Genomic DNA, 55,243 nt, shown 5'->3' with positions numbered 1-55,243 from the left:
GTCATCTGCATCAGAAACAGCATGGTACGTATTTTAATGCCACAAACCTGCTATTGTCAGATAAACTGCACTATCAGTACTGTCCATGTACTACCTACATCTTAGAAGAAGGATTCCATATTCTCCTGTCCCACAGAGGCTATCGCAGAGAACTAGGACTGTTCTTAAAGAATAATTTTAATGATTAGTTTTTACTTAATCTATGGCTTTTGTGGCACAAGGCCACACAGCATTTATGAAAATATGTAATAGGATTTTTCCTCGCATAAATGTTTGCATGGCCATTTTATAAGTGCAATAACATTTTAGGGCATGTGTGATGCTGGACTATTGCCTCTTCTTAGTAGTGATGGGACTAAAATTTTTTAGCCTAATTGCCTAAGGTGCAGCAATATCTCATCATCACACGAATCATTACAAAGCCAGGAATTCCATTGTCTGATATCCTCTGATATGAAGATTCACATCAAAGGAGGTGGTGTACTTTGCATTGCTATGATAACACAGACTGTTGCTTTGTCTGCTCTAAATTACTTGCTTAGAGGTTTGTTTGATATTGTCTTAGCTGGCCAAAGACTTTCAGGCCTAGGAATATTTTAGGTGTGTAAATATTCCTTAGTTATCCATTCTTTCAAACAGCTCATTGATTCATCACTTTCAAAACATGGTTTGCTGTACCTATTTCAGATTACACATCCCCACACTCTACAGCCATGTCTTCATCAGGTCGTCTAAGAAAAAAATATTTGGCAGCACTAATTAAATCCTTAGTGTGAAAAAAGCTCTGGCAGTTTTGGGGCATTTTAAATCATCCGGTAACCACCAATGACAATATTAGTGTACCAAACCAGAGGGGGCGCTGATCGGAATTTTTTTGAGTAGACAAAACCTATTGGCTTCTCAGCCTGAAGAATTACTGGGGTTGTTTTGTTTTACTGGAGCCAGTGTTAAAATCCTATTAGAGACCAGGCACAGGTAGTTTTTACCTTGATGTAGCTAGGTGGATAAGCGTTACAGTGTCAACCTCACTTAGCTACCTCAAAGTAACAACTGTGTCTTGTCTCTTCTAGGATTTTACAAGGAGACAGCTAACTCATGTCAGTTATAACAAGGCTGCCTACTTCCTGGTTTGCCCACTGCCTTCTTTAACAGGATTCTTTTCTGACTCTTGGACACACACCAGGGTAACATCCTCCAGCATAAGGACAGCCTGCAGATGAGCATATGCAATTACTAATCTGTCCTTTGGGAACCCATATACACTTCTCAGGGCACCCAGGACTGAGAGTCACCTGCCTCCAGCAGGTGAGCAGGGAGTCTTGCCTGTGGGGATGTTAGCTCCCTAACACAATTAGCCTGCCAGCCACTCAAGCAAGCACTCTCCTCTGGGCTATATCAGCCCTGCCTGTCTTTGCTCTGCAGGGTGACAACAGATGTACCCTAGCCCCCTAATCCCTTCAAAGTATCCCCCCATGGTATCAAGGCCCTGATCACTGGATGCCCCTTAGAAGTCCCAGATCCTCTGTTCCCAAAGGAATAGTATCCTCCAGTTTAAAGTTTCATCTTAGCCTCCCACTCCTGTATCCCACACAGCACTTGAGTTCAATTATAGCAAAACAAAATTAAATTTAAGAAAGAGTAGACATTCAGATAGAAACAAGTCTGAGTGACGGGAAAACAACTATAAAACAAAATCATAAAACACAAACTGGGACATTTACTTATTAATAGCTACCTTTCCTATCTAATGGCTTTTCACTCCAAAGTTCAGTCTTTTGCAGCACTTGCAAGCCCCAAGGAACTAGGAGGACCCAGTTTTTCATGAAGCACCCCCACTCATCAGGGTATCTTCTCAGAGAATGGATCCAGAACAGAGTGTCTTTCTCCACCCTGTGATATACTGAATCCAGTCTTTTGACTTTATTCACAGATCCCCTCCCTGCCATCGCTTTCCTGTTCTTTTCCAAATGGTTTTAGTGTTAATAGTTTGTGTTTGATGGTTTTCCATTGACTCCTTTGGGTTGGTGCAAAGGTAGACAATTGGGCAATACATTATATAATCAGCTAGCCAAGGAGGGCTGACAACTCCTTTCTGCTTGAATGGGTCATTACCAAGACATATTATTTCCTGCTGACGCACCCTCACTCCAAGATAAGAACATAATTCTTAACATAATTGCATAATTCCTTAAATATAACCCATAAACACATCTCACAATGATTATGAATATCTTTAAGTTACAAGCTTTCAGTAGAGACCTCACATACTATCCTTTATGGATAAATGCCATAAAAGCAGGGTATTAGGTATAGTGAGTTTGTCAGGTCTGAGACAGGAGTAGCTTGCAAAGAACAATGAATTATTCTGTTGACCTAGCTGCCACCTCTCAGAGAGGTGGATTAACTACAGCAATAGAAAAGCCCCTTCTGTCAATGTAGCAGTGTAGTTGCAGGTCCGAAGCTATGCCTCTGTAGCTGCTGTGGTATAGACATGGCCTGGGAAAAGCAGAAGGAAAAGGAATTCCAGCATGGAGAAAAAAGCAACATATTTTCATTCTTGCCTGAACACTAGTATTGGGACAATAGCTAATAATGTAGGTTTCTCTCTTCTCCTGGCATCTGATGTACCACAGACTTTACAGAGAGAGGCATTATCAGCTGCTGAACACCTGGCAAATGAAAGAGGACATGTTTGCTGACCTTGTGACAGCATCCTAGTAGAAGGCCAAAAAGACAGAAGAGTGGAGGGAAGGCTTCATGCTCTGGAATAAGAATAGGGAGCCATCAAGGAAATGTATGGACAGAAAAGGGGTCATTCAGGAAAAGGGGCTGGGCATAATGCAGAAGCAGACCAAGTTACTGGAGAACACTGCTGCACTTTGCTCATTGCAACGTAGCCGAGTTCTGCAGCCGGTTGAGAGCCCTCTTTAAATCTTCCAGCTGCAAAGGACAGGTCCTTTCCATGCTGTTTCATCCCCCAATACAAGGAGAACAACCCCAAGCCCACCTCTCTCCCCCCTACTCTCACAAAAGTTATGGAAAACATAGCAAGCAGCTATAACACAAGGTAGTTATTTCTCAGAAACATCCAGCCTTATCATTAGACACCTTCACCTTCCCTTTCACCTGTCATTCTGCAGCTACTCTGGATACAGTTAAACAGTTCCTTTCTCCTATCCAAGTGCTTTGTTAACAGGTTCATAAGCCAGGGAAGCAGAGCATAAGCTGGCTGGGTTTCCCAGAATGACAGGAGGAAATCACAATACTATTAATGTCTTGGCAGGAAAAATTCATTTTTGCGTTCCATAAAATAGGAATAAGTTTCTAAGATCCTGGCGTCATGGACCTTCCCAGACCAGACCAGATTAATATTGGTGATCAACCAAACTTTGAATCATCGTGGAGAAATCTCTCTTTCTATGGATGAATTCTAAGACCTGGTGGTGGGAAAATAATAGGTACACGGGTCCCATCAGTGGATCCAATACAATTTGAGAACCCCAACTATGTTGTGGTGCTCTCACAAGAGCATGAGGACCAACCTCAGGACAGTCTGTTTATAAAAAAACAACAGGGCACCAACCCCAAACTGGTCATAAGTTCTAAAACATAGATTTTACCAACCACCAAGTACAAACTCCTCAGGCATATTATCAGCCTTAAACAGAGTCACACACAGTCCCATTGAATACTCCAGTCTGTCATGCCACTCAGGTGAGTGTATCTGTGATAGATGGCTCTTAAAACCAAGAGTCACAGCAATATTCAGGTTACTCCTAGTCCTAGGTTGCTTGACGCACTAGAAAATATACTGTAGGGAACAATTCTTCACTGGTAGCTGTGAGCATTTCAGATTACTTATGATTATTTCTACTTAATATTTACATCACAGTAGCTCTGAGAGGCCCCAGTCAGGACTGGGACCCCACTGTGCTAGCTAATGAACAAACACATACAAAGACAGTCTCTGAAAGATCTTCTTCATCCCTAAATTACATGCAACTTCATTTGTATTCACATCTGCTTCGCAGCATAGCTCTTATCATCCAGATTTCTCAGAATGGTTCTTATAAAAGTTGGCACTTGTGAGAAGACATTAGAAAAAAAATGTCTCACACTGAGAATGTGGTTTGCCTTTATTCCCACTTCCTCTTTCAGGAAGCCTTGTGGTAGTCCACTGATCAAGGACTAGTCACAGTTACTCACAGACAGCACCTGAACTCTTCTAAAAGGCCCAGATCACTCATGAGCAAGTATTGTGGCCACAGGGGAGTTTGATCATCCACTATGTGCATGCTGCAGGATACTTTAGAGCAGCGATACTCAAACCGAGGCTTAGGAGCCACAAGTGACTCTTTAATGTGTCTCCTGCAGTTCTTTGCAGCACATGATAATAATTAAATCACAGTGTTTTAGTAACTAATCTAAGTGATTAACCAATGAGGAGAGGGTGACCAGATGACAAAGGTGAAATATCAGGACGTGGGGGGGGGGGGGGGGGCCCCGGCGCTCGCTGCCGCCCGCGCCCCCCGGGGGGGGGGGCCGGGGGGGGGGGGGGGGGGGGGGGGGGGGGGGGGGGGGGGTTTTGGAAAAAAAAAAAGAAAAAAGCCACAGGAGGCCCCTCCCCCCCCGCCACAGCTCGCCTTGTCTCTACCTCCCACCATAGGGGAAGGTGCCCAGCTAGTGCAATCCCGCCCACTCAGATAGCAGCATTTTCAGGCAGGCGGCAGCTCTGCCCTGCAGCACAGAGCACCCTGGGATTAGGAAGTGAGCAGCTAGAGTGTGCTCAGCCTGTGGCCGCTGTGACCCCACCAAATTGCCCTGCGCATGGGGCAAGTCTGTCCCCGTGTATAAGAACGGCCTGTAGCGCCGATCTGCCTGTGGCCTGTCCCTGCGCTACTGCCCCGGGGGGTTCAGGGCAGGGCACACGGCACACGCAACAGCTGGGCAAAGGGGCCAGGGAACACGGGAGCTCTTGAGGAACGGGGGCCGTCAGCCACCCCAGGGGAGCGGGCTGGTGGGCAGCAGCTCTGCCCCTCAGGCACGGGGTCTGGACCCAGCATTCGTGGCCCAGCCAGGTGCCCGGCAGCATCTCCCACCTTCACGTGGCTCAGGATGCTGGACAAACAAGCAATTTTGTCCTCCCCAAATCCCCGCCCTGGTCCTACCTTCTTCATGGCCATGTCATGCACGCTGGTGTCACCCCCTCCCTCCAGCTTTTGCGCCACCATACAGCCGATCAGCGCAAGCCTGGGAGGGAGGGGGGAGGAGGAAGGTGGCGTGCTTGGGGCAGAGGCAGTGCCAGGGCGGGGATTTGGGGAAGGATCCAATGGGAGAAAAGGGGCAGAGTTGGGGCGGGCACAAACCCCACCAGGCTCCGCCTGTGCGCCAGAACGGAGGGCAAAATTGCTGGTTTGTCCACTGTCCCGAACAAACATCAGTCAGGACATGAGACAAACAAGCAAATACCGGGACAGTCCCCATAAAATCGGGATGTCTGATCACCCTAAATCAGGATGCTTTTACTATGTTATTAACCAATTGTAGTTTATCATAATAATACTTGGTCAGTTATTCTGCTGTGAGAAGAAGTAGATATAGTAAATGAAACAATGAATTAACACTATTGTGGCTCTTTTGGGTAATGTTGATGGCTAAGTTGGCTCTTGAGCCCCTGAAGTATGAGTATCATTGCTTTAGAGCAAATGTTGAGCATAGCCAACTGGCACCTAGATGAATTTGAACTTTGACCACTGCAACTATGACTAAAGCCTGGTCTACTCTAAATAGACTGTAGCTGGGTGCAACTTCATCCAGGGGTGTGAAAAATCTATATCCCTGAGAGATGTAGTTAAGCCGACCTAACCCCTGGTATAAACAGTGCCAGGATGACAGTGTAGCATAAGTGTAGACAAGCCATTACTATTAGTTCAGAATCATTGACACTTTGCAGACAATTAAAAGATGTTCGGTCCTTCCCAAGAGAAGCTTACAATGTAAACCAGATATCATCACAGCAAGAGATGACAAAGTGGCAAGAAGTGGGAGAATAGGTCAAGGTTTACAATAACTAAAGATTCATGTACAGTTACGCAATGCATTTTTTTTAAAAAAAATTAAAATATGTGGGGACTCTGGGCAGAATGACATAAAAGTGGAGGTTAAGGATAGGATGGCCAGTAGAAAAAGTGCATTTGAAAAGGGACACCAAGGAGGAGTCTGAGATTGTTTGGTGCAATGTACAGATTATGCAACGATTAACCAAACTCTATTGGGCAAAAAAAGGAACTTTTTCTTTACCCATTTTCTTTTTTCCAGATCTTCTGTGCTAGTCGGCATGCTTGAATATAGCTCCTCCCTACCAGAAGGTGGAGACGGTACATGGAGACCTTTCAGTGATGTCAATCCCTGTATAGAAGGGGCTTACTGACTCCCATAGTTCAAAGCAATTCATGTTGTTCACTAAGCAAAATTTATTGTACAGCTCTGAGACCTTGAAACTCTGACTAGAAATCTCAAAAAACAAACAGAAATTTAATAAACACAGTCTGCGGTAGCAGAGACTTCTTGGGGGGGGAAATTAACAGAAAGGCAAATTTCCCCCTCTTCAGTTGTTTCAGCAGACCTAGACACTTTTGACCTCCCAAAACAGTGCAATGCCATAAATTACAGAGAAGGACTTGCTCACAGAAAAATGCATGAATACTAACCCATGGTGTTTAGAAAACGTCAACAAGTATTCCTGGTGACTGCCTTGCATATCTCCAGTAATGATGCACACAACTTTGCCACCCAGGGCAGTCAACTTTCTTACACGAGTGCTATGAATCTCTTGAAAGGGCTGTAGGACTGCACAGAGTCCAGATCCATTCTCTACAACTGGATAAAGCTCCTTGTCAAGGTAAGTACTTTTCAGCTCGAGCAAACAAGTCCTGATGCTTTTGAAGTCCAAGTGTGAGAATCAGATAGCAGGGCCTAGTTTCAAAATGGTTACTGAGACTGGAGCAGGACAGCAATACTAGATCCTGGTTTAGGTGAAAGGATGATGTTCCCTTCCACATAAAGCATAGAACCATTCTAACAATGGCCTTACCTTGGAAAAAAGATCAGGTATAGTTCTTCAGAGGCAAGGCTTGAAGCTCTCTACTCTCCTAGCAAAACATATAATGCTTGGACCTCACCTTGTTTTTGTTTTTTAAATACCTTCCATTCCTCTACATACACCCACACCCAAACGCGAGCAAGAGGAGGAAAACCACACTGGGGGGCTACTTGCTGCGGAAGTCTGGCAGCATGGGTGCTTCCCAGCTTTAGAGCTCCTGAAAGAGCCACGTATGTTACATAAGAATGGCCATACTGGGTCAGACCAACGGTCCATCTAGCCTGTATCCTATCTTTAATAGTGACCAATGCCAAATGCTGCAGAGGGAATGAACAGAACAGATAATCGTCAAGTGATCCATCCTGTTGCCCATTCCCAACCTCTGGCAAACAGAGGCTAGGGACACCACCCCTGCCCATCCTGGCTACTAGCCATTGATGGACCTATCCTCCACGAGTTTAATTCTTTTTTGAACCCTTGTTGCAGTTCTCTGAGGGCTGACACAAAGCAAGTGCAGGCTGTTGGTCTCTTGTGCAACAAAAGCAGATGCACATCCAGTGTATGCTTAGAAATTCTGTGTGGCCTAGTCCATTTCTTTTGTTCAGTCCAGTAAGTGCACTTGTACTCCACCTACTGGCGACAGAAACAACTGAAGTCTAGGACTGGGAGCAGGAAGAACATGACTCCCAGAGAAGAGAGCCATCTACTGTATACTCCCCACCACTGCCTGAAACATTTTGGTTAGACTGTAATCTGATGGCATTTGTATCAAAAACAGTTGTACTGGAGATATATTATCCTACTTGCATAAATACAGTAGCTGCTGGTTTTGGGTATTTCAAACAGTCCATGAATGACAACGTTCTTCAGGGGAGTAAAGAGGAGAGGGAGGGAAAGAGGTCTGCAAATAAACAACCATAAGTATTGGTTTAGATTTTCTTTTTTTTTTTATATTGAGATAGTATATGTGCTGCCAGCAGGCTCCTGTGGAAGATTAATCCACATGGATGGTGTCTTAAGATATATGAAGATAAAAGGAAAAATTCACAGGAAAGGAAAAGTCCATAAATTCTGAGAATTTGGGATCTCCCTGAAGTTTTCTGTGGAATTGTAACAGGTATACCAATATAATCCTTTCAAGTAAGCAAACTGAACAACAGTACTAAGCACACGCATCTCACCTGAATGCTAATGCTGAAGTCTATTAAAATGACATTTAAATATTTCTCAGCTGACTACAATAGTGAAAGCATCCAGGTAACAGACTATTTTAGCATGGCTTTTTTGTGCACTAAAGATACCAGGTTCATCTCCCCTGGTTTTGCTGAACAATAGGATGACGACATCAAAGCTGAACTGAGACAAAAAGACAGTTTAGGTTCAAAATTTTACTTTTGTAAATTAACTCAAGCCCCTTGCAAATATGTAAAGCAATAATTCAAGCGCCTGCTAGTTCCCTAAATTGAGAGCTGACAGAGCTCCAGGCTTCAGTTCTCTAATCTTTAAGCAAACATAAGGGAGAGAAGATTTGATATTTGTAAGGAAAACCAAACAAAACTACCATCCACCACCATTCCTTTTTATTATAAAGGTGTGGGAATTTCAGGCATTCCTTATATGTTACACAGAAGGAAAAATAAGTACCATGTTCTCCTCCTCTCTAAGTCACTTTGAAAATAAGTTTGGTGTTGTATAACTGGGAAAGGAAGTTAGCGAGAGCTTTCAGCATGTAAAAAAGAGAATCAGGCAACAAGAAGCAGGAGCAGGTGGGAACACTGTACCTCACTGGAAGCTCCAATAAGGAAAGTTTTCTGAAGAAAGCAGTAGTCAGTTACATGAGCCAGCAGGGTGCCCAGAGCATCTCCCCTAATCCACTGAACACATGATATTTCCAGTTATAAATAATCTTACAACTCCAGTGTAAATATCCAGAGTAAGGGCAAAGTTACAGCGCTGGCAGTTACAGTGATACTCAGAGAGCACAGAAGGAAAACCACTGTTGGGTGTTCACACTGATAGCTGCCTGTGCAATAACATGTTCACACTTGCAGCACTTGCGCTATTCAGAGCAGCGCACTCTGGACCGCTATCCCACAGAGCACTTATTTCTCTTTTGCCACTAATACTTGTGGGAAGGCAGAGAGGGTCGCGAGGCATCCTGGATCCTGTCCCAATGCCCCGTGATGCATTGCTTTGCATCCCAGCAATCCCTGTGCTTCTGTCTGCATTTGGCACCATCTTTCAACGGTTTGTGTACTGCTCGCCCTGCCTCATTTGGGCTGCAGGAATGGATCCCGAACTGCTGACCAGTATACTGCTCACTCTGACCAACATGTCACGAGTGCCAGTGAAATTATTCCTTTCAATATAAAGGCAAGAGGAGCGTGACATTGATCTCACCACATGTAGTAGCTACGACATGAGATTGCTTGTGGCATTCAAAGAGACACTGACCACAGTGGAATGCTGCTTTTGGGCTCAGGAAACAAGCACTGAGTGGTGGGATTGGATCATGATGCAGATCTGGGATGACGAGCAGTGGCTGCAGAACTTTCACATGAGGAAAGCCACGTTCATGGGACTGTGCGATAAGCTTGTCCTAGCCCTGCGGTGCAAGGACACGAGAATGAGAGTTGCCCTGTCACTGGAGAAGCGTGTGGCGACTGCACTGTGGAAGCTGCCTACTCCAGACTACTACCGATCTGTCAGTTCAGAGTGGGAAAGTCAACCGTTAGACTTGTGTTGATAGAAGTATGCAGGGCCATTAATCACATCCTGCTCCAGAAGACCGTGACTCTGGGCAACAAGCGTAACATTGTGGATGGCTTTGCACAAATGGGCTTCCCTAACTACAGAGGGGTGATAGATGGCATATGTATTCCATGTCTGGCACCAGATCACCTAGCCCCCAAGTACATTAATCGCAAGGGGTATTTCTCAATGGTTCTCCAAGCATGGGGTATTTCTCAATGATTCATCATGGGCATTTCACAGACACTAACACAGGCTGGTCCGGAAAGGGGCATGACACACACATCTTTTGGAACACTGGCCTGTTCAAGAAGCTGCAAGCAGGGACTTTCTTCCCAGACTAGACGATCATCGTAGCGAAAGTTGAAATGCCATTGTGATCCCAGGAGACCCCGCCTACCCCTTAATGCCATGGCTTATGAGACCAAACATGGGGCAACTTGACAGCAGCAAGGAGAGGCTCAACAACAGGCTGAAGAAGTGCGAATGACTGTTGAGTGTGCATTTAGCAATTAAAAAGTCTGCTGCTGATGCCTATATGGGAAGCTAGACATGGCCAATGAGAACAGTCCTATGCTTATAGCCACATGCTGTACACTCCGTTATTTGTGAAGGGAAAGGTGAAAGCTTCACACAGGGCTGGACTGCAGAGGCTGAGTTTGTACAGCCAGAGACCAGGGCTATTACAGGGGCACAGTGTGAGGCCATAAGGATCAAGGATGCCTTGAGGCAGCAACTTGAAGCTGAAAGCCACTAATATTTGTTGCTATGCTCGGGACTGCAGTGCTTGTAATGCTAGAAGGTGATTGGTGCACATGATGCAAGAAGGGGCCTTAACCTAGTTGTATGATTCTTTGCATGCTCTTTTTGCTTTCACTTAATAGAAGAGATCGCATGGAGCATGTCCAATTGGTGCTCCATAATGTTTAAGAGACACTCCAGGGCTTCTTTCTAGCATGCTGTGTTCTCCTTTTGGTCCCTCTTCTCGCTGTCCCACCACTCCAATTCCTGTTTCTTGGCGATGGAGTGCATCATAACCTCACGCAGAAAGTCCTCCTTGGTTCTTCTTGGCCATTTTTTAATTCTGCGCAGCCATTCTGGCGCTGGTAACAAAGAGGGAGGCTGGGCTCCCAAGATTATCTTTGTGAAGTTTAAATGCAACATTTTACAGAAGCAGTATTGTTTGCAACACAGGTAACACTAATTCACTTCTTTAAAACACAGCCAGTACTCACACGGCTGTCACTAACTGGCTGACCCCAGGCAAGCACACATGAGCCACAAGACCCTCAAAATGGTGAGTAACCGCAGGGCCAGGGGAAAAAAATCACTCTGCCCGGACCCTGCTGTACACTGGGCATGTGGCTCTTGGGGAGAGCCAGCATTGTAGTGCAGGACTGATAATCATTCCTGTCCCCACACTTTCCACAGGATGTGATCATTATGGAATCTCTCTCACCACTGAGGGTGAGCAGGGAATCAAGGGACTTCTCCAAGCCTGCAGCTTCTGCCCTGGCCCCTATGCGGCTTGCCTGTATGCAACAATGCCCTTCTCCCTGTGACAGCAAAGTGGCCCAGGAAAGCTATCGTTAATAGGGCAAGAAACAAAGCAGTTCTGCTGAGGAAACTGCAGCAGCGGATTGTCCAGCATCTCCTTGAGAGTTTCCTCGAGAGCTCTGAGGGAGATTCCCGTGATGTGAGGGAATCAACCAACAGCCTGTTCCACCACTCAGATTAGGCATGCAGTGGGAGACAAGCCTGCTTTCTGCAACCCTCCTGCCCCCAACAACTCACTTCAGCAATGCCCAAAAATCAAATCCATTTACCAGGGGCCTCCTCTCCTGTTTGTGCTTCGCCAAGATCTGACTGCTGTGACTGGCTAGGCTCCTCTGGGGTAGAAAAGAGCTGACTGCATGCATCTCTGGCCTCCAAATCATCCCCTGCCTCTGGGTTTCCCTCCCGCTCTTTGTCAAAGTTTTCCTTCTCCTGGCTCAGTCCACTCTTGACTGGCATGTGAGCCAACAAAGTATCCACAGGTGCCTTTGCACTGGAGGTGGGGTCACCACCAAGTATCACATCCAGCTCTTTGTAGAACCAGCAGCTTGTGGGCACAGCACTGGAGCAGCGGTTTGCCTCCTGCACCTTGGGGTAGGCATTCCGCAGCTCCTTCACTTTTACCCTACACTGCAATGTGTCCTGGTCATGGCCCCTTTCTGTCATGCATCCTGAAATCTGTCCATTGGTATTATAATTCCTATGGCTGGAGCGCAGCTGGGACTGCACAGCCTCCTCTCCCCAAATGCTGATAAGGTCTAGCAATTCAGCACTGCTCCAGGTGGGGGATTGCCTGGTGTGTGGAGCAGGCACGGCCACTTGGAAAGATGTGCGGAGACCATTGCACATGTCACTGAACAAACAGGAAGGGGACTTTCAAATTTACAAAGGAATGTATGGGGTGGGGATGATGATTGGTCACGTGACAGCAAGGCAGTAGAGTTCAAACCAATGACCAGAAAGGTGAGAACAGGCATTGTGGCACACCTCCTGGAGGCCAAATGCAGCGCTGTAATCGCCACAGTGTCTACACTGGCACAACACCGCTGTAGCCCCGGTGCAGAAAGCCTCTCATCAGGGTAGGTTTTTGGTGTTTTTTTTAAAAAAAGTTTTGTGCATAAAGTGGCTTGGCAGTGTGCACATCTTGAGAGTTACTGTGCAGAAACTTGCCAGTGTAGACAGGTGTCAGTTGCACCAATACAGTGCAAGTCATAGTACATCTACATAGGGATTTGCACCAACATAACTATATCAATGTGCAAAAATCCTTAAGGTAGGCAGGTCCTCACAACTGATTCCTTCTCAAGGAATAAGTAAATTGTGAGAAGTTGGGGTGCGGAAGAAAATTCAGGATGTGCTGTGCCATTCAGTGGACAGAATTACCCTGCAGGAGACTACAGAAAGCATCTTTAAAGCAGGCTAAAATAAGACCTTCCAATAAGCCTTGGGGGACAGAAGTGCAGGACTGTAAATAAGATTAAAGGTAAAATGTCCAAGAGTGCCTAAAGATCCTTAATCCCAAGCGATTTTCTATGAGATTTAAGCTCCTAGGAGCCTAAATCACTTTTAAAAATAGGACTGAGACACATTAGCAACACCAAACAGGTTGCAAAGTGGCCAAGACAATGAAGGACAGTCCACATTAGGCACAGAGTGAAGTTCCAAACGAGAGCAAGGAAATGCTGCAGAGCAAGAAGTCTTCCAAAATGAAGTTCTCACTCACTCCCTGTCCAGGCACAGACAAGTGGATAAACTTCAGTGAAAGATGTCTGAATGTGTCCAATTTTATTAAGAATAGTCTCTAAAGGTACTTACATAGGTTATCCCTGATGTTTTCAGGAAAAGGATCAGATGTCCTTGAGGTAGGGGTAAATACAACTCCCCTTCTGAAGGAAGGTGACTTTGGCAAAGTGCTGAGGCCAAGCTGGAAAGCAGGAGGGTGGGAGAAAAGAGAGAAAAAAAAACAACCCAATCTGAAATGGACATACCCCCAAAAGGTAAAGTGTAGGTAACGCTAGCCAGTAGGAAGAAAAGAGAGGCTGCAGATTTCAATGAACGTATGGATTTTGAAGTAGCTGTCCTAGAAATTTGAAATTAAGCATGTACTAATAGTCTGCTTTGTGTAAAGTCAACTTCAAAAAACACTCACCCAAATACTACTTCTAGTCTAGAACTACCTAACCCAAAATGTTTTGCAGGACCCTGAAAGGCATTTTGGGAGCTTGCGTTTCCATTTCAGGAGACTTTAAAGCAGCCAGTGATAGTGAGATATCTAGCTCTTACCCATGTCAAAGTGTGGATTCAAAAGCTCCTGTAGCCTCTCTTCCATTTTAATGGAGAATCCAAGGCCTAGTATTGCTGTGCATGTCACTGCATTGATGCCTCTACTTCTGTTGTAGCTCACTGTGAATTTGTAGGGTTTCAAATTCCAGAGCTCAACAACTAAATTGTTGTGATAAGAAGCTGACACTAGCAGGACCAGCTGACAAAGCTACTTAACTTCACCACAAACATTAAATTAAGGTAGAGTGAAAAATCTAATACTCCCTCTAAATGTTCTCCATCATGACGGGCAGGAATTGTTTATCAGTCCTGTATCTAGAGGCCTAAATATTTCTGCACTCCACAGCTCCTCCAAAATAAACTGCATTCAGGGGACAGAAAATGAAGTATAGGAGAGGATGGAGAAGACAAAAGAAAGCAATTAAGAAACAAAATGGCAGATGGAAGTACATTAGAGACAGTGGAGGGGGTGGAAGAGGCAGCTTTAAAGAATGAATACAAATCACACCAACATTAAACTGAAAATTTTCAGTTTTGGAAGACTGACCTACATGGTCTTCCAATTCCTACAACTAGAATTCAAAAGCCCATGTGAGTTTGTATCTTAATAGATGCCATCAAGGGAAACTCCTATTTTCTAATTCTCCCATTCCCAAGCATAAAGCCCTCTCCTTGTTTCATCAGAGCCCACATTTAGGGATCTCCAGAACATCCTGGAAGACCTGTTTTTCCCCCAGGCATCAAAGGAAAATGTTTGGGAAGATATTATAGATGATCTCTATTCTTTTTATGATCTATGGGTCTAATTTGAGTGTTCTGTATTACTATTTTATGGAAGTTTAATATTATAGAAGTATTGGCAGCAACTCACAGCTAGAACTGGAATCTGAAACAGGTTTCAAATGGTGCATTAAGTAAATAGTTTCTCTATATGTAGCCTTTTGACAGTGTTAGGGCACAAAAACTATTTCTGTATAGTTACTTTGGTTTCTTCTCAAATTTAATGAGTGTTTAAAACTGGTCTGATTAAAACTTGTCTATGATAGACTGCTATCTATACAAGTTAGTAAAAAGGAAAGATATTAGAGAAAGTGAAAATATCTGGTAAAACAAGTAGATTGGATGGAGAATTTTTAAAAACTACATTTTTTTTATTTTACTAACTATTCTCATAACTGAAAGATTATCTTTCAGCAGAGACTAGAGGATAATTCTTTCAAGACAATTCTTCTTTCAGAGAAAAATCAAAGAATGTCACTTCCAAAATGGCCACTATCTCCCATTTTCTCCATGGGACTGAGGCCACAGGCTACCCTTAGTTAAGAGTATGACCATTTCCCCTAGATCTGTGCAGGACGCTCAGGTTCCCCTTAGTAAAGAAAGGCCAAAGAGAGTGAAATCAAGTTTCCCTCAGGGAAGTTGACAACTGCTTATGCTTTCAAGAGATAGGTTAGCATAAGGAGCAGGAGAATGAGTGGGGGACAAGATAGGAAACTGGAGATGTGCATGGGCAAAGACTGAAGGGCAGCAAGGGAAACAGGGATATACATTCAGGGTGAGTCTGGAGACAGTTCACTGAATACAGACAACTGAGAGCATGGTGGGAGAGGGAGAATGTGGAAGAGGAAAGGATGAAACAAGAGGAAAGATGCCAGTTTAACCATTGTAGCTGTTAGGGGAATAACAAAAAACAAACAAACAAACAAACAAACAAACAAACAAACAATCCTTCCTGCACAATACTCAGCCCTTGTTTACCAAGTCAGAAGAAAAGTCAAAATCAGATCTCTTTTTAAAAGGGAAATTGTAAATGTTAGACATGAGTCTACTGGGTCAACCTCCAATGAAATATTTTGATGAACTGAAGACTAATTCAAAGCTCAATCACACTACTTCATATTATATACTACAGTTTAAAAGAAAATAAAATCAGAGTATTAGTATAAAGGAAGAATATAAAACTATTTTATTGACCACTGTTCACCAGTATTTACAATGAAGTAAACAATATACAGTATGATAACATTCAAATTACTACGAAGTTAATTTTCACCTGGTCTCTTTGGGACTACATTACCTCAAATACTAAAAAGAATGGTTCTACATGTTACAGGGCTAGGTTGGGGTAAAGAAGATACATGCACATCAATAGCATAGAAGACTATAAAACATCTGTCAGTTTGTTTAAACATTTGCTATGATTCAGTAATAACTATGGAGGATCGTGAAGGTTTATAAAAGCCGTTACCGAATATGGAGGAAGTAGTATCAAATGCTGTCCTGTCATTAATGAAGCCAGTTGCAGAAAGCCTTTATTTACTTGCTGTTGATGCAAAACACACTACTTCAAAAAACAAACATATCAAACTCAATTCTCATTAGAATGTAGAGGTTTCTCACATTGCTAATAAATCAAAGACTAAAATCAAAATCCAGGTTTTAATATTCATATATATATAAAAACGTAATGTAAATAATTATTGTGCTTCATCTTCCGGACACGAATGCCAAGTTAGTCGCTCTTCATAAAAAGCAATTACAATCTGAGGACATTTCATGTTAGCTTCTTTGGCCAGCACCAAGTCTGCCTCATCTGAGTCTTTCCTAAGAGGGCAGGGTTTAAAAAAAACAAACAAGTCTTGAGTTTAAGAGCTATTACTAAACCAGACATGTTTGAAATTGATATTAGAATATATTTCATGATCAAAAAGAATAGGTATGAGTTTAAATTTTAGACAAATCTATCCTTGTTAATCACCACTAGCAACTTTCCAGAGGCCATCACTCTGAGAAGGTCCTCTTAAAAGGACATCAATTAAAGATCACAATTTCTAGTTAATAGTTTCAATACAGCAGTCCCCAGTTTTCCCTGCCAATTTGTGTCTTACAGTCACATTTCCCCTCAATTAAAAAAAATGTTTCTCTTTCCAGAGAGATCCACACAGACAAAAAAGGAAACACTGCACAAAGAAAACTGACTACACAGTAACAAAGGATAGCCTGTCTAGTATTATGTATTGCTTCTAATTTCGTATAAAACTTTTCAGGTGTCACGGACAGTTAATTGACAGTGTCACTCTGGGTAAATCTGACAATCACAAACTATTAAATCCAATTGGAACACATGCAATAATTCTTTTTTTTTTTTATCAGATTGCAACTTCTGAACCTGTGTCAGAGTGAAAGAAAATACAAGACAGTTGATGCCTCTGTATTTTAAAAGCTTTTACTGATTTCACATGCTTGCTGCACACCTGCATATTAGAAGTAGGCTTGTTGCATATAAAGTATAATATAAGCTAGCCACAAAGACAGGAAATAAAGAACAAGTTCTCTCACTTTTGTTGTATTTTTCTGTGCTGTTTTACTCCTTCATTTAATAATGCTACAGAAATTCCAAATTGCAACAACCTGAATTTTATATACATCCCAAACGTCACATAGCCATACCTGAGGTTTTTAAGAGGACATTTTAAGAAGACTCATCCTCTTAATGAGTAACAGAGTCTTTAAGTGCAAATCTTTAAATGTCTCAACATGGCAAACAAGTGAGACTGATATTTTGGGGAGAACTCAGTTGGACTTCATTGGGAGCAAAATTAGACATTTAAATAAAGGGATGGAAGCTACCATTGCACTGTCCACACTCCTGCGCCAAAAAGCATGAATTCAGTCCCTCATTAGTTTGACCAATGAAGTATTAGAAATGAGATTCCATTCTTACTCTACTTACTATTTGCTCAGGACAGGTATTCCCAAACACAGAAACAAGTAAATTGTCATCTTCCTGTCTCACTCCAAAAAGGAAATAGTTTCTCACCAGTTTAAACACTATGGATCAGAGGTGTCTGTACATCACTTACCATTTCATGAGAAACATAAGTTCTCCGCTGCTATCTGTGGCTCCAATTATCCGCTCAGGATCGAGACCTCTTGCAAACCCCCTTGGTTTATCAACCTATTAAAAAGGTTGAAAGTCGCATCTATTTAACATTAATTTTACATCATTTTAAGGCAAGTGTCAGAAAAGTTATAGCTTACATCAAGTCAAGATTTATTTTGTCATTTTACTCTTTAGAACAGTGGTTCTTAACTTTTACTGCAGCCTGCACCCCTTTGGTTCTCAAAAATATGTTCTCACATCCCCTATTAAAAAGCATTGAAGTACTGTATATATTTTATCATAAGCTGATTTGTTTATAAGCCGACACTCCCCCACGCCCAGATGGATAAGTAAAAATGGAAAATTTTACGATCCATTCAGAAGCCGACCCTATAATTCAGGGGTCAGCAAACTTTGGCTTTCGAGCCATGAGGATAAGCCGCTGGGGGGCCGAGATGGTTTGTTTACCTCGAGTGTCTGCAGGCACAGAGGTAAACTTAAGTAAATAAAGTATCTCGGCATGCCAGCTGCTTACCCTTACAAGCCAGGACAGCAACTGGTGGGGAATTTTTTGGGGGGGAGGGGGGCAGAAGGGGACAGGGAGAAGTTCGGAGTCATGGGGGGTGGCCACAGGGGTTACTCCCCTATGATCCCACCCCTAGGCTGGGACCCGCACACTCTCCCCATCCCTTTCCAGTTTATCTGGGAAGGATGTCTCTGGCCTGGCTAGAGCTGCTCCAGCAGGCTGGGCAGCGTGGCTGCAGCCTGCTCTGCAGGCCAGACTCGGCAGCACGGCCGCAGCATGTTCCAGCAGGCTGGGCTGGGAGGCTAAAGCCTGATCCAGGTGGCGGGGCCAAGCAGCACAGCTGCAGCTGCTGCAGAGGCTGGGGGGGAGAGCAGCCTGGCCAGAAGCAGAGAGACTCTGGCCCCGCCTCTTCCCTTCTGGCTGTGCTGCCTCACCTTGCTCCCTCTGTTGGAGGGAAGAGCAGTGTCCCACTTCTCCCTCTCTATAGCCATTCATAAGCCAACCCCCTTCTCTGGTGCTTCCCTTTCTTACTAAAAAAAAGTTCTGCTTATGAACGAGTATATACGGTAGGTGAGTTCTTTAAACCTAGATATATCATAACTACAGAATGAAAGAATTACACATTTTAATTTTGCAGTTAAAATTTAAAATGGTAATAGTTAAAAAATGCATAATGTTAAATACATTGTTTCATCAAACCCAAGTAGTTGTATTTATGTGCCTGTGCTTAATTTGTTTCTGATGATTTACCATCTAAAAAACCTGGCATGTCTCGCACCCCCAAAAGGGCATCTCGCACTCCCAGGGGGTGCATGCACCCCAGGTTAAGAACCACTGCTTTACAATGAGCCACTGAATTAGTTAAATTTAGCAAAAGAGATGAATGTACATCATTAATATACACATTTATTTCAGAAAACTAGATAAGGCAGGAAGCATCTTTGTAGTGGAAGCTTAGTGTAAAGGTCAGGGAACATCATAGCATCCTTTAGTTCACCTGTATGAGTGTATCAGTGACATGCAAACTGCAGCCAATTTCCTGAGTTGAGGAGCACGGCCAAAGCTCCAAGTTAGAAGTGATTTCTGCAGAGAAATTAAAATCCAAGCCTGCAAACAGTTACTTCCTCTTGAAAAAAAATCAGCGATGTCAATGGTACCATGCAGGAATAACTAAGAGTATGCAGTCATTGTTTACAGGACCATACCCTTAAGACTAAACAAAAAAATCCCTCTTATTTTATATTACAATTTTTAGAATAATTTAATTTGCTTAACATTCAAATGTAAGAAGACTGTCTATCACTTTATAAGGCAGGCTACAGTTTAGTAACAAGTATTTTTGGTAAAAGTCATGGACAGGTCATTGGCAGTAAACAAGAAGTCACCCCCCCATGACTGATCCCTGACTTCACTGCTCCCAGAACAGTGGCTGGTGTGGCTCGGGCAGCTGTAGGGTCAGCCGCACCAGCTGCTGCAGAGGACATGGAGGTCCCAGAAACTCAAGGAATCCGTGACTTCCAAGATCTCCATGAAAGACCCGTTGCCTTACTTATAAGACCTACAATGTAGACAGTTCTACCAACTTAAGTGTCTCATGTCAAATTTTGTTTTTATAACTAATGGCCACTGTCTACTTTTGTGCATCAGTAATAAAAAGGTAACGAACAGCTCTAGCTAGAGATGACAAGATACCTTTTTCCTCCCTTTGATGGTCTTAAATGGCAATGGTGTCTTTTCCCCTACCCCTATTTTCAGATGCAGACATGAAAGGATTTTAGTCCAGTTATTACCCATGAGATAATTACTTTGAAGTTAAGTCATTTAAGACAAACTAATCAACACCATCCCTTTAAAGTACCGCACATTTAGAAGATGTGAGAACAGATACAGGAGTTGATTTCTTTGACTTTCAAGAGTTATCAACTTTTACTGTTTTAGTTCATAGGAAAATAGGAATTGCCATATTAGATCAGATCCAAGATCCATCTAGTCCAGTATGCTATCGGACAATGGCCAATACCCGATGCTTCAGAGGAAGGTATAAAATCCACACAGTAGGCAGACATGAGATAATATGCCCCCAGAGGTCTCAGCCTGACCTCTAATTGCCAAGATTTAAAAAAGGGGTTGGACATGGGTATCAGGAATATCCAGATTAATGATAAATTTTGTAAGGGACACTAATACTTCAGGACCCAAGTTAATATCTTAAATATTTGGCCTGAGTGATTTCCTATTGTAATGAATTCAACAGTTTAATTATCCATTGGGAGAAAAGTATTTCCTCTTACTGTTTTTAAATTTCCCACCTTTTAAATTTCATTGAACATCCCTTTGTCATTGTGTTATAGACTTTGGAACTCTTGTTTCCTATCTACCTTCTCTATACCGTCACCTAATGTCTATACTTTTATCATGTTCCCTTTTAGTTGTCTCCTTTCTAAAGTAAATAATCCCAACCTTTCAATTTCTCTTCATATGAGTTTATCTATGCCTTTGATTGGTCTCAGTGCTCTTCTCTGAGGCCCCCCCCCCCCCAGTTGTACAATATCCTTTCTGAGATGGGGTGATCAATACTATATACAGTATTCCATATGAGGCCATACACTGATTTATATAAAGGAATTATAATACTTGTATTATTTACCATCCTATCCCCAATGCCAGCGGTTTTCAAACTTTTTTTTCTGGCAACCCAGTTGAAGAAAATTGTTGATGCCCACAACCCAACAGAGCTGGGGATGAGGGGTTTGGAGTGTGGGAGGGGCTCATAGCTGGTTCAGAGGGTTGGGGTGCAGGAGGGTACTCCAGGTTTGGGGAGTGCTCAGGGCTGGGGCAGGGCTCTGGGTAAATGCTCTGGGGTGGGGTTGGGGATGAGGGGTTTGGGGTGTAGGAGGGGGCTCTGGGTTTGGGAGAGGTTCAGAGCTGGGGATTGGGGCACAGGCTAACCTCTGGCAATTCCCAGTCAGTGTCACAGCCGGGGTGCAGCGGCAGGTCACGACCCGCAGTTTGAAAACCACTGCCCTATGAATCCTAACTTTTAAAAAAAAAAAAAAAAAAAAAATTATATCACAGCTGAACAAATTTTTTTCAATAAATGACACCCAGGTCCCTTGCCTGAATGAATAGTTACTTTAGAATCCTGCAAGACATTTAAGTTTTTCCCCTCCAATATGCATTATTTTGCACTTGTCAACAATGAAATCATTCACCATCACGTTGCCTATTTATCTAGTTTGTTTAGGTCTTTCTGAAATTCTTCAGCCCCCTCTGGTCACGACTAACCCAAACATCTTTTTCATCTGCAAATGTTAGTAGCAATACTCACCCCCCTTTCCAAATCATTAATATATTAAAACACTGGACCTAAGACAAAACCTTGAGGCACTGTACCCCATTGATTATATTTATTCACTACTTTGTCATGTTCAAATATATTAGTGAGACAACTTTCTTTTGCACAAGCCACACTGGTTAGACTATCATATCATGAGCTTCCAGGTGTTTTGTCATTCCGTTTTAAAATTATTGTTCTAAACCAATTTTCTAGGTATAAATGTATGGCTTGTCTATAACTCCCTGGATCACCTCTAGAATTTTTTTAAATATAGGTACAAACATTCAACATAAGAAAAAGCATTTGTATAGCAACAACTTTAACATACTTACAGAATCCCTCTTTTTCTTTGATTTACTGTCATCAGATTCACTATCTGATAAAGATTTTCTTTTACCACCATCTGTTTTTTCTTTACCAGCTTTCTGGGAGTTCAGAAAGGCTTCGATTAATTCTGGACAATCTAAGTTTTCTTCAGGCTCCCATGTGTTGTCAGCACTGAAACACACATACAGCTAGCTCATGAAAGACTATCAAAACCCAGAAACCTAATTTAGCCATGTAGCTCACAGTAAGCAAAAGCTTCTTCCCCATTACATAAAACAGGCTTCTTAAACTGGAGATGAGTCTACTTTATTTTCTTAAATTACCTTGCAATCATCATATATGCACTTAAGAGTTACGCTCTATTCTGTTATTGCTGCAGAACAACTGCTGACAGAAGATACGGTACAGACATCCCTATCCAAATTTTTTTTTTTTTTTTTTTTTAAAAACCCCTACCCACCCACACTGTAGAAGCTGCTGGCCCTTGAAGATCTAATCCCTTCCTATTTAAAGATCTTCATATACAGATAGGAAACTATATAAATATCCTGCCTGGGGGCATGAGGAGAAACTAAGTAAGTCCGAGAACTATCCAAGTGTGCTTAGTTTTATTTGCTACTTAATGTCAAATATATTAACTGTGTCCCTACAAAGGATAAGTGCCTTCTCAGTTGATCATATGCACCAGTACCAAACACTGCATAAACAGGGAATCCTTGATATATAATTGGGTATCTTGAGGCAAGTCCCATAAACATTCAGATTAAACAAGTTACTGCTACGTACATCTGAGCAGAATATGCACTTTAGGAGATAATACATGGGCAACCATAGTGTGACTATTTGGAGCAATGTACAATTATAACAAATTCCTGAGGGAATTCTGGGCTAAAAAAATAAAAAATCTGTGCAAAATTTAAAATTCTGCAAATTTGTATTAATCAATAAATAAATGTGGAGGTTCCAGCATGGCAGTGGGGAGCACAGGCCACTGGCTGCACAGAGATATATCATTCTTCAGCACCCCCTCTCCCAGGACAGGGACTCAGTTATGAGGTTGCACTCAACCCTGACACAGCACAAGTGCCAGGCCTGCCCCAAAAACACCCTAGGACCCCGCCCCTCTGCACTAGATGCACTAGCTGTGGGCAAGCAGGCTCAGCCCAGCAGGATTCAAGTGTAGAGGGGCGAGAGGATTTTGTGTGGGGCAATCTGGGTGCAAGCAGCTAACTGGGGGCCCAGGTGCAGGGGAGGGAGGGATCTGGATGCACAGGGGCTCATTCGGGAGTTCCAGGCAGAGGGGCAATGGGACTCTACAGGATGGTCCAGGTGAAGGTGGTTGGGGCTCAGCAGGGGCAGTCTGGATGTGTGGGAATGGGACTTGGCAGGTGGGCGCTAGGTGTGGGGTGCTCGGCAGGAATGGCTTGGGTGCAGCTAGGTGGAGTCAGTGGGATAGAAGTCTGAGGGAGCTTTTTGGGGTGGTCCAGGTGCACGGAGGGGTGGCGGTTCAATAGGCCTGCTTAGAAGGGGAGCCCTAGCTGCTGCCAAGGGGACACCCCATGCAGGGTTCCCACTTCCTCCCCCTATTCACCTACTCTTTCCCATCCCCTCCCCTTATGCCCCTCCCCCTGCACTATGCTCCTGTCCCTGCTCCTTCCTCCTACCCCACCCTCCCTTTCCCCATGGGCACTCACCGTTGTACAGAAAACAGGATGGCTCCCAGCACACAGAAGGGGAGCATGACTAGCACTAGAACCCAGGAGGCAGTGTCCAGCTGCCGAGTCAGCAGAGCCAAGAGGCACCCTCCTTCACCCGTCCAGTTCTGTGTGCTCGCAGAAATGGGGGGAGGCAGTGTCACATGACCCCCCCCACCTCTGTTTGGGGGGAAATGCCTCAGTGAACTATGCCCATGGACATCCCCAGGCACCCACCTTGCCCCAGCTTCCCCATCATTTTCTACAGGGAAGCAAATAAATCTACAAAGGGACATGAATTCTGTGTGCGTGCAGTGGTGCAGAATTCCCCTAGGCGTAATGTGTGCAAGACTGTGGATGTGTTCTAACAGTAGGTAGGAGATATATTTAAGGGATTATTTTTTTTCACAACTGACGAAGTGTAATCTCACACAATTAATATTCAGCAGAGTGATTCACTAGCCAAGCAAGCCCTGAGTTCCTCTTGAGTGAATTAAGCTTAGTTATCCATATCTTAACTATATGGGGTCAGGATTTGTTTAGCACCAATTTAGCTAACTTTTTTTTTTTAAGAAAAAGTTAAAACCAGTGCAACATCTAATATGGATACAGTTATATCAATAAAAGGTGTTTATGTGTACATTTATACTGAGAAACAGTGGCAAAGTACAACTACTAGTGAGGCCTTATTGAATACTACAGTTTCTTCAGATTTTCTTCCACCATGGTCTCAAAAAAAAAAAAAAAAAAATCCCTAAGAGGTTAGTCAGAAGAGTGAATACATACTTAAAATAGATCTGCTTGTTTTGAAGTGGTATGGGCTACTGAAGTCTGATGAACCACCAACAGAAGCTCCAGTATACAACATCCCTTTCCCTTTTACAAGTTTAAAATATCAAGTAATTCTAAATGAAAGGCTATTCACTCTTAGGCATAGTCTACACTACAAACTTATGCTGGTATAACTATGTTACTCAGGGTTGTGAAAAATCCACACCTCAAGCAATGCAGTTAAACTGATCTAACTCCCAGGGTATACAGTGTAAGGTCCTCCCCCGCCCCCATCAACTTAACAGCCACCCCTCTGTGAAGTGGCATTTTTCCATCAGCATAGTCATCACTGAAGCTGCACCACTGCAGTGTTTGACACATAGAAAAGCTTTTACTTCTACAGGCAATACAGTGGAAAGTATCTAATGGATTTTAGGGGCTACCAGAAAAAATATATATTTGGAATTCCTTACTCTGTAAATCCTTTCCATTTCAAGAAGTATTCAACCTTCCCATTCACTACACGTCTGTCCAGGACTTTCTCCACAACAAATTCTTCAGGTTCTGCTTCTTCAACTTTTTTACCTTTGCCATTCTGCTTCTTTCCCATTTTGTGCTATAAAAGAAATTAATTATATTTATAAAAATATATTTCATATTGCTTTATGTAGCTACTTCAATGGCCAAGCACAACCTTTACTTACTACATAGCAGAGAAATGGCAACTTATTCATACTGGGTCCAGGACTCAAATTCCTATTAGGTTAGTGCAGGTAATGCGAGTGCCATTTTTTGTAAGTTGCTTAATAAAATACCCAACACTGAGAAACAGTCTTTTTTTAAAAGGCAAAACGTTTTTGCCCATGCAATCAATGCCTCCTTTCCCTTAATTGTCATTGCACTCCTTCCTCTAGTGCCAAAGACTCAAAATTTACAAGAACATCTAGAGTAAATGTAACTGAACACCCACAAAAAAGGCAGTGTATTAGGAACAGCATAAAGGCATATATAAAGAACAAAACATTAAAGGAATTGTGGGGAGGCGGACAAAACAGAAAGAGGATGATATTCTGGCTACTAACAGAGAAAACTAAAGGCAATTAATTACTACTTTCCTCCCACGCTCTCCAAAAAAAGAGAAAGCGTGGAGGGAAAGAGAGCTAAAGAGCTCATATTGCTATACCAAGCTGGATGCCCAACAATAACTGATAGCTGCCAGCAGGATGTGTTACTTGTAATATTCCATAGCTGCCATTCTGCTCCATCTTTACCCATGCACCAATGTAACTTTCACTCAAAACAGATGTTACAGAGGTTCAAAAACCTAAGATAGCTATGCTTAAAGAACAGCACTTAATGTATAAAATTTCTCTAAAACTTTACAGAGATGTTGTATTTAAGTGTACATTAGATACATTGTTGTAGAACATCCTTTAAATGCTTAAAATAAAATTAATTACATCCACATCATCCTCAAGGCATTCCAAGTTTAATAAGGCACAGTTAAATGTATTAGAAGGACACAAGTTATATTTCAAAGTTTCCTTGTTCATAATCCTAAAAGGCTTGAAACACGTCTAGTACTGTCACATTGAGTGTTTGGAGCTCTATGGGACTAAGTGCAGAGTTTTGGTTGCCATTTTGGATGTGCTCCTTATGAGAAAGCATTCAAAATGGCAGCAGGACTTTGAAACTCCCACAATGGACTGTAGTTCTATGGGAGTATTAAATTAAGTAGTGCTGTCACACTTCCCTTACCAAACTATTTTCCTACTGAGCAAAGGCCTGCTATTATAGAGTTTGTCACGAGTACTATCTGGAATTAAAGCTGACATTTTGAGAAAGTAATGAAGCAGTTTGATTTGAAACTCCACCTAAGTTTTAGATACACTTTCCAGCGTTTAGGGAAGGGTGAGTGTTCTGTTTTTTAAAGGGGATATCATCAAGTCGGTCAGGCTCAAAGTTAGTTCTTTCCACTTTCTATAATTTAAGATTTTCAAGGTTTTTTGTACTTCTTTTCAAAAACATACATAATCCTTGAGGCTCCTTTTCCTAATTAGTACTTCCCAAGTGCCACCAACTTCAGATTCCTGGTTAGAAACCTACAAATTGAAGGTTCATACAGCAAAATACAAAAAAGGAAACAGGTTTCAAGATTTCTATTCTAAACAGTGAGCTTATACATATAAAGATACCAAATGTGGTGCTTGTTTGGGGGACAAGGTGATTTAAAGTAGAGCAAGCATTTACAATATTATTTAAATATTTATTTGTATGTCCCAGAGATGATATTTTGAGCAAAGCACCAATGTCTGAACAGCGCTAACTTAAATCACAGATATTTTAGAGAACAAGGATGTAAGATAAAGATGTCAAGCTATCCTCTGAAGGCAGCTTCCTTTAAAGGAAAGAAAAAAAAAAAAGAAGTGAAGAACAGAAGAGAGAAATAGGTAGAGATGGAAAAAAATCGCAAAAAGTGAAGAACAAGTGACATAATGCTCATAGCACAACAGTAGCAACCCTATAGTTATAGTTGATGAGTAAACATGTATACAAATTAGTACAACTTTCTGAAAGATTCTCATTTGGGCTTTGACTCAGTACCACAGTGAATTATTTTGAGAAAGTGAAAAAATTAATTCACCTCTTATTCTCATAATTTAAGTACAAATGCTTTTTAGGCTGCTAAATCAATTTAAAAAATTTAAAAATTTGGCATGTACAAAGCCTTCCATGGAAGAATATCAGATTTGTTTAAAAAAAAAAAAAAGTTTGCTTGAAAAACCATCATGAACACTTGAAATTTATTGGACATTACTGATTTAAACATGCCTCATATGTACACAAGGACAGATATTCAAACTTTTCTTCCTGCCCCTCACTACATTCTATTATGCATATCTGACTGCATGGCCTGAAGAAAAATTGTGCATTCAGCTCAAATTTTGGATGCATGCTTCTACATGCACTTCACTCAACAGAAACACAGTATTTGGAGTTGTTAACAGGAAGAAGAGTCACTAGACCCATTTGGCCCCTTTTTTGAGTCCCATATCTGAGAACACCATATCCTGGACATTTTAATGTTGCATGTTCAAATAAAGTGTAGTTTGCTTCTCTTTCCCACATTCAAAATTCACATAAAAAGTATGCACACACATATTACCTTCACTGTATGATCACTCACCTTCTTAATTCTATACAAGTGAAATATTAATGTTGCATTGTGGTAGATGGTTCAGATATACAGAAGTCAGAAACATCAAAGTTACAGTTTCAAGAGAAACACTAACTGTCCTCTTCATACATGGGAGAAGCACAGTTCCTATGGGAACCATTAACTGATTTTCCTGACCTGTGCAACTAAATTCCTAAAGAAATACTGACTGCATTAATAGGTTCTCTTTCCCCTCCTCTGAGCAGTTTGGGCCTGATATTACCCTCACGTATGTTAGAGAGTTGGGGCACTAACTTCTAACGGAAGGTCTGTAGCTTGATAAAGTGTTTGCAATGGTATTGCTTACACTGTCACAGTCCAGTGAAAAATAATGAGGCAGTAAAGGGCCAGGAGGTGATATTAGTATTTAATTTGTCTGGATATGGGATAAATTAGTGACTAGTAAGTTTAATAGCAGGCTTTTTTTTTTTTAAAGTAAATGTCACAAGAGCACACAATTTCCCCTTTTCCTATATAAAAATCTCTTTGCCTATTATTTTCCCACCAAGTAAACCTAGCACCAGGCTTCTGAACTTCTGTCTTTTACCAACATATATTGCCATTAGTTAAATGAATATTAGAGCAACTACTCTGACATACATTTGTCCTTAATTTCAGAGGTTTTTGGCCCATAAGTTAGTATCAATAAGTTTCACGGTAACTGGATATCTGTCAAAGCCCTGTTACAATGGTCCAGGTGGGGGAGACATTTAATAATCCCTGCTCCGATGAAATCCAAGCGAACTGTTATTTACTAGTAATAGTTCCAACAGCAATATTAACTATGCCCCATCACATCCTGTACTGTGCCTGTAGTTGCAATCATTTTCCCTGAATGGCTAGGGAGAAGTTAAAATGAATATGTTTTTGCCCTTTTAAAATACACAATGAATTACATGGGGTGCTGAAAGGAGGCTAAAAAATTCAGAGTGTTTTCTGTTAAAGGTTATTAAACAATTTTCACTTTAAGTCAGAGAGCCGAAATGGAGCACAGGCCTCCATTAAAAAAATATTTTTTTTGTTTTGTTTTTAAGATGGCAGTTTTATTTAAGCCAAAGTTAATGTCCTTTCTATTAGCCTTACTTTCTGGATCTGAGAATTTAGTCAGAATAATGCTGGGGAGGAGAGATGTGGATGTACCTTCTACATGGAGATGCCAAGTTATAATTTTGAAGAAAAATACTTCGGTTAAATCCTTATATATTTTAGGTGCTCATGAACTTACCAATGTAGTTTTATTGGAGGCCATTTTTATTGCAGACTTGCAGAGCTTTTACTAGAAAAATGCATGACAATTAAAAGGAAGTTTACATTACTCAGAGAAAGGCATCCCAATACAATCATGGTCCTTGTTCCAACCCCCCATGTGTTCACTGCACATAACATTACAAGTGTGGATTAAATCCAGAGAAATAGATTACTAGTTTCCTCATCAACCCACAAACACACCATTATGCTAGTATTCACTCTTGCTACTGATTGTGTATGCAGGGTTACAAGAATGTCCTTCCAGCAGCATAGGGCAGAGATATTTCAGAGAGAGGTGGGGAGAACCATTAAGATGTACATTTCCTTAAACCCAATGGGAAAAGTGTTCAGATTCTAGCAGTTAACCAAGAGATATTTAAAAGCATTTTCAAGATGCAAAAGTTAGATTTTAATTAGCAACAGCTAAGTATCTGTAGCATAATATAGTACTGAGTTACCAGTAACCCTGACACAGCAGGAAATACATATAAACTGCAGATTATGTTAAAACAACTGTAATGTTGCAAACTTAAGGATCAGAAAGCAAGAGTTAAGGCTAATGCAGACATTAACTGTGCTAAATTGCACACATTGTACACTGAAGACTGAAATACTTAATTAAGAAATATACATTTCATTAACCTAAATAGATTATATAAACATATGGTCTGGATGAAGCAAACTCAACCCCTTTCCCCCCCAGTTTCTCACATTAATCACCTCTGGGCACAGATTTCACCACCCATCCCTGCAAACTACAAAATGAGCAAGGCAAAGGGAAACCTTCATTCAAGGCCAGAAGAGGCCTTTGACTCAGCAGTCCCGCCCAATTCTCATCCCCTAGCAGCCAGAGAGGTGGTATTGTAGCCAAGTCCGGCGGGGGGCGGAGGGGGGCGCGGGGCAAAGGGCTACGCTTGGGCACCTCATCTCGTCTCCACTGAGATGAAGGGAGGGAAACAAAGGCCCGTGGTAGAGGAATGAAGGGTAAGACTGCGCGGCAGGCCTGTGGTGGGTGCACATAAAAGGCCTGGGTGTCCTAACGGGACGAGACGAACACGGAGTAGGGCCAAGCCACAGCCCAACAGAGGGGGAAGCCCTGCGTGCTCTTCCCCTTGTGGGGGGTGGGAACAGCTACGGCCACACGACAGCCAGCCCTGGCAAGTCATGTGCGTTGCCCAAAGCTGCCCTCCACCATTTCACACAGCCGCTCTAGAGAGCGAGCGACGGCCCCTTCCCAGCGCCACGTTGCCCCCTCGCCAGGCACGACCATTGCGCCTCGAGGCGAACCGCGGAAAAAAATACTCCCCATGCGGCTGGCTCCGCTTTGTGCAGTGAACGCGCCCGCTGAGACTCCGCGCTGGGTGCTGCTGCATCTCCCCAAGCTGCCCCCCAGCCCCAGCGTCTAATCACTCCCCCCCTCCTCGCATTGTACCATGCTGAGGCCCAGGAGCCTTCCGCCTACCTCGGGAAAGAGGCACCCACTACAGATCCCAGGGCTCAGCTCCCTTTTCTCCCGCCCAATGCCGCCACTTCCCTTCAGCTGGGGTGACTGCTAAAGGCGGGCAACGATGGCAGCGCTGGGCGGGGGGGCAGGACTTCTGCAGTTACACCAAACACGAGCACAGCTGCAAGGGATTTGGGGCGCTGCCCAATTCACGGCGAGGTTAAATTGGAAGCGAGAGAAAGAGAGAAGGATACAGACTTCAATGGTGCTCGGCGGCTCGGGTTTCCCGTCTCCTCCTTGCTCCCTGCGCGCACTGAGCAGCAGCGACATCTGAGGGGGGTGGGGGCAGAGGCTAGGGCGGCTACTGCGGGGTGCGAGTGCTGAACTGCGCGCTAGCTGGCGGCAGGGCACAGCGCACAACGCCGCCTACACGCTAGCTGCAGCCTTCTGCCGCTGCTGCCGCCGTGTCGCCAGTGCGGGAGCGAGAGGGAGGCCAGCCAGGGCTTCTCTCCGAGAGAGCAGCTTGAAACACGGGGACGCGGCCTCAGCGAGCGCCTGGGCGAAGCAAGATGCCTCGCGGAGACAGAGAGAGCGATTGGGTGAGTCCCGGGGCCCAGGAGCGCGCGCTATGGCCGCCTGCCGAATGGCCCCTGCCGGGGCGCGGCTCCGAGCCTGGACGGGCCAAGCGCCCGAGCGCAGAGCTGGCGGGGAAGAGTCCCCGCGTCGGCCAGGGGGCTGTTAGCGGAGATTGGGAGCTCACAGCTCGGTTGGGGAGAACGTGGGGCTGGTCGGGGCGAGGTAGCTCCCGCGCGGGAGCGTGAGGGGAGGCAGTAGAGGAGCTCGGGGCGCTTCACTCCTTTGCCCAGTAGGGGAGGATGGGGCCACGCGGCCTGTTTCCCGAGGGCGGGCGGGAGACCGCGGCCATTTCCCCACTGAGCTCAGCAAGAGGGAGGGAGGCCGCCGAAGCGCCATTTCCCCGGCGAGCCGGGGTCAGCACTTACCCTTTGTTGCGGGGTCTGCCCTTCTCGCTCGATCTTGGGCCCAGCTGGCGGCGTCTCGGTGCTGGCGCCAAAATTTGGCCACTTAATCACTTCCTCCCAGGCGGCCTGAGGAAAAGGGACCAGCCCACCAACAAAGGAGATCTCGGGGGCGCGCACTCGCCGCGCTCCGGGTGTGTCCCGCTGGGCCCTGTCTGTAGCACAGGTGGGGAAAAGGGGGCCTTTGACTAATTATATCTCTTTTGCTGCGAGGATCAGTCTCCGGGTAGCTTCGGCAATTTCCGGAAAAAACCCGAAGCGGGAGCAGACTCCGAGCCGAGAAGCTTCGGCTCTGCTCGGATACGAGAGGTTTTCCGGCTTTTTGCCAGAAATTGCCGAAGAGGCCATTTTAGGTGACGATTTCTGTTTCGGCTCTTTCCGGAGACGGTCGAAGTGGATCGGGTCATGATCCGCCGTTGTTCGTTTTTTTCCGAGAAGTGCCGAAGTGGAGTAGGTCCACGACGACGCCTGCTTCGGCTCTTTCCGGAGAAAGTCGTTGCTAATGGAGTTGCTGAGTTTTTACTACGCTATCGAAACATAAAGAAGCGTTCCGCGGAACTGCGGGCCTTCTCGGGGGGGTGTTTAATTCCACTCGAGATCAAAACAGCTGAAGACATTTATGAGTGGGAAGGGGAGCGAGGGGTAGACCACTGCGTGACGATGCATTTAAAAGTACGTAACAGTTAAGGCCGCCATTAGTAGAAAGGTTGAGTCGTATTCTCAAACAGGGTTACGTAGACCACGAGGTTGTGGTACGCAAATAGTGCAAATTTAGCTTGTACAGCTGCGAAAGGTGCGTTTTGGTTTGCAGTAGTTAGTACATTTACGTAATGAAAGACTTATTCGTAAAACTGTACGCTTTTAGCGCAGGTTTAGTAGTTGGAACTTTCCCGTTAGTTGATGCGCTTGGTGGCGCAGTGGGCGAGACTTGGTGGTTTTCCGTAGCAGAGACGTTAGAGGGGAGGAAGGTTCTGGAAGCGCCGGCGGCGGTTGGGCTGGTGCGCAGCACAGGGAGGCGGGGGTGTACGCTGCGGCAACAGCGCAAGCGGAGGCGAGTCCTAGAGCCGCCTGACAGACCGTTTAACCGAGCTCCCGTTGCGCTAGCGAGCCGCGTGCGCCCTAGGGGTGACCATGGAGGGCAGTAAGCGAACCGGGTCTCTCTCTGGCCCCGCGAAGCGCCGGGATCAGGCCGGGGAGGCGCAAATGGTAATAGCGGTAACGGGGGAGGGGGTGAATGGGCCTGGGAGGGAAGGCAAGGCGGCCGGGCCCTGCGGCAATGAAACTCCGCCTTGAAACGACGGAGAGGAGCAGCCCAGTTCCCTGGCGCAGTACCTCTCCGTGGCGGGAAGGGTTGGGGGGTGTTTGGGAGCAGGTGGCTTGTCTGAGAAGGGCGGTAGTTAGTTCTGTTCCGGCTCGAGGGAGAGGCGCTGCTGGGGCTGGGGTAGCCGGGGCCCTCGTCCCAAGGGCGGAGGGCTGGTGGAGCTGCTGTAGCCGACCCTTGGGGGCCGACCGGAGATTTTCCTCTCCCATTGCGGCATCGCATTCCCCAGAGTGGGCGCGCGCTCTCAAGCAGCAACCATTTTTCTTCTGTCTCCTCGCGGCTGCCCCAGTCTCCCGGCACCGCCACATGGTGGCCGCGGCGCCTGATGATCTCGGGCCTTTACGGCGCCAGTCCTGCTGCCGCGTTGGGTGGGGACGCTGAGGAGGACTCTTGGGTTTGCATTCAAATATGACTAGCTCCTTTTGAGTAGAGGTTGCGCGGTGTTGGGGGACCGGGGAATCTGCCCCCCGGCCCCGTAGGGGCCTCATCCCTCGGCGCTCATTTTTTTTTTTTTGGCGGGCACGCAGTTCTCGGATGCTGATCTGAAGCTCCCGCTCTTCTAACTCTGGCCGCCATTTTTGCTTATTACGGTCTTAACCTGCTCGAGTTTGCAACAGTTTAGAGCCATTTTTCCCCTGCCTCTGCAGATGTTCTGTAAAACACATTTCTTGTAACTAGACGCTATCTTCTCAAATAGAGGTTTCACATTTCCCCACTCTTTGGAGATTCCCTCATGTCGTCCGCATAATGTCTTAGAATGGGCAGACTCCTAGTTACTCATCAAAATCTTACTCATCATTCGTGTGCGGGGAAGATGCATTATGGAAAGCTCTAAAGACCGCTTATATCCTATTCTTTTATTATAATTTTGTACAAAAATAAAGAGTTTTCACCAAGATTATAATAGAAGGTGGGAAAACCATCAGATGGTTTGTGTCATGTGTATTTTCTACCAATTAATGTTAACTTTGGTATTAATTGGTGGTATTTGATTTTACCTGAAGGGTTTATTAAGTTGCCATATAAGGCACTTAGGCCTTGATTTTACATTAGACAAACATTAGACCAGTGTAGCTATGCCGACAGCTCCCTAGTGGAAAGTGTGTTTCTGTCATCAGAGTAATCTCTGCCCTTCTTCCTCCCAGAAGTCTCAAAGCTGAGTCCATGTGCCATCCAAGGTATGGCATGGGGTCAAGTACTTGAGCAAGTCGATACTGTACTTTGGGACATGTTGTTTTTGATGTACCACATAATAATTAAAAGTTGAGACTCCAGTGGCAAACTTCAGAATATTATTTCTGTAGCTCATCCTTAACTGAAGTGTGTAGTCACAGTAAGAAAACTTTAGCACTGCAGCTTAATTTATTTTAGGTCACAGGATGCCTTTTTGCTGCTGCCTTCTTCCCTTCCTGAAACAGTTCTTTGCATATAATGTTCTCAAACTTTCTTAGTGCAAACATCAGTTTAACAGGGGGATTAGGCTGTTTACTGGGCTACCCCTTCTTCTTTCCTGGTCATGCTGCTGCCTCTTGTCTCAGTAGCATATTGCTCGTGTTGTGAAAATATTACAAAATTACATATATATATTTTAGCTGTCTTGCAAGAAACTAGTTACCGAGTGTTCTGCAGATCACCAGAAGTTTCATAGCCTAGAGTCTAGTAGGTAGACCAGGTGGGGAGGGACTATCTTTTATTGGACCAACTTCTGTTGTCTTGTGTCTGATGTCCTAGGACCAACATGGCTACAACAATGCTGCTTATTATAGTAATTATTTACATGGCTTGAAATACTTTCTGAAGATCATCTGTTGCCATTATATGTAATTTAAAAATACCTGCTTTGGTAGTCTGCTTACATGCCAAATGATAGCGATTTGATCTAAGTTTCATTAGCAGTCCATTTCTGCCAAACACTGACTCTGCTTTCCCCCACTCATTAAGAGTTTGAGGTGAGAGTTCTTGGAGAAAAATAAAATGTTTATGCAAATATCTCATACCATGCAGTGGCCCAATTATTCCCATTGACTAATGGTAGATCCAGGTCCTTTATCTTCCCATTCCTTTTCTTTCGGTTGTTAGCAACTCGAATATTGTAAAAAAAAAAAAAAAAAAACTACATCAGGATTTTTGGGGTCTGTGGGTTAGTACTGACTCAGCTTTTGATAAGACTCTGTGTGTGGCTGCTGCTTTCTTCAGGCTTTGCAGCAGTGCAGTAAAGGAACTAGAATGATAAAATTGAATAGTGTAACTTTTACATCATTGTTGCAAACCTAGCCTGAGAGAGGCAGCAGGATATGCAGCTATATCAAAAGCAGGTTTGGTATTCTTTCTATAATTTCTTTTAGCTATTGGGGCACACTTTGGAAGTCTTTAGGCAAGATCAAGAAGCATTTATTGCTCAATGAAAAAATTCAACTGGAAAATAAATTGAAGGGGATACTGCTTTTAAAACTATTTAAGCAAAAAAAAAAATTGTGTGGTGTCTTAAGTATTTTTTCAAATGCTCAGTGTTAGTTTTTGATTACCTGTTAGACTGACTTTTCTTTCTCTCAACATGAATAGTGAAACAGATTAGCCAGCTACGCTTTTGTTAATAGTCTGGTTCTGGTCAGTATTATTAGGTTATTGTACCCTAGTCCAATGCTCCAGCGTTGGTGGTATAAAATATGCAGGAGGTTTTTCTTTTTGAAGTTATTTCCATTAAAATACGTACACGCGTACTTCAACTTTTTGTTTATGTAAAACCTCAGTTTTTACAAATTCTGTATTAGAACAAATTTGACCAAGCCATTGTGCTTTTTTTGACATGTTTTTGAAGACTTGAAAAGTAACCCACTAAAATGGGTCGGTATTCCCAAAATTTATCATTAGTAAAAGTGTCTCTTCATGCCAAACATGATGATTCTAAAGAAAAAAGGATCTAGCCTTTCAAAATTACTTACCCAAGTGAGTGAGTAAGCAGAATTTTGCGAGGGAATAATTAAGTATCCAATATCAGGGCAAACAAATGCGACAAGGCATTCATTCCATCTTTTTGATGATGTAAACTGCTTTGGAAAGTTTTACTGACTCAAAATTTCTAATTGTGCTAATAGCTGCTTCCTTTCCAAGGTAATGATTCTTCTCCAGTTTCATAATAAACTCTTCAGCTGTTAATTGAGCTCTTCATAACTTTTAGCTATTTGTATTATGGTAGCATCATGACATCTCAGTCAGGATCATGGTACCATCATGCTTGACATAGTACACACAGTGAAAATTGTCCCTGATTTAATAAACTTCAGCTGTTGGCCATTTTAAGATAATTTGCTTTTATTCTTCTTTATATATTGCTGCTTTAGTATCATACAATATTTAATATACTATGTACCGGGGTGGCCAAACTTTCTGACCCTTTGAGTCACATACTGTAATTTTCAGAAGTTCAAGAGCCAGGCGTACCTGCTTGAACCCCACTCCTACAGAAGCCCTGAGCCTTGGCATGTGTTTCCCGCAGGGCTGAAGCCCTGGTCTGGTAGGTGGAGGATAGGTGGCTCTCAGCAAGCTGCCCTTAGTGCAAAAGAGATGCATGCAGCTTGCAACCCTTGAGTCTGGTCTACACTGGGGGGAAATCAATCTAAGATGTGTCAACTTCAGCTGCACTCCTCTCATAGCTGAAATTGCATATCTTAGATCAACTTACCTCCCTTCCTCATGGCTCCGGAGCCACAGCCGTGGCTCCCCAGTTGACTCTGCTTCCGCCTCTCGCCCTAGCGGAGTTCTGGAGTCGATGGGGAGCGTGTTCGGGGATTGACACGATAAATTGATCCCCGATAGATCGATTGCTAGCCGGCAGGTGGTGTGGATGTACCCTTGGTTTGGCCACCCCGGTACATACCTTAGTTTTCTGATGGCCTTAATCACCTGACTAGCAAAAGATAAATTTGCCTTTCTAAAAACTAGATCTTTATTGAAAAGCAGGTGTAAATAGTTTTTTTTTAAAAAAACTATATTGTATGACCGCTTACTGCTGTTTAGAACGGCAAAACAAAATCTGTTTGCCTTTATATAATTTCCCTAGAAAACAGCCCCCGTATCTTACTCTAAAATAGCCACTTCCTTTATTGTATGCCTGATTTTTAAAGGTGGGGTGGATTTTTTTTTTTTAAACTGAGTATGTGTCAAGTAAGAGTTGGCCTATGTTTATAATGCTAGTTCAGAATACGTAGTCTCCTTTTTTAAATTTTATTTGTTTTGAATAAGTTTTGCCTGGGATAGCCATGGCTGCAACTTTAAAACCTCTTTTGATTACAAAATAGACCTCAACGGCAAATGTTGAAATAGACATGTATCTATTTCTTTAAGAGTCGTTCAGATAAAATGAAGAAAGAAATAGTAAGCTGCTTCCTACTTGGGGCCTGATCCTGCGCTGCTCCTGCCCTCTCTGCCTTGGAGCTTCTCCCCAAGACTCCTGCTTTGCTGTGCAGGGGGGAGGGGAGGAAGAGGGGGGCTAATGTCAGTATGTCTCCCTGCTTCTGCACCCCGCTTACCCAGTCTTCCGTAGAGCAAGGGACACACACGACAGGGCTTAGGATGGAGAGAGCTTGCTGGCAGCAGCAGCGGTCTCACAAGCTGATCTAATACAGAAAGCAGTGTACTTAAGAGTAGGGTCGGTATACTTAAAGGGGAAATGCACCACACACACACACACACGCAGCGTGTGTGGATCTGTCTCTATCTGCGATGCTGTCTCCCCTCCCTCCCTTTCCTGCTGCCTTGTAGAGAGAGTGAACCCTTGAGGGCTCAGCCAGTTGCTAGTTCATCATTTCCCAGTAAGGCATTCCCTGGGAAATATCCCACCCTCTGACTGCTCCACCTCAATCAAGCGTCACAATCATCATCACTGCGTACCAGTATTAAATTGTTTGTTTAAAATTTATAGTGTGTGAGTGTGTGTATGTATATCTATTGTCTAGTGAAAAAAATTTCCCTGGAACGTAACCCCCTCACTTACATTAATTCTTATGGGAAAATTGGATTTGCTTAACGTTGTTTTGCCTAAAGTTGCATTTTTCAGGAACATAACTATGTTAAGTGAGGAGTTACTGTAAAGAGAACACAGCTCATCAATTATAATCTTTTTTTTAACGAAGATGCTATTGCAGGGAGGAAAACTTGATGGTGTTTCAGAGGGTACTTCTCCAGTTCTAAGATTACTTAAAATCTAATTTTCATTTTCAATATATTTCTAAGGTGAAGGAAGGTAATTTTGAAAAACAAAAATTGTCAAGCGCTACCTTTATAATATATGGGTCTGTATTGAATGAATGGCAATAATAGAACTTCAAATAATCACAATTTTTTTGTTGAAAATGAATATTCATTGACATTTCTGAACATGCCTAATGTCAGACTAAGTCTTCTCAGACAGTACTATGGGAGAATTGCAAATGACATTAATACTATATTCTCTGAATTAGAGAGAAAAGGAGCAGTTTCGCAAACTATTCATTGGTGGCTTGAGCTTTGAAACAACAGAAGAAAGTTTGAGGAACTACTATGAGCAATGGGGGAAACTTACAGACTGTGTGGTAAGTTGCATGTGCTAATTTATGCTGATAATGTGGACTTTACAACTTCATAAAATTTCTTGCCATTTTCTGAAGTATTTGTAATAGTAGATTACTGTTGTGATATATGTTGACGTATTTACAATTTTTACTGAAAATATAAATTGGTGAATACTTACTTAACCCAGATACCTGAGGCTCGTGGCCTCAGCATGCCTTTTTGCAGGAGGTCCACAAGTTGATTTCGTATTATGTATGTTGGGAAGGGTAGAGTTCCTTTGTCTTAACTGTACTGTCTTTAATTGTTTTTATGAGGGCAAATGGAAGCATCTAGTTGATCCCTGTATACTTCATGTCAAATGTTTAAAAAGCTTTATGTATAAATTGCAGTTGAAGTCAGCAATTTCATGAACAATATGCATGATGGAGAGTAACGCCAAGTTTTCACTTCTGTAATGCAGAATTATACAATTCAAATACTTAATTTAATCAGTATGGGTAACTGGGTTCAAACACCTGCATTTGTGTATAAAGCAAAGAAAATCTAAATTAAAGATATGAAGACGTATGCCCACGGCCCATTACTTTTGGTTTTTCTTTGGTTGTAAATTTTCCCGGAAATCTGATGTCCTTTACAAAAAATAATGTTTTTGCACCAATTTTTACCCCCAACTTCAGTTTTTTGGGTTAACTTTGCAGGATAGGAGGATGGGGGTGGGGGGAGGAAAAAATAGACATGCATGTGTTTCTAAAGTAAAAGCAGGTTTAGTCTCCATTTGGAGTGGGTTGGTGGAGCCGGAAGGTTCTGGCGCATTTTTTTTATTTTATTTTTTTTAAGGACTTGAACATACACACACACAGGCATGTGTTTAATCTTCCACTACATTGCCTTACTTTAACAGACAGCTTCACATTTACTCTAAAGTCTGGTCTATGTCTGAAAATTAGACCAACTTAACTACATCGCTCAGGGTGTGTGAAATTTTACGCCCTGTGAAACATTGACCTAATCTCCACTGTAGATGCAGGTAGGTCAATGGAAGAATTCTTTCATCAACCTAGCTACCCCTTTTTTGGAGAGGTATATTAACAACATAGATGGAAAAATCCTTTGGTTGATGTAGGAAGCATCTGCACTAAGGCGCTATAGTGGCACAGCTGTAGCACCATAGCTGTGCCCCTGTAGGGTAGACCCACCCTTAGACTTTTTTATTAGTAACACATCTACCTAATGTAATGTATTACATTTTCTTAACGTAATGAATATTTTCATGTACTTGAGTGGTCCAAAATTTAGGTGAAAATTGATTAAAAACCTAATAGTGTTCGTAAAACTGGGAAATTTTTACTGAAAAATTTCCCAAACTGAAAATTAAGGGCCTTACTTATACTTGGCTGTAGTGGTAGTATGAAAACTTAGTAGTGGAACAATAAAACTTCCTGATTTGCTTTTGCAGGTGATGAGGGATCCTGCAAGCAAACGATCGAGAGGATTTGGTTTTGTAACATTCTCCTCCATGGCTGAAGTTGATGCAGCCATGGCTGCAAGACCTCACTCAATTGATGGAAGGGTAGTTGAGCCAAAACGAGCAGTAGCCAGAGAGGTGAGCAAAGTATTGAAAAGCAAAGAGGCTTTTTACGTTATGAAAGATTAATGTGTCTGATTTGGTGTGAAACTAGCTTATTCTTACTGATAAACATTTCAGTGCTTACTGATGTAATTAAGATGCTCATAGTTATGGACACATGCCTTTTTCCTTTTTCTTTCTTCTTTGTCTTACCATTTTTAGAAGCTTTACAGCAGTACACATTGCAGAGGTTGACTTCTGCCAGTTTGAATTTAGGACTTGATTGACAGAAGCCATTTCAGCTTTTTAGATTGAGTGACTGTTCTATTGGTGGGGGCTTAAATATCAAAGATCCCTACTGTTTCAGGTTGCATTTCCTAGTCAAAGAAGAAGCATTTGGGGAGCTGTTCTTTTTGGGACTAGAGATAAAGGATGAGATTCTGGCACCACTGAAGACAATGGGAGTTTTGCTAGTAACTTCAGTGGGGCCAGGATTTCACCTAAAGTTACCTGGCACTTAAAAAATAGGCAGACAAATTAACTGAAGTTGTCTGAAATTTGAATACAGTTGGATAAAATTAAAAGGACCCAGTCAGCTTATAGATCACAGTTCTGCCTGAAAATTTGTTACTTGCTGCTATTGCAAGTAAATGTGAGATTTCTCCTAATTCAGTTTTATCTATCTATCTATAATGTGTAACTTTATACTTTGATTATATCTCATGTATAATCCATTTTCATTCTTTCTGTAGCATAGTCTGTTCCTCTCTTGCTTGTTTAGAGCTTTTCATGTAGCAACCAGAGGTAGTTGCTTTAAAATGATTGTAAAATAAAAAAAAGGCAGAGGCATTCCAGATAATATGGTTTACCAAAAGACATTATAAACTCACTTCTTAAAATTGATTATATTTCAAGTTGACTGTCTTTAAGATCATGATAAAGAGTTCATATGCAAAACTCTCGAAAAAAATTTTTTTTAATTCTTTCAAGGAATCTGGAAAACCTGGTGCTCATGTTACTGTGAAAAAGCTGTTTGTTGGTGGAATTAAGGAAGATACTGAGGAACACCACCTTCGAGATTATTTTGAGGAATATGGGAAAATTGACACTATTGAAATAATTACAGATAGACAATCTGGTAAAAAGAGAGGTTTTGGCTTTGTTACATTTGATGACCATGATCCTGTGGATAAAATTGTATGTAAGTAAACTTCATTCCACAATTTAATCTTACAATATTGCTACTTAAGGGCTCGATATAGAGAACACTTAAGCGTGTGAGTAAGTTTTTAAATTTAATTGGATTACTTACATGCATAAATGTTTGTAGGAACAAGGCCTTAGTTTGGATCTTCCACTAATAAATTTGATGGAGCGTGCAATAATACTACCTGAAATTATCATGTCATCTTTATAACTTAAACTTCTGGATGATTGGAATTGGTATTGCAAAAATGAGGAGGAAAAATTAATTTTCTTTGACAATGTAGCCATTCCTGAGTTAAACTCTAGAAGCAATGTTTATTGCATGTAATTTCTCTTTTTTATTTACAGTGCAGAAATACCACACCATCAATGGCCATAATGCAGAAGTAAGAAAAGCTTTATCTAGACAAGAAATGCAAGAAGTTCAAAGTTCTAGAAGTGGAAGAGGAGGTATTTGAGTTTCACTTTATGCTCTTAGGTTCAGTTTTCCTATGATACATACTTACAGGAATCTAAAATCATCCTAGGTAACTTTGGCTTTGGGGATTCACGTGGAGGTGGTGGCAACTTTGGTCCAGGACCAGGAAGCAACTTCAGAGGAGGATCTGGTAAGTCTACCAGGCTTATCATATGTGTTTTGGATTTCAGTTTGCTCTGTAGGTTACTACCATCTACTGCATTATTGGCAACAAAAAAACTTTTTCTTTTAGGAAAGACTAATAAAAACCTCTTAATATGATAAAACTAACCTTTTGTGATTAGAAATAACACAATGGAAACGAATCAGAATAAATGTATGAAGTCAGTTTTATTGAGATGTTAGTTCACAATACAAAGAAGCACTGTGACCTTGTCTGAACTAATCAGAAGTTGTTTTGTAAAGAAAAAAGCAAAAATGGTCCATTTTAGAGACTGTATACGAAGTAATATAACATTGCCAGAGTAAATTATTACAATTTTAGAGTGGGCTTTTAAGTATAGATAATTGTCAAGATAGTAGCTTCCTGGTTGCCAATCTTCAGTTCAAGTTCAGAAATGCAGCTCTTTTTTTAAGAGAAGATTATTTAAGGTGATGGATGTATGCCTTGTTTCTGACGTGTGCGTATTTCTTGGTTTAGGGTGCATATGTCTGAAGTTGTACATTGAAATAATCCAAATGAACAGAAAGCTTAAAATATTTTAAGTCTATTATACTTTTCTCATATATACTCCCTTAGAAATGGCTGTGGGTCTCTCTCTTTTTTTTTTAAAAAGGGGGTGGGCCCAAATTAAGTGCAAGAAATACCAGTCCTCAAAATGATCTTATTTATTCTTAAAGAAGATTAGTTGCAGTTTGGAAACTACTGTAAGATTTTGAATTTTCTGTGTCAGATGAATACAGCAGTTTACAGTGTTGAAATTTCATGATCTGTGTTTAGAGTATTATGTTTCTCCTGCAAGAGAGACACCAGTTTTTGAAAGGGTCATACACACAGCATCTGCATGTATTTGTAGGTTTGAAAATAAACTGGTTTTTGTGAGGTGGTTTTGTTTTTTTAATTTGTCATCTCAATTTTAAAAATTTAAAGCATCTTTATATATTTTAAAAAAACTCCAGCTCATTATTGAGTAAACTTTTTTCTAGTCCCGTACAGATGAACTAAAACAAATACTTATTTTCAATAGATGGATATGGAAGTGGTCGTGGATTTGGTGATGGATACAATGGATATGGTGGAGGACCAGGAGGTTAGTATAGGCTGGTGGGTTTTTGTAACTTCTCATACTTTGACAAGGTTCTATATTTTCTGTTACTAATTATCTTAAGCAATAGAGCCATGTTGATGTGGTTCAAGAACAATAAATAACTGCTGATTTGTTTTAATCCTTGGTCTTTAACTGTGTGGTTTACCATATGTCCCTCATCTCCTGTCCCTGAACCTGGTTTCTTTCCGCAGGTTTTTCTCATTCTCTTTTTCAGCCCTATTTTTGGCTATCTCACTCGAGTGCTGAATTATGCTACACCTAAAGACCTGCACTTGCTGATAAATGTATGCAAGCATAGCCAGTCTGGTGGTTTTCCCTAAGGCCTTCTTGCATTCAAATCCATGTTTCTCATTTGGAAGTATATAATACTTTTGCCACGCTACTCAAAGTAATTAGTTCATCCTGATGGCTCATTTATGTACACTTTCCTCCCCCACTCCTGAACCACAGACTCAAAGCCTTCACCCTAGTAAAAAATCACGTCTTGCACTGAGTTTTTCCTTTGTATACTGTTCCTTTATGACTTTGTGCAGAAAATCTGTCAAAAGAACTGGTAAAGAAAGTTAGTGACTTCTTAGAAACTTGAAAATTTAGTATTAACTGAAGCTCAGTGTCGCTCAGCAGCGCTTTCCTAAACTAATCAGCTTTCTGAAAAATGCAGGATTTATATAAAGAAAAACCATGTCTCTTTGATCTAAATATCATGCATTGGTAACATTTCTAGTCTGACTGTAGTTTTTGCCTAAGATTAAAATAAACAGTAAAGGGGGAATATATAGCTTTAAAATTTTCTATTTGTAGAAATCGCCCTTCAAAACTTCCTGTTGGCGTTTTTGTCCTTCAGTAGACTGATGCTGAAGAAAACTAAAATCTTAGTCTTAGCAGAACACTGTGTGATCTGAGGAATAGTACAACTGACATTTATAATGTAAAGTTACTATTTAAAGGCTTATTTCATAATAGGTGGCAATTTTGGAGGTAGTCCTGGTTATGGAGGAGGAAGAGGAGGATATGGTGGTGGAGGACCTGGATATGGCAACCAGGGTGGGGGCTACGGAGGTGGTTATGACAACTATGGAGGAGGTAATACATTTGCTTAAAACATTTAACTGAAAGTTGTTGGTTTTTTTTAGTTTTGGACTAGCCTGAGCAAGATTATCGACTTGAGAACATTTTACTTCATAAGTGGTGTCAAAACCAGTATGCTATTTTCTGTAGTCAGTGAAGAAAAATAATTGACTTTAGTGACAGACATTCCTCTTACCCTTTTTTGAGTCTTGATTTGTTAGGTTTGTAATAGAGAAATTCTTACGTTTAGCTCTTTTTGTGTCAATCATATAGGCAATTATGGAAGTGGAAACTACAATGATTTTGGAAACTATAACCAACAGCCCTCAAACTATGGTCCAATGAAGAGTGGAAATTTTGGTGGTAGCAGGAACATGGGGGGACCATATGGTGGAGGTATTGTATATGTCATGGGTTGAATTGGGACCAAACTTTTCAGTGGCCTTTTGATCCTTTTGTAGAGACCAGGGGACACGAACCAGTTAACTTCTCTAGAGAATTGCTGCCTAGTTTTTTGTAAATCCCACTTGCCAGCAGAATTTTAGAGCTAATAACCAATAGTGCAAAGAGTGGTAATGGTTCTGTGAGTGTGCCCAAAAGAGAAAATAAATTGTCAGCATTAAAATAGTATGATTTCAAACTGCAATATCACTATTTGGTGTGAAGACCAGTTTTCTCAAAGCAGGAACCAGTTAAGTTTTTTTGTGTTTAAGTGTGTGTATTTACTAATCGTTTTGTTTACCAATTGTACTTGGGTCAGGTATGAACTCTCAGTGGTCTGGTCAATATAGAGTTAGTTTTAGGATACTAAGTTCATGCACATTGTCTATTTGTTTTGTAAAATATGAAAAGGATGTAATATCAGTCAGACAATAGTTAGTTTTTTGGCAGTGGGGTTAATTTTTTATCAAATAAGCCTCCTCTTTACATCCCTTAGCATTAGAGCAATGTGAACGAATTATTTACTATAGTAGTAATTACCACCAACTCCCTACTCTCAGCTAAACTTTTTGTTCTTTCTCTCACCCATATTGGGGTCACTATAATATTTCTGCCTTTTTCTCTTTTTGGTCATCAGCTTCTAAGTAGTAATGCTTTACATGTGCAAAGCACACAAAGGGAAATTTACTTCAGACCAGTTTTCTGTAAGGTGTAGTGTGTGGATAGACTGATGTACCAACATAATACACGTTGCAGGATCAGGCCCCAGGAATGCAGCGTTAATTTCCTTATTTGATTATATGTTTAAACCATTGAAATTTCTCTTGCAAGAATGTTGTTTTGTTTTCAAAATGTGATTATCATGGCAGTTCTTGGGGGACAATCTCTCAGAGGACAATTACATGTTAGCTTTATATTCAAGGTGGTGCGCACATTGTCATCTTGAATTAAACTGAATATTATAATCTTGTAAATATACAATAAACGTCTGGGTTTAAAAAATAAAGATGTAAATGTCCTCTGTCCTGTTGTTCCACAAATGCAGGAAACTATGGTCCAGGAGGCAGTGGAGGAAGTGGTGGATATGGAGGGAGGAGCCGTTACTGAGCTTCTGCAAACTTGCCATGGGTAAGTATCTTTATAAGCACAAAAATTGCAGTATTTCTTGAGACTTAGCTGCAGGAGTAAAAGCTTTTTAGGATCATATTATCTTTCCTTTAAAAATTCATTAGATGGATAATTTCATAACCTATTTTTTACTCTTTACTTCTGTTGAAACAGGCTTCACTGTATAAATAGGAGAGGATGAGAGCCCAGAGGTAACAGAACAGCTTCAGGTTATCGAAATAACAATGTTAAGGAAACACTTACTCAGTCATGCATAAATATGCAGTGATATGGCAGAAGACACCAGAGCAGATGCAGAGAGCCATTTTGTGAATGGATTGGATTATTTAATAACATTACCTTACTGTGGAGGAAGGACTGTAAAAATGCCTGAGACAGTTTCTTAGCTTTTTAATTGTTGTTTCTTTCTAGTGGTCTTTGTAAGAGTGTAGAAGCATTCCTTTGATAATGTTAAATTTGTAAGTTTCAGGTGACATGTGAAACCTTTTTTAAGATTTTTCTCAAAGTTTTGAAAAGCTATTAGCCAGGATCATGGTGTAATAAGACATAACGTTTTCCTTTTAAAAAAAATTTAAGTGCGTGTGTAGAGTTAAGAAGCTGTTGTACATTTGATTTAATAAAATAATTCTAAAGGAAATACTGTGTAATTATAGATTTTTTTTTTAAAAAAAAAATATATATATATATATACATATATTGTAAAATAAGGCAAGGAGTGGGTAGTATAAGGTCCCACAAATAATACAAAGCTGTTGTTGTACATGTAAAATTAAATGCTGGTCAGAAAAAGTATGTTGTCTGTAAATTATCAGGTTTAAAATATCTAGATAACTTAAGGGATATCTCTGCAAGGAGAAACACCTTTTTAGATCTTTTAGATGCTGCTTCTTCAATGGCAAGGAAAGGAAATATCCCCAGCGAGGTACTCTTCCAGGGACACAGGTCTAGTACAAGAGAACTCTTGAAAACGGCACTAAGTTCAGCCAGTCTTAAAAAGCTGCGCTGTATTTCTGCAAAGCTTTAACTACCGTAGTTTTATAAGGATGCCAACGAAGGCTGAGGGTGTAGAGCAAAATAGTTCTAAGCTTCAGTTAAACTTCTTTAGGTAAGATCTTATTTACTTTTTCCTTTCTTAATGTTCCAAAAACAAGAAACTAATACTATATGACAGTCTCTTTCAGTATAGTGGTTATTATATGTAGTTTAACATAGCAATGAATTGAGTTAACCATTACCAACTGAAGAGAATGTTGTGAATCCTATCTTTTTTTTTTTTTCTTGTATTAAATTTTGACGTATGTGTTTTTAAATTTCAGCTACTTAACATATTTTTTTCCTACTGGAATCTAGCTTTGATATGAGCCATCGACAAGCATAGACTGCTGCTACTGTACACTGCTACAGTTGAAAAATGAGACCTGCAAGTGTCCGTTAGTAAAGTTTTTGCAAGGGTTCCATATCCCGTGTTGGTAGTTAAAATGGTAGGTCACAAGTTAATTAAATTATAAAACTTTCTTTACACTTCGCATCCTTTTTATTTTTCTTTGGGATTTTGATGGTTACAAGTGCAGTGAGGTTAGAGCAGTTGTACAGTAGTGTTATGCAGTTGGAAGTGAAATGTACTGCATCTTTCTGTTCTGGCTTCAGTATTTTATATAGCACATTGCACCCTGAAGGATCCCAAGTAACTTTAGATTGTTATATAATAGAGAATTTTTTTCACTACTGAAATGCATCTACCTCTAGTAAGGAATGACATCCATTCTTCTTTAACGCTGCATAGTATTTCTTTAGGAGGACAAGTGAAAATGTCTTCAATTGTAACTAAAGGTGGAATTTTAGATATAAAATTATGCAGAATGTTATTACCTAAATTGGAGTTTGGCTAGGATACTGAGGTTTCCACTGTCTCGTAGTTCTTACAGCTAATAAATCTTAGTGTCAGATTCTGTCACCCTTAGACTCTTCTCATTGAAATCAGAAAGATTTTACATGATACGCTATTCAGCATGTGTTAATTGGTAGAATATAGTCCCTAGTTTATTTTTTGTATTGGTTTCCTTGCCTGAAACAGGCTGCACACCCAAAGAACAGATATACAACTAACCAAAGGTGTGTTCCTTTTTTGTGTTCTGCAAACTAATGAATTGCTTATTTTTGAAACTGCTGAAGTTCTCCATAGGTAATATGGATAGACATACATGATAAACCTCTTCAGATACACTTTTATTTTTTTTTTTCCCTTTGGCAGGAAGGTGCCATGCTGCAGGTAACAAATGAAGAAGTGGTCATCCACAGACATGCTTCAAGAAATATGAAATTCTGAATCATCAGAAAATAATTGCTTTTTCTGGCTTCATTAAAAATCTATAGGTTAAATTAATCCTGATAATAAAACATCTCAGTTAGTACAGTGTCCTGTAATGCTGGGGTTTTTAAAAATGATAGTAATAAGAACTGTCTGTAAATGTCTTGAATAAAATTCAGGTGGGCTAGGAAAAGCAGACCTCTAATGTTATGAAATAGAAAATGTTCTGTGAAGAGAAACATTAAATATATATTTTTAAATTTTCATAGCTTTAAAATAAAATATTTTATACCAAAGTAGTTCTAGTGTAATGATTGATAAACTATAGTGTATGCTGGTAATAGTTTATATAAAACTTAGTTGTGCCTTTTGGATCCTTTTGAAAACATACATTTCATTTTGAGGGAGATTAAAACAATTTGATATGTAAATTTTATCAGTTTGGCTATCTGAGTAATCGTTCACCCACATACTTTTTTTCTGCTGGAAGAAACAGCATGACACATTCAGGAAGTTGCTTTGATTTTGGACAAACTTGTTTTTCTAAACAAGTAGTTAGTTTATTGGCTGCAATTTTTATCACGCTATATGAAAAAGTTTCCTCTCATTGTCTTTGAAAACTAATTGCTTAAGACAATTCAGATTAGTCAAAACTTGTTTAACATTAGCTTCTTATTTAGAAACAGCTTTGCATTTAGCATGTAAGATGCAATGCAAAACTGTTATCTACCAAAACCCAAGATGACTTTTTTTTTCTTTCTGTGTCTAATATTACAACTAGGGGAATTCTGTGCCACTGTGTGCATGCAGAATTCATGTCCCCTATCAATCTGTTTCCCTGCAGGAAAAACTACATTCTGATGGGGAAGCAATAGGAAGCTGCAAGAACTGTCACCTGCCCCCTCCCCAGCAACTGGGGTTTATTGTTTCAGGCACCCAGAGCAGCCACTGCAGAGAGAAATCACTGTGGGGCTGGGGATTCCTCAGGTGGTGGCTCCTCCCCTGTCCCAGGCTCAGCTGCTAGTCCTGGCTGGGCTGCATGGGACTTCCTCTTCCCTTGTGAGGAAGGGCTGGGGCCAGGTCAGACCCAGCCCCAGAAACCTCCCTCAAGGGCATGAAGCTCTGCACGCACACACCCTCTTCTCCCTCCCTCTCCCCCCCCCCCATCCCCGTGGTTCCTCAGCTGCAGGAGGAGGAGTCTGTATGTGGAGGTGCAACTCTTATGCATGCAGGACCCCCACCCCCTGCTGAGGCTCACCCTCTGTATCCAGAGTCTCCTTGCACCCATATTACCCCATCTAGCTCCACCCCCTGTATCTGGGCCTCTGAGTTCCCCTCCTCTCCCCGGTGCTTGGACCCCATCCCACCAATCCCCATCACCCATGCCACCCTGCTGAGACTATGCTGATCTCCAACCATCTTCACCTGGGCCCCCTACACCCAGAATCCCCAATTAGCCTTTGTGCATCCAGATCTCCCTCCTGAACTGCCTGCACCCAGATTGCCCCAGCCCTGGATTCCTCCACACATGGATCCTGCCAGGCTGAGCCTGTTTGACCTACCCCTGTGTCAGGTCAGGGCTGGGCATGCATGCAGGAGACTGCCCCTGTTTCTCTCCTGGTGCACTTGGTGTGGAGGGGAAGGGCCCTGTTGTGTTTTTGGGGCAAGGCCAGCCATTGCACTGTATCCGGCTTGGGTGCAGCTTCGGAATCACCATGGCGGAGCTGCAGGGTGATCTCTCACCTTTGTGTAGCCAGTAGTCTGTGCTTTCCACTGTCATTCTGGAGCCTCCACCTTTTTATTTATTGACAAAATATGCAGAGTTCTAAAATACTGTGCATGGAATTTCCCGATGAGTATATGGTGTATTCTCTGAATTACACATAGGAGGTTGAGATACATTCCAGTTTAGAGGTTACTTGGAAAGCCAAAGCATTTCAGCCAAGTATTGTTTGACTGCCTGTTACATTGAGTTTAAAACAAAGGTGGAAGCTATTATGCTTAGCTTTTGTATAGTAATAGACACTCATGTCTTTATTCATTCTTGAAAATAATTGTTTTGAGGCTTTAGTATAAAATTTCTTTGGTAAAACAATGTAGCAAACCTTGAATTGCATAGTTAATCGGGGGCCGCACAGGAGACAACAGCTAATCATGAGTGACCTAGAGCCAGACCTGTAGTCTCTGGTATGTTTTCTAATTACTCAGGAGGCTTCTTCCCCTGTTTGGACATGTAACATGATTTGAGCCAGGTCCAGTTTACAAAAACTTTTATGTTTAGCAATTCTGTATTCACATCTCAACTCACTTGGTGGGGTAAGGTGCAAATTGGAAGGAAAACAGTTGGGGAGGAATTCTTGTGCCTCTTGTATGATGCCTATTTTCTATTTGACATTTTAAAAAAAAAAATAGCAAAGGCGAAAAGCATAATCTGTTTTTTCTTTGTGAGGCTACACCACCTTCCCTCCCTGTAAGCTGGGGAAGGGGGTGGCGACATAAATGGGAAACAACGCTAAAGCTGTGGAAAGCTGCAACATTTTAATAGACTTTAAGGTGTCTCACTGTAGCATACTACTTGCTCATTTATTTAGGGACACATTCTTAAGAATGCTGCTTGTCCAGATTGTTGTTCAGTGGTGAACTTTGTGGAAAGTTGTGGTTTTTAGTCAACATAATATGGATTCTAGAATTCTCGATAAGTCCTGCAATGTGCAGTTGTTGCTCTTCTGTCTTTAACTTGTCTTCCTTTTTTTCCTTCAAACTAATATGGAGCCACTTTTGCAGAGTAAATCTTCATTTAAAAAGTTATTTTGCCATTCAAGATGCATGCTTTGCCTCAGTAAAAGTGAATATTACAGCTGGTACTTAGCTTTCATAAAATTGTGCAATAAAGAATAAGGCAAGATCATGTTCATTCACTTAAACATCAATTTCTGAAATCACCTGTCAGCAAAGAAACTTCCAATATGCTGCAGACCACTGAGGACCTGGCTGTAGATCTTGGACTAGGTTACCCCACAGAACAGGAGGCATTTTAATCTTAAAATGGTCAAGAGTAAGTCTTTCCCTCTCCTCCCCCCCCCCCCACTTCCTCCTTCAGGGTCGAGGTGAATGAGTACATTACTTTGGATGGCTGGCCTCCAGCCATGGACCAAAGGCAAGTAAACTCCTAACTTGTGCAGGAGTGTGGCATAGCAGAGTGATCAAAATTACAATTGATGCAGAGCCTGGTGTGTAGGCATTGAGGCAGGAATTTCTGACCAGTTGGCCCCTCTTTCCAGCCTCCTTAGGAGGTACACAGGAAAGATGAGTGGGATTTTTCAGTTTCTCAACTACCCTGCTCTTAGAAGATGACACTTACAAGGGGGAGTCCTGACCCAGGACCCTCTGCACCATATAAGCTGATAGGTTGAGTAGCAGCACAAACGGTGTTGTGGAGTTGGTCTGGGCCTCTAGAGAAGGTCAGCTGGGAATTCTCAGCCCATGAGTCTGCTTTTGTGTGCATCCCAGAGGCCCCTGTGGTGAAGGTTCTGTGGTTGTTCCAGTACAGGGGTTGAAATAGTTGCAACCCCAATCCAAGGGGGAGTGAATTTTTGCCTGTAAATGGTGAGTTCGGGTAGGGAGTTAGCTGCATAATTCAAGTCTATTGTGCTATGTATGGCATATACACATTGGAATATGTTAGTGGCAACTCAGATTTCACATCTGTTCCTTTTTAGGTGCACTACATTTCTATCTAGGCTAATATTCTGGCAACCTGATCGATCAGGAAAGGCAGATATTGGATGAGAATGCAGTGAGGCAGCAGGTGCTCTGTAAACTGTTCATAAAGTGTGGAGCAAAGTGTCTGCAAGTAGAGGCACTTCCAGTCCACTTTGGGATGGAAATCAGTTATGTACTTCACTATAAAATTATCACACTGATATTTGAAATGCTGTTCCCCATAGAGGCTCAACATACCTTCATTTTGCCAAATCAGTGACTATTACTATAAACAACCTGAAGGTACTAAGTAGGGAAAAGAAATTACTAAAGGTGAAATTTAAGAAAGAGGCTAAGGTCTGGTCTACGCTGCAGGGGGCGGGGATCGATCTGAGTTAGTGGGTTCCCGAACTTTAACAACCTGTGAACCCCTTTCACTAAAATGTTGTCTCATGAACCCCATCCTAAAAATGAATATTTCCAGGGATTTCCTCCTTTACCTGAGTATAAATGATAAAAGCAGTGATCTTGGAAATATAAAATTTGTTTTTATGACATGCTTACTACACACTTTATTATTTATCATTACAGTATTTGTATTACATTATGAAAATGGCAACACTCTTCCAAGATCTCACTTTCGTAACTTGTATCACTTCGAATAAGCCTGTTATAAGACAAGGCTCCTATGTTTCATCAAGGAGTATCAGATGTAAAACAACATGAAGGTATTCAAAGAGTTCCTTCTACACAAGCATTCAAGTCTTGAGCAGTCCAGCCAAACACACATTACAACAACACTTAATTGCCTATTGAATTTTTCTAAAACAGCAAAATATATCCACCTCCCTTTCCATTTCTTATAAGAAGTCCTTGAAGTGTAAATCTCAGTGTGATAGATTATGCTTGCTTTGATCTGCTTAGCTCTTGGAAGTCCAGGGGCTCTGGGCTGCTGGCCCAATGCTGCCCAGGGTCCCCAGGGACAGCTCTGTCTGCCATTAAGTAGTTTTTTGCAGAGAACCCCCTGTAATGTTTCGTGAACCCCAGTTTGGGAACCACTGATCTAAGTTATGCAACTTCAGCTATGTGAAGATCAACTTACTGTGGTGTCTTCACTACGGTGAGTCAACTGCTGCTGCTCTCCCCCGTCGACTGCCTGCGCCTCTTCCTGAGCTGGAGTACAGGAGTCAATGGGAGAGTGCTTGAGGATCGATCACTGCCCACCGATCTAGCCGCTAGCGAAGACATACCCTAAGATAACCTCTTCTAAAAGTGATATAGGTAGTCAGCACTTTATTTCAAATATCTGTATGACCTCTTCAACTCAATACTTCTTTGTTGCAGAAGTGAACAAATGAGGCATCCAAGATGGGCACTAGAGGGCGAGGAGCTATAAGGGAATAGGCTAGAAACAGTGGGAAGGTGAGGACATGGAATCTATGATCACTGTAGTATACTTGTAAAAACAGGTGATTTCAAGTAACCATACTAACCTAGATTAAATCATAGCTACCAAATGCATCAGTTATCTACCACCAGAGATGTCACTACCTGGTCAAGAAGGGGTTAAAGATTTATGGGGTAGGGAGAAGCAAGTTAGTTAGATTTGAAGTGCAAGGGCAAACTTTTACAGAAGCTTGCTTGCACTTTTTCTTAAACAGCAGTGGGTCAGGTCAAATAAGCTATTTTAGAATCTAATGGCCTTGCCGTTTTCCATAGAATACCTGCCAGTCTGAGTTTGGCAAGCACCTAAATTCTCCCTTTTATTAAGATTTCTTTCTTTTTGTGTGTCTACAAGTGAATTTAACTTTACCTTAAAAGGTAATGGAGCCACCAAGTTATGAAAATGCCTAAACTGAATTAACTGCTTGATCCTCCTGATGTTGCTGTGTTCCCTCTGATGTTGTTACTCCTATTTTCTATGTCTGCTCTAAAACTAGATTGTAAGCTCTTTGGGGCAGGACCTTGTTGACTTGTTCTGTAAACTTGTGGGACCTATAAACCTGTTCTACACAACCACTCTTCAAATAGCACAATACTAAAGCACTGTTGACTATATTCATTAGAAGTGCATATGTATTATGTGATTATATAATGAGATGCCATTGTTAACAAAATGGAATCTTATGCAATCGTAGTGACACCCATAATGTTGAGGTTCATCTTTTATACACACTATTGTTCCTTATGCACTGATGTCTGTTGTCAATAAACTATTTTCTGAACTAGCAGTAGCCTTCAATGGGTACTTTTTTGAACAGCCATTAAAAGGAATTAGTCCTACAGTGATTTCATCTATGTTACCACCAGTAACCATGGAGAAACTGATCTGTACACTCTTGCTTTGATTTTCATCTGAAATGAGTGATTCTCTTCTCTTCCCCCTGCCCCTTTACTTATTTCAGCACAGGCTTCGCCACCTGAGTAACTTGTAAATTGCCTTGCCTTCTCATCCTTTGCCTGCCTCCCCTCCCCTCTCCAGGAATAAGTGTTTTCTAAAGGGCAAGTCAGATAAAAACTACGATATTGTAAGTACTACTGATAACTCTTTAAGAAGAGAAACCAAGCAATAAACAATGAACTCGGCAAAGTAATCGTTGCAGGGTTACTGACTTTTGTATTTTGTAGTGAGCTTGGCGTTCACTTTTTTTGTGGGATTCTATTGAATTGTACTAGGGAAAAGGTAGGTCTCAGTGCAAGTAGTTGACGCCCAGAGAGTGTTTCATATATGTGGTATAAAATAAAAAGCCTTGATAGACTTCAGTCATCTATCCTCTTAAATGTTAATATGGGTTCCAGACTAGAATGGCAAACTTAAAGATCTAAAAGGGTAAAAGTTGTGAGTCTGCATACAGCTATTATTAAATTGGATGGGGTGCCAATTAAGCTCATATTGCTGTGATCAATGTCAGTGATTAGCAGAGACTAAGATTTAATCTTCCTAACATATTCCAATCCTCCAAAGCTTTTTGTCTTAAACACTGGATCAAATCTTAATCATTCCATCAGAGATGCAGAATGGGACTCAGCTAATAAGTCACCTTTCGAGAAATGGAAAATACTTACATAGGAGGAGGCTTGTTTTGTCTTTAATGTTAGATCTTGCCTAGGAGCTGAACCTGCTGCTGGCTGCTTCCAGGGCACAGCATGGTCTGTAGTGCCAGGACAGGTGCTAAGCCTGCCTCTGCACCCTGGCAGTGTTGCTGAGTGGGAGCCGCTGGAGGTAAGGCAGAGCCCCAATCCCCTGCTGCACCCCGAGACCCCACCTGGACCCCAAACCCATCATCCACGGACCCACCCCAGAGCCCTCACCCCCAGCCTTGAGCCCACCCAAACCCCTCATCCCAAAACTTGCACGCCTAGCCCAGAGCCCTAGCCCCCTGCATGCCTGTCCCAGCCCAGAGCCCCCTATCAAACCCTGAGCCCCTCATTCCTGGCACAACCCCAGAGCCCCTCCCACATCCCAAACCCCTCATCTCCAGCTCCGTTGAGTCACAGGCATCAACAATTTTCTTCAACTGGGTCCCCAGGAAAAAAGTTTGAAAACCACTGTTCTAGGAGATGTGACTACTAAAAGGACTTGGACATATATAGAAAGAAATCCTTTAATGTACAAACACAGTGTGAATGGAGTATTGTATAGGAGCAGACTATTACTCTGTCGGGTAACTTTTTGCATTATGAGGAAAGTAGGTACTTGGATATACAAAATATAGTCTTGCATCTGCTGCTCTTATTACTGTAAACATAGGTGCAGCAAATTTAACTCATGCCATGATAAATGGCATATTTCATCCAATTTTTCTTTGAAATACAAGTCATCTTGGCATTTCCTTTGTGTGTACAACATCTTACATGTTTCGTATAGCACTTTTCTGAGTTACTGGACAGTGCTGCTGTGGTGTGCTTATACTAAAGCTTTTTTTTTTTTTTTTTTAAATCACCTCCCAATTTGTGTGTTAGGATACCAGATATCCACATAACTACATTCTGTATCTGATGCTTATAATACTTAAACGGGAACATTTTTTC

General features: G+C 41.9%; 2 protein-coding genes across 21 annotated transcripts; one reads left to right on the top strand and one right to left on the bottom strand.

Annotated features, from left to right (window-relative positions):
- Window positions 1–15,633: 15,633 nt before the first annotated feature.
- CBX3 (chromobox 3) lies at window positions 15,634–31,498 on the bottom strand. 9 transcript variants are annotated; one of them, XM_032773831.1, is made up of 7 exons: window positions 31,139–31,498; window positions 28,671–28,721; window positions 26,259–26,330; window positions 24,702–24,844; window positions 21,769–21,934; window positions 17,554–17,648; window positions 15,634–16,294 (listed from the first exon to the last, which is right to left on the bottom strand). In XM_032773831.1, the coding sequence occupies exons 2-7, from the start codon at window positions 28,692–28,694 to the stop codon at window positions 16,168–16,170; spliced, it is 627 nt and encodes a 208-aa protein (XP_032629722.1). In that variant the 5' UTR covers window positions 28,695–28,721; window positions 31,139–31,498; the 3' UTR covers window positions 15,634–16,167. The 9 variants fall into 9 exon arrangements, with proteins under 9 accessions (XP_032629722.1, XP_074918516.1, XP_032629725.1 ...); XM_075062415.1 differs by lacking the exon at window positions 31,139–31,498 and adding an exon at window positions 29,152–29,168; XM_032773834.2 differs by lacking the exon at window positions 26,259–26,330 and having other exon boundaries at window positions 31,139–31,495.
- HNRNPA2B1 (heterogeneous nuclear ribonucleoprotein A2/B1) lies at window positions 30,554–47,805 on the top strand. Of its 12 annotated transcripts, none has more exons than XM_032773825.2 (13): window positions 30,647–30,736; window positions 37,955–38,065; window positions 39,502–39,648; window positions 40,603–40,813; window positions 41,167–41,268; window positions 41,346–41,426; window positions 42,484–42,546; window positions 43,528–43,647; window positions 43,906–44,028; window positions 45,119–45,201; window positions 45,355–46,306; window positions 46,552–46,682; window positions 47,453–47,805. In XM_032773825.2, the coding sequence occupies exons 1-10, from the start codon at window positions 30,707–30,709 to the stop codon at window positions 45,178–45,180; spliced, it is 1,050 nt and encodes a 349-aa protein (XP_032629716.1). In that variant the 5' UTR covers window positions 30,647–30,706; the 3' UTR covers window positions 45,181–45,201; window positions 45,355–46,306; window positions 46,552–46,682; window positions 47,453–47,805. The 12 variants fall into 12 exon arrangements, with proteins under 12 accessions (XP_074918515.1, XP_032629716.1, XP_074918514.1 ...); XM_032773820.2 differs by lacking the exon at window positions 30,647–30,736 and adding an exon at window positions 31,990–32,172 and having other exon boundaries at window positions 45,355–45,392; XM_032773821.2 differs by lacking the exon at window positions 30,647–30,736 and adding an exon at window positions 31,990–32,172 and having other exon boundaries at window positions 45,355–45,392; window positions 46,518–46,682.
- Window positions 47,806–55,243: the final 7,438 nt, after the last annotated feature.

This window comes from Chelonoidis abingdonii, chromosome 2 (assembly GCF_003597395.2).
Source record: "Chelonoidis abingdonii isolate Lonesome George chromosome 2, CheloAbing_2.0, whole genome shotgun sequence".
Lineage (NCBI taxonomy): Eukaryota > Metazoa > Chordata > Testudines > Testudinidae > Chelonoidis > Chelonoidis abingdonii.
Note: the sequence above shows the minus strand (reverse complement) of the source record. Positions and strands in the feature narration are given on the sequence as shown.

Bases quoted from the DNA above. Each gene is read 5' to 3' on its own strand.
- CBX3 (XM_032773828.2), bottom strand. From the start codon at position 30,467: ATGTCGCTGCTGCTCAGTGCGCGCAGGGAGCAAGGAGGAGACGGGAAA. The intron at 26,331-30,395 runs GTCTGTATCCTT...TTCAATTTGTAG, and splicing joins AGCCGCCGAGCACCATTGAA to GTTTCTAACCAGGAATCTGA. The intron at 21,935-24,701 runs GTAAGGAATTCC...TGTGTGTTTCAG, and splicing joins AAATGGAAAGGATTTACAGA to TGCTGACAACACATGGGAGC.
- HNRNPA2B1 (XM_032773822.2), top strand. From the start codon at position 32,005: ATGAAAGACTTATTCGTAAAACTGTACGCTTTTAGCGCAGGTTTAGTA. The intron at 41,427-42,483 runs GTAAGTCTACCA...TATTTTCAATAG, and splicing joins CAACTTCAGAGGAGGATCTG to ATGGATATGGAAGTGGTCGT. The intron at 44,029-45,118 runs GTATTGTATATG...CCACAAATGCAG, and splicing joins GGGGGGACCATATGGTGGAG to GAAACTATGGTCCAGGAGGC.